General features: G+C 34.6%; 2 protein-coding genes across 2 annotated transcripts; one reads left to right on the forward strand and one right to left on the reverse strand.

Moving 5' to 3' along the window:
• Window positions 1-9,958: 9,958 nt before the first annotated feature.
• Window positions 9,959-21,077, reverse strand: LOC140747396 (gustatory receptor for sugar taste 64f-like). Its single transcript, XM_073079827.1, has 11 exons — window positions 20,964-21,077; window positions 20,287-20,431; window positions 19,802-19,920; window positions 17,522-17,701; window positions 16,947-17,095; window positions 15,892-16,014; window positions 15,142-15,296; window positions 13,123-13,167; window positions 10,670-10,844; window positions 10,168-10,257; window positions 9,959-10,093 (listed from the first exon to the last, which is right to left on the reverse strand). Exons 1-11 carry the CDS (start codon window positions 21,064-21,066, stop codon window positions 9,959-9,961), a joined length of 1,419 nt encoding a protein of 472 aa, XP_072935928.1. The 5' UTR covers window positions 21,067-21,077.
• A 42,302-nt stretch (window positions 21,078-63,379) lies between these two features.
• Window positions 63,380-68,750, forward strand: LOC140747532 (gustatory receptor for sugar taste 64f-like). The gene is made up of 10 exons (XM_073080040.1): window positions 63,380-63,549; window positions 63,719-63,837; window positions 64,153-64,332; window positions 64,531-64,676; window positions 65,151-65,273; window positions 65,774-65,922; window positions 66,294-66,344; window positions 67,889-68,051; window positions 68,438-68,527; window positions 68,697-68,750. Exons 1-10 carry the CDS (start codon window positions 63,380-63,382, stop codon window positions 68,748-68,750), a joined length of 1,245 nt encoding a protein of 414 aa, XP_072936141.1.
• The last annotated feature ends 3,339 nt before the right edge of the window (window positions 68,751-72,089 follow it).

Below are 72,089 nucleotides of genomic sequence, written 5' to 3' on the forward strand. Positions count from 1 at the left end.
TATTTACACCCTACACTCTAACTATAATTCGGCATAAAATGTTTGCAATGTCCGTTTGAACTGAAAATCCGCTTTTCAAAAGCTCCATGCAACTTTGTAAAGCTACTTTATAAGCTTGATGGGCACTACGAAGCAAGCACTCAAATATTTTTGTTTTTATGTCTTTTCTGTGGTTTAAAGCGCAGTAGTACTTTACTGTTTCGTGCACAAAGAATTCCCATTTCTAAGCCTGCTTTTTTGGCTGTTTTTAAACTTAGGCCTATGTAAGGCAGTGTTCGTAGTTTCTGTATATAGTATACGAGTAGTATAAAACTACATACTATGTTTTTAATGGTTATGACATAAAAATAGTAATAGTAAGATTTAATATTTATTGTTTTAATTCAATATGTCATTTATTGGGAAATATTTTAAGTTCTACAAATGCGTTTAAAACTAACCTAGGTATATGATAGATACTTATCTATAGGGTATATACCTTTTTTTTTGTTTACGAGGGGGAAAACTTCAAAAGGTACCCGACGACGTGGGAGCGACGCCGGGTTATGTGGGATTGTTACCGCACTAAAACCCCCCCGGTGGCTGTCCTCAACGCTTGTTGGAGAACTCCGGGATCTCCGACGGAACACAACCGGAGTCCTCCATGCGCGATACCCCGTTCAGGCTCTACCCCGGGGGAGCAGTTTTCGCTCCTCCCACACCATGTAGTGTTTACGGCGGTATGCGACCACACATACCGCCGTCCTTCCCGGGGTCGCTTGCTGGACGGTACGAGCTCCCACTCTTGCCGCCTGCAACCCCGGAAATGGGTATATACCTAGTAACATTTAAACAAAATGCATGATAACAAGACACAAAACGAATGCATTGCTTCACTTGAAGACTAAGTTGGAACGTCAACGTAAAAGTGAATCTTCCTTAAGGATGTGGATTCGAACCAGAATACAACAGCGTTTAATGGTTCTATCTTTAAGAATTGACATGTATTAAATTCTGTATTACTATTGTAACGATTGCTTATTATCTTCTGTATTACGTATTGTTTTTCCCAATCTAATTGCCTTGTTATCTTGATACTAATAAATCGAGAACAAAAAGATATTTCCTCAACTCGTGAACTCAAGACCTACTTTTCAATACATTGTCAAAGAGAGATCTCCGTACAATCAATATGATGAATTTAATGGCCCTTGACATTATTAAGAGCCTGTTTTCCCTTAATAAGTACCTCTCAGTATTAGAATTTCTTTAGTATTAAATGTTTTGATAAAATACCGAATTGTATTTTTGCGTTGAATTGTATGTATTTATTCTACACGATTATATTACTTTAAGTATCTGTGGGATATACTGATTGACATTTTCGCATGTGATTACTCGTAATAATAAGAACAGTTGGAATGTATCCTTTGAGCTTATTTAAAATTTATTCATGTTAACATTGTGTGGGTAATCCATTTAATAAATAAATGTATTTAATATTACAGCAATGAGTCGAAGGTGTACAAGGAAGGTGGTCACAATATCCGTCGGACTTACATGTTAGGCAACCATCTTAGTCCTCGGACGTGGCAAAGAAGGTGTGATTCGTTTTTGGTAGAGTTTTTGTTTCCTGAGTTGGAGATGGTTAAAAACGTTAATTGTAGAGGCTACTTACCAAACAAATTGTCACCAACGAACACAAAACCAAAAAAAATACAATATACGAATAAATCCTACTTCCTACTAATATTATAAATCCGAAAGTAACTCTGTCTGTCTGTCTGTCTGTCGGGTTGTCTCTTCTTCACGCCTAAACAACTGAACCGATTTTAATGAAATTTTGTACAAAGAGAGTCTAAAACGCGAGAAAGGACATAAGATAGTTTTTATCCCGGAAATCCCACGGGAACTAGGGATGGCGATCTAAGATCGATTAATCGGAGAATCGATCTTTTGGACCAAAAAGTCGATTATTTTAATCGATATTAGTAAGGATTGAATCGTAAACTATGCATTTGATCAAGTGATGATCTTTAGCAAAGTTGTTGTCTAAGGGCCCACGAAGGTTTGGGAGTCGGTAAGACCAATTTTCGACAGATGGCGCCATTGTCATTCCAATGCAGGTACAAATTTTCTGTTATATGTATGTCATATTATTTCTTTAAAATGCGGGCGAAGCCGCGGGCACCACTAGTGATTTTATATGAGCCAGAAGGTGGAATAACCCTCACAAGTAAACTAAGGACCGGAGCTTTTGTGTAATTGTCAAAATATTAAAATGCATTGTAATAATAATAATAAATCCATAAACAACCCTTTATTGAATGCTTATCCAAAACAATAGATAGCTCAAGTCTCAAATCTACGATGTTTGAAAACTGTTTAAATAAAATAAATTTTATAAATATAATCCTATAAAGACACTTCAAACTATCCGTTGCAACAGCCTTAATACACCCGGTTCTATATCTTATACAGGAAGCAATACTAAAAAGATCATCGCAGTATACCTAAACCCTACTATTACGTCTTTCATCATGACCTGTTTGTTCCAGGCTCCATATGTAGCCGTCTTCGTAAGATGAAGGCACGTACGGTGTAAAGGTCTGCGATCACTAGTAGGAAATACCTAAATTTGAAAATAGACATAATATCAAAAATTTAAATGGTGTGTACATAGATTAGTAAAGATTACTCACTCCTAACAAGAAAATGTAACCAGTGTTGACAATTGAAATTGTCACTGTCATCTATTTCCGTGTTTGAAAATTTCTCCGCACTTTTTCTTCGATGTCGTGTTTTTGCACCACTTACTTACTGCACATGTCGGCATTGTTCCGCGTAATTACATTACACCATGACATGATAGCCATTGAACGGCTGACACATTTGTCAGCCGTTTAAGCCATTTAATGGCTTGCTTCAACTAAAAGGCAGTGAGATATCTATACTTATCTATGGATGTGTTTACTGTGTACCTGCAGTAAAAAAGCAGCAATCAAAAACTCGTACATGTTTTAAAATTTGAAAAAATGTACATACTAAAAAATAATAGGTTTTTTACATTTAATTTTAATTTTAGCATGTAGTCTTCATAATGGTGACCCGGAAGGCACTAAAGTCCTTAATGAGGTTTACGTGTTGTAATTACGTGCAATGTGTAATGTAATAAACGTGTAAATACCCCGAAGACCACCTCGAAACGAAGAGAGAGAAAACATCTCTCTCTTTTGCGATCATGTGAGGCAGACAAAAAGACTTGAGCATTTACTTATTATTACGTTTACTCAGTCTACTGAAGCAAACGGAACAGAATATTGGATTGAATAAACGTAACGTAAAATTGTGGGATGTTTTGAAAACTCATGGTAAGGGTACTGGGGTTACTTACATAGGCAGCAGACACTTACTATAAATTCGACTACATGTTTGTTTTGTACTTCTACATATATATAAAAAATAAAATAATTTAATTAAATCACCTTCACAAGACCAGTGTACGAGCACCTTAAATAAGGCAATTTACTGTATGTCATCACTACCTAGCGCAATATACGGCTACAAAAATTGACGGTAGCCCAAATTGCTTTGTTTTCACAAAGTGCGCTTGAAACATTTATTACTAGGCTTAAGGTGATGGGTGAATGCAATTTGTAAAATGGAAATAAAATTTAATAGTAAAAAATAAAATTTGATATAGTAAATAATATGGTATTTATATGAGGCGTTTCAACTTTTTCTGAGAAATACCAACGCATCTGTGGTCGACCTTAAGTAGGACTTTAATTCTGTCTGGGGGTAATCATAGATGTTTCTTGCACATAGGCAGGTTTCCTCGCGATTTTATCTATCGCCGTTAAAGCAAGTAATAATTAATATCTTGTCAAAATTGGCCTTGTCAAAGATTAATGTAATTAAAGGAGACTGTAATGTTTATATTCTCATACAGTAAAAGTTTGCCGGTCGAAGAAAATAACTGTATGTAGAAGTTAAATATGACTTTTCACACTGCAATATGTAACAGTAAAAAATCATTTAATTGATACTACGAGTAACTTGGTTAATAAGAATTATTATATGACAGGGGATAATTTTTATCTTCCTAAATTTCATAAAAGAGCAATAGCTATTGTAGTTGAGTTCAACTATCATTGTTCATGCGTATCCCACACACATTTTTTGAACCGTTCAAAGAACTTTACTACTAAGCAGGTACCCTTATTGAGAACACTTAAGATAGACCACGACACGGCAGCTTTACCGCATAAACTTACCGTAATTTCCCTACGTAAACATTGCAAGCGACATTTTATATCCCCCTGTTTGGAATCCCTCACGCCTGTTTCGTAATGTCATACAATTTTTTTGTGTTTGAGCGAATGTTTTAATATTTTTCAACGAGCGCCGTCTTGTCACATTTACATAATCTACAGCTTGCTGGATCTAAATATAATAATGTGAGACAAACTTCAAGTAACAGATGTCGCGAGCTAGCCTGTGGGCCACGAAACAGGATCCTTGGGTATATATTTACCCAGCACAATATATTATAGTAATATTTCTTATGTGCGTGTGTATGTCACTGAACTCCTCCTAAACGCCTGGACTGATTTTGATGAAATTTGTTGTGTGTGTTCAAGGGGACTTGAGAATGGTTTAGATTCACAATTTAGTCCGTGGGAAAAGTTTTTTTTAATTAATTTTTAATTCGTAAGTAGTTGTTGATTTTGGAATGTTTCACATTGGATTCGACAAACTTCGCTACCATCGCAGTTTCAGATAAGGGTTGTTCACCCTTAACATTTTTTAAATTTATATGGCAACACAACGTTTGCCGGGTCAGCTAGTATACTATAATAATCGTAAGTTTTGTTGCGCATAAGTTTGTTTCCAGTTATCCCTGTCGTCAGAGGTACTCCTGTTCTAGTGAACAGGGCTAGGGTATCCCCAGCCTGTTTTAAGAAACGACTGAAAGGTGGCTACCGGGGTTGCGGACGGTAAGAGTGGGAACTTGAACCGTCCAGCCAGGGCCCCAGGATAGACTTCGATATGAGTGGCCACGTGGTGTGAAGGCCTCTGGTAACGTTCTTTTGAGGATCCCAAAGTCTTCTAAATAGTGTTGAGGACGCCACCGAAGTAGGTTTTATTGGATAAAAATCTCACATTACCCTTGTGGCTCCCAGAGTGACTGGTATATTTTGAAGGTTTCCCCACTCGTCAACAAAGAGTTTCGCATCGTTCCAACCAGCAATTTCATAATTTTGGTACAATTCGCAGCACAATTTCGTGGCTCTACAATACATATTCAGTTTTTTAATGCTCAACGTTGAAACTTACATTGCAAAGCGAATTTGCTTTGCGTTGTGGCTTGTGGAACTCGGGTACATTATGTCTTATGATTACCTCCCTGTTAAAACTTTTGTAGAATTTACCCCCAGTGCTTGATATAGTACCTACAGCGAAAAGTGGTAGAACCCTTTGAGGTTCGACACCGGCGGCACCACCGACATACTTATTTCGGCCTAATAACGGCAGTGTTAAGCGCTGCTCTGTTCAGTTTGAAGGCTTTGGTAAGGGTACTTTTCCGATGCGTTCCAGTTTTATCCCCAGTAGCGGCGCTTCTGCGACCGACTTCAGTTATCTAATGTTATCTGGGGTTGATAACAGATATCCACGGACGGCACCCACTTACCATCAAGTGGACTGCATGCACGTCTACTACTCCTGTATTATAAAAATGTAAAGGATATCACTATCTACGCTAGTGACATTCCGTTTCTATTATTTATGCAGTTATCGTATAATCTATGGAACTATTAGCTGTGAGCGTGACGTGAGTGACACCGACGATAAATTTTAGAAAGTAAAAGAAAAACGTGGAAAATATTCTCCTGCTTAATGTAAAAAAAAAGAAGTAGGTATAATATTATTTTAACTAGAAGTAAAGGCTTTAAATGTTGTTTTTGTTATTTCAGATAAGTTATTCTATTTAAAATATGTTAATTGTAGTAAAAGTTGTGTATAAAAGTGATGAATAAAAGAATTTTGTTATTTCAGAAAACACAATTACGTAATTATAAAAATAATAATAATTATCATTTATAGACATAGTTAACTTGTAAAGGCGGATATTCATACGTTAAGCCATTTTAATAATCCTCAACTGCGCATCCGTATAAATACGAATTCACGCCTAAAATTAAATAGCACGTAGATAACGTTGCCAGAATATTAATTATTCAATTAAGGTCCGTTACGAGTTTATGAATAGAATTTTTAATGAAAATTAACAGCATTGCGTGTAATTACAGATATTAGGGGCAATCTCTTTTATTTTGGTGGACTTTACTTTAATATACTGGGTTTAAGGTCGTATCGTCGTATAACTGTCTCTTTCTGTTTAATATTTGTGGTTACCTTTTACATTTTGTCGGTGAAATACATAGAGAAGTGATAAATAGCTTTAAATTCGAATTTTCAATCTAGGAATGCGAGACTCGAATTATAGACACGCATGAAATGGGATTTTGCTAAGTTTTAATCGTGTTAGAAATTTGTCACTTGTGGAAAAATGTGACAAGAACTACTCATATGTAAGCTTTTGGAAAATACCATTCTCATTATCCGTATTCAACTTCCAATGGCAAAGACTTCCAATAATGCAGGTGCATCTATTTGTATATGGTGGATAGTTAGCTTACTATCAAATGGCATGCATATTTCTTTTGTTATTCCATTTAAAGAAATAAATAAATAGGAAGAAATATAAACATTAATTAAAATATTATAAAGATAAACATATATTTTTAAATCAATTTTCTATTAATATGTAGTCATTTTTTTTTAAATTTAAATATGTACATTGTACAATATTCTTTAAAAAAATTCTTTATTAATTTATTATATTAATTGATTTGCATGCATCATGCATTGCATGACATATTAAATTATCAATTGTAAAATTTAATGTTATTAATGAAATAAAAAGGCTTTATTATTATTATTATTATTATTCCATTTACCAAAAAAAAAAACAATTTCTTAGGCGGCGTTCTTATGATGAATTCATGTTGTCGTACTATATAGTAGTACGTAGATATTACAAATAACTTTCCACTTGAATAAATAACTTTAGAACTGTTATTTCAAAAGTTACAATCACACTGCCATTCGGTAAAGCGCTCCCGTAAAAACAAAGGTGTTCCCGAAATTCTTTCCGTAATTTTAAATTCCTACACGATTTTAATTTTCGAGAGTAAAGAGTTAGTTCCCGGAGTTACTCCGTAGACGCGAAATTAAAAATTGTTTTGTTTACCGAGAGATTGCATCTCAGCTCTATGTAGGTATGTTGATTTTTTATATCGACTAACCTAACCTAACCTACTCTGAAATCATGTTTTTGAAATTAAATGGCGACATAAAAACGACTTTTTTATAAAACTGAAGTAACATAACTAAACCCCAATGAATTAAGCTGAAAAATTAATTTGGATGACACGATTACTTCAGTAACAACCTTCAAAATTCAATATTTAAAATTAAAAAAAAACTGTTTTAAGAAGGATACGAAATACTTTTTTTGTAACATTTTTCATATTAATTTATCACTGATTTTATTATATAACAAAAATAAACAGATCATTAATTTAACTTCAACTGAACCGATGAGCATGCAATTGCGCTCCGTAATGACTTTAAAGGTAAAGTTCAAAGCGGCACTGATTTCATCCTGTATAATTGATTGCTCGAGCACATTCAAAGGTGATCCAATTGAACTGGCTCCATTGTTTTCTGCAAACCTCGCTAATTGCTACAGAATTGATTACTTCCTAGATTTGTACTTACAGGTAGGTATATTTTTAAATTTATTGAAATTCCTTTATGTTTCAAGCTCCGCTTCTTCGAATGCTGTTGTTGGACTGAAATTAAATTAGTCTCAATTAAGTAGTACACATACTTAATTGAGACCTCCAACTTAGTTCCAAAGGGCAGCAACGCATATGTTACACCTCAGTTTTTTTTTAATATAAAAGTAGGTAATCAGTCCACCTGGTAACTGGCGACTGATGGCAATGGACAACTGTCATTAACCTTATCTGTCTATGCATGTGGTTTTCATTCAATAAAATTACGTTCAAATAAAAAGCATCAAAGCTTAGCTGCTATTCTTGCTGTTTTTGATGAAGAAGCACCGTAAAATACACATAACTTCCCCACAAGCCATAAAAGTTACTTGAGTGAAGAACCGTATCAAATCGAAGTTCTAGGTCATGAAGATGAAAAATAACAGTAATACGTACAAGATATTTATTTTATGTGTCGCCACAACGCACACGACGTCACACAAAACGTTATGTTGGCAGTTATCGTGCGTCTGTAATGTATGTCCATAGCTTTTACGATCGTGTCGCGCCTTACCACACACAGACAGGCAGTTCGGCGGACAAGGAATGAGAGATATAGGCTAAGGTAGAGCAAGAATAGTTCAAACGGGATGGTATTACCACTATATTTATTTCGAACTTGTAGTTCTACTTTTCAATCCACACCCATCAATGATAGATGGGTGTGGATGGCAGCTGATGGTGATGAATGACAGTGACCACTTATCATTGAAGAACTGCAAATTCGTTATCTACTACAATCTTATAAAAATGTGCTATTGTTTGCAAATACTTAATCGTCGATAGCAATAATTGTGCACACGTAAAAATAAAAAAATAAAAACACTTAAAAATCAATCATGTACGCAATTGTTTCCAGACAGTCTCCACACTTGTACTCTAAACATAACTTGGCTTTCTTTGAATTATACATCTCTTTCCGACATTATCATAAATGTCCTTCTACAAATAGGTGCTATTAAATCTACGTGATTATTAATATCCCTAACGTCTAACCAGAAAAAAACAGCACACTGCTATTTGGCAGAAATAGCTGACAATCTACACATTTTGTCCCATTCGATCCGCGAAATGTTCTGCCACTTTTAAACTCATTAGATAAACTCCAAAGCTGTGTGTTCCTGACCTTCAGTATGTGTGTTCCCTTTTTATGACATTCCTGTGTTATGCGAGAATTCTTCCAGCATTTTTCACTCTTGTCGAGTTCACGGGCTGTACATACATACGTTTTAAATATATTTTCAAATGAGTGATGGGTTTTTTATCAACGATTGAGTTACGAATACGTATGAGTGTGTAGGCATTCGTACGATGCTTTCCTTCACGATTACAACAAGTAATAATTAATTTATATTGCGAAAATATAAGTATTCGGAAAAACAGAGAACAGCAGATATAGATCCAATTTTTATTTCATAGCTATGAAGACGAAAATTGGACGCAGTTGAAATATTCCCATGATTTCCACATGATAGTAAACTCAACAATGCGTAGTTTGAATGCGTAGAATGTTTCGACTTAAACGAATAAGCACGTTTAAAGATTTTCGCCAACAAAAGTCGAATCGAAAGGTAGGACTGTTCGCCCTTTGCTATTGTGGGCTTCGCTTTTCATGCGAAAGGCTTCGAAATGTATTTTCTGTAATTTGTACGGAGTTTTGTTCGGAAAGTTTTCACTCGCCAAAAGATATTCAATGGACCCTCGGCAGCTGAGTTTCTTTCATTTACTAATAGCTACTGCTCGTTTTTTGGTTTTTGGTTCAGGATTTGATGTGTTGAGAACTTTTTTGGTTTCAGGAAGAAATCTTGTGACGGACTTTTTAACAACAAATTAGGTGTAGATTTTTATTCCCTAACATCTTTTGCACCAACAATCATAAGTAGACAAACACCAGAACCTTGAGAGTTGTGCACCAAGTTTTCCTTGTTTGATACAATTAATTAGTCTCATAATGAGGTAGCCCATCTGAGGGGGAGTAGTATAATATTTTTAATGAATCGTAGAAATATGAGGAAACAGATGGACAACTTCAACAACGAAACATTTATTAAGAATATCTGAATTGTTTGCGATTATAACGATAAAGGTACAGATGTTGTAGTGATGGTAATGTTCGAGAGAGCAGTTGTTACAGCTGTTGCAGGCGTCGGTGATGGTGAATTGAACTGGAACATCACTAGCTCATACGTTACTATAGTTCCTGCAACCTAAAAAACAGTTTACACATAATCCAATGATATCTAAACGGTAAGATTACTTAAGCTAGAACTATATTACTTACCGTTAGAAGTAAGCTTCGAGTCACGCTGAAAAACTGTAAACCACTTAGTGCTAACTTGTCTCCATTTACTTGATCAAGAAATCTTTGTACCTGGAAAATAAAATATCATCTTTTTAAATAATATAGTGATAATCCCAAAAAAGTATTTAAGATGTTGAAACTGTCTCATTATCAAACGTGTGATTTCAAAATATTTTTGCTACTTCTTACTTAATTGCTATGTGTCATTGAAAGCTGGCCATCAAACCAGTTACCTTGGAGGGAGCAATAATAAAATTAACGTTGAGAATAATCAAAAGGGAATACGTTAGTTAGTATTAGCTATCTATTTGTGAAAGCGTATCTAGTTGTTAGCGTCTATTTCTGTATCTCTAATACTATTAAAGAATTTTTACACAACCCAAGACGACTATTATAGACGACGTCCTAGGGATAAAAAATAAAAAGCTTGTGTAACAACTGCTTTACTCAGAAAAAAAGATAAATAAATAAACAAACTTACTTCAACACAGTATACAGGTGAGGGCACATCATACAGCACAGCCGCCGGCACATTCGATGCGGTGTTCACTTGTGACGCGATGAGAGAGACTGCTGCTGACCGAGTGATCAGGTACACTAGGGAGAACAGGAAATACGTCGCTGCTTCGTACCCGCCAAGGATGTTGGCGCTTGTGCTGAAAGTAATAAAAAATATAAGCAATTACACATTAAACAGGCGCTTGAACATTATATGCTGTGTTCACTTGGGACGCAATGAGCGATATTGCTGCTGACCGCATGATCAGATACGGATGATGATAAGGAGAACAGGAGATACGTAGCGCCTCCGAAACCACAGAAAGATTTCGAAACCATTGACAGATGGCATATACACGGAACTTAATCACAAGCGCACTCACACAAGCGCCGACACATTAAATTCCGAGTTCACTTGGACAAGCCGTTTAACATATTTGTCAGGGCAACAAATCTCTGATTTGCGATTGATTTGGTACAAACGTCCATATATTTGCGGCAGTGATTACATACTTGTACAATCAGGGGGGCTAGCCAAGTTGACATTCTACAGTCGCTTGCGCTGTAGAAACGCTATAGAAACGCTAAAATGTATGAAATTATCAATGATCACGTGATCAAAATAGCGAAGTAGAAAAGTCGTAGCCAAGTTACACGATAGAATAGAACGCTAGCGATTCTACGATGCCCATGTCATTGCTTTTTTCCATACAAATGACAACCTTTGACAACCTATTGACAACCTTTTGACTTTTTTGTCAAATTTGTTAGCGAAGCGTATTCTAAGATAAATGTCATAGTGAGCGATCGCGCCGACCCTGTAGAAAACGTAAACGCTAATAAAATGGCGAATTCTGTATCAGCTGTTTGTCACTTCACTACGCGCTATCACTGCATTATAGACTTTAATTACTTTTGATTATTTGAAAATGTATACCTACTTTAAATTTGTTGAAATTTGAATATGGCTCTCTATAACTAGTGTATCCTAAAATATTATAGAAATGAATTGCACAGACGTTTTTCTATTTTAAATTAATATGAACATATAATACAATAGATAAGTAGATAGGATAGAACTTAGAGTTATTCCAGTGCTTAAATAAAAATATTGTCTCAGTTTAACTGTTTTATTGAATCATTATTAATCCTTCTCATAATAAATTTACTTGTAACTAAACAATTTATTTAAATCTTAAAAGAAAAATATAATATTAATATCCGTATCCTTTTTTTCATTATTATCTCCTGTTTCTCTGCAATCTCCCTGTCTAGGCATAAAGCTGGTAGTTATGAGGTTTATTTCTTGAGATGGCATGTATGGTATACACCCAGTGACATACCCATTTATAATTATTGCCTCCTCGGAAGCCGCTCCTACGATGGGAGAAGATCCTGAGTAGCTCTCCTTTAGTAGTTGAGTAGATTTCATAAGCTCACTAGCAAGCCCATTGGGGTGTCCTTATATGACAAGTATATGATTTTAGTTTATTTGTCACTTCCTCTTTCCCTGTTGTCTCTGCGGCATCAGCTATCATGCGAAGCATTTTCGATTGGAAGCGTTGTGTGATGTCCAAGTTTGAGTTGGATGCGGTTCTCCAAAGCTTAGATCCATATGTCCATATGACCATATCGGTTTTAGTATGACTTTGTAGTAGTCAAGTCTGTTGCTGAGAGACATTCGTGCCATGAGCCAGTAAATTGGACGAAGTTGGACGTCCAGATATTTTCTTTTGGTCACATCACAAATTACATGCAATCGGTGTTACTGTCATTAGTAATATCGCTATAAACAATAATTTGTATGCTCTTTGTAAACAATCACCAATCACCATAGTTACCGTTCATAGACATTATTAAGTTTAGTTTTTGCAAATAGTTTTAATTAACAAAATACATGTACTATAAAATATGGTATATTTTTTATGTATATTATGATGTTATATTTTAATATTACTATTAAATAATTAATCATTACCATGTAGGTATTTTGGCTGGTGTAGAAACCAAACGATATTGTATTTGACGGCACATTGATATTAAATGTGATCGCTAACCATAGACTTATCGTATATGTAGAATGAAACTTGCTAACGAATAGAATAGAAAACGAATAGAATGCAAAGATTGTAACATGGCTAGCCCCCCAGGTGTTATATACCTATTTGCGTTTTTTCACACATTTCCACAAAAAAGTGTCTTTATCAGTAACCCTTATGGTACAATAAGTTATCGTCCTCAAACATTAACATAGGACAGTTTTGACAATATCCAGCAAGGGTTTGCCACTAATCCGCACTTTACATCATTCGCATTGTACTTCAATTCGCGTTGTAAGAAATGATTCCAGCCTCCCCCAATTGTGCGAAATGATTGCTACTCGGCTTTTTAGATCCATTTACATAAATATCAGATTTACATAATAACGCAACTCACTTTTTTGATCTACTGCTACATTCTCCAGTGCCTTTAATACCGTCCCTGTAAATGAAAGAATTTAGGATTAGTATTCAGACGTTGAAGCAAGGCTTAAGTTATTTACAAGATAGAATTTTTCATAGTTTGACTACATTGGCATCACCATAACTATATATTTATGTTATATTCCAGTGTTGTGACGAATACAGCAAACTGTGGTTGACGTGTGTTATTAATCCTCAATCTATCCAAAATCCGCCTGCCAAAGACCAAAATTTGACAATTTGTAGATTGAAGACAATTTTACAGTTATGTCAAATGTCGATCTTTGGTAGGTAAATCATTGGAGATATAGATAGATTATTAATAATGGACGTTAAAGAATAGGCTTATTACATAGCTGGCTTAGCAGTCATGAAAATGAAGCATGACTATTCGCAGATTTCAAAGTTTCTAAAGGACTTTCATGGGAAGTGCGATAGATTTTTTTGGTCACAGTATGGCTATTCCAAAAATATGCCATCATAACAAAATAAATGCTCTTATTTCTAGAAAAATGATGTTACGTTTCGTCTGCAAATCGCTACAAGGGCAGAATAAGCGTAACATTACTCCATCGTTATGTTGTAGCTATTTGAACGGCGTGAGAGAAATTACTTTACTACGTGCTTCTAACACTAGGAGAGAATAACATAAATCATTCTTACGAGTACATGTATAAAGATTGTTACAACATATATTCTGAAATGAGTATCATTATTGTCCAATTTATGATAAAATGATATTGCGCTGTGATTTGCGTATGACGATTTATTTATTTGTTTGTGAATGGTGATAGAATCGTTTGTAGTAAGAATTCGGCATGACCACCATACATAATATGTCTGCCTTATAACAGCAGTGACAAGTAAACTGATTTGACCTGTTTTGAAGAGTGTGATTTTTATAACGAAAATAAAACTGATATCAGTAACACTGTTCAATTCTTGTCAACTTTTAGATGGGTAAAAAATCCGTCAAAGTTGTCTTTTAACGTTTTTTCTGGCGACTAATTGTCGTTTGCTCGGTGAAGGCGTAAAGTCATTTTATATGTGCCCTCCTTCGAACACTAATAAGAACGTGCCCTCTCACTCCTGTTTTTCACGAGGGCTAGTTTAACGTGTGTGCCTTGTGAAGTGCGTAAAAACTCAGGAAGCCAGGCCGTGCCTACTTCTTTGAACCCTATGACAGCGCTGTGAGCATCAATCCTGACACGATTCGAGTCTGCAGATTGGCTTCGAAGATAAGGCTGGCGGTTTTATCTACTTACGTTCTGTGACACGGATTGTAATAGACTCCGTGTACCTAGTATTTTTTCTCTGTTATTGGGTTGATATTTAACTCGTGCCTATTTTAAACCACAATTATATTTCATACACGAGTACACTAAGAACTTAAGGAGTAAAGTTTTGTTATGAGGATTATGGAAGTGCAAAACGTTCAAACTGATTTTTTATCAGAATTAAGTCGGAGAATACGAAGAAGATTATGCTAAAAGCTTTTACCATTAGCGGGGATCAAGGGAGGAATAAAAGAATTATATACAGAGCATATATAGAATTTGAATACTCAATAGTATATTACTGTGGACTATTAGATAATGATAATGAATTATTTAATATCGAAATAATATGTGATAGCGGTGTTAAGTGATATTTGTATTTAAAGTATGCTCGAGGGTAAATTAGTCTTCAATGACCTTAAGCATACGTGTAAGACCTTAAGGCTCTAATATATATTTAATACTCTTAACCTATTTTGATTGATTGCAAATGTTAAAGGCAATAGTGGCGACTTACCACCACTGTATACTTATTTGCTTCTATTTATATTTCTAGATCTAATAAAATATCTCCTCAAGATAAAAGACTTTTTCATTAGGTAGTTAAAATTACTTTCGACCTTACTACGTTTGACTGAATGTATGGTAATTTCGGGCTACAAATTGAGAGACTTCGGATCTCTCTTAAGTCAAGAAAGTTAGTTAATTTTACTTACTCTAAAGTGTTGAACAGCTGCAAACAGATGAAGAAGAGGTTGTTTGCAAAGGAGATGAATACGATCCCACTGATGGCTTCATCGACCTTCCGTACAAGTTGCGCCGCGCGACCGTATTCCTCGCGAGAAGTTCTCCAGAATATCTCCGGTAAGTACTGCACATTGATAGAACGTTTTACCGGACATAAAATAATACATTTTATATCATATAGTATTAGACAAATATCGTTATTAACTCATTACTGCTCCTAGGCATAAGCCTTATTAGAGTAAGACACATTTGAAGAAAATTTTAGTTTATAGAATGGAAACAGATAAATTTACATTTTACTGTATTTAGTGTTCGATAATTGTTTTAATCAGTCCATTATTATGCCACGGCTCGGTAATCCGTCAGAGTCAGGGAGGTTTAACGCACATTTGAACATAGGACATCACATAGCCTTGAAAACATTTTTTAAGAACTCTCAGTCTCAGACATGTAATGTCTGACACTGAGAGTTCTTAAAAAACACGTAATGACAATGTTTCCTTACTATATGTTCGTTCACCATCTAAGTAATAAGTATTTATATAAGCAAACGAATATGCAAAATTACAGGCGCCCAGGATTCGAACTTCAGACCCCCGATTAAGAAAACAAATTGCATTTGCAACTTGGTTTCTTATACTGATAATGCTTATGCTGATTGATTACTGATTTCAGTAGCTACCATTGCAATAATAGTCAGTAAATTTCAATTATCTTACCTTGCCTTGAGCAGCTAATAATTTCTTATTGACGTGATCGAGTCGAGATGTTAAATAATAGCTCATGCAGATCACAAATAAATCCGAGAAATTCCATATAAACGTCGATTGGAAGTGAAGAAACTAGAATATGAGAAAAAATATCTAGATAAGTGTCAGCCAAGTTCTAAAAAAAGAACTGGTGACAGCAATGTGTGTTACATGTTACATGAACCATTTTCATAATTCTTTTGGAATAGTATATGAGAAAAAATATCTAGATACGTGTCAGCCAAGTTCTAAAAAAAGAACTAGTGACAGCATTGTGTGTTACATATCACACGAACCATTTTCTCAATTATTTTGTCAGCGTAGACAACCACGCATGATGTTAATATTGAGCTCGCCTTCCTTTTTAATATTTTTTCCTATTTCATATTTTTGATAGAATACAGTTACGAAATGACCGTCAATTGTTAACAAAAGCTTGAAAATTCAATTAAGTACGAAACGTTCCAAAATAATTTAAGGGCCACTTTTAATTTAATATTAACCAAAAAATTCGTTCCACCCTCATTTTAAACTCAATTTTCAAGTCACTTAAATTCCAGCGTAATTAAATAATGGCATTACAATTTCACTTCTTTTGGGAAATTTCGCGATCCTTCAGCATTTCGTTTTATGAAACGTCGAAAAGTATCCAATTTTTCATAATAGAAGTGAAGAGGGGATTACCTCAAGATGAGATCTACGGAGTCCTTCGTAAATCTCATAACGCGAAGAAATTATTTTTTCTACACGTGTATTATGACTTTTCGAAAGATTGAATCAATATTCCTATTACAGATAGGGTATTACTGTTCTGTCTCTTGATATATGGGCTAAGGTAAATTATTATAGGCACAGTTAATATTATGAAAGTATAATTTGTATCATGCCTATATTACAAAAAACAAGAACGTTTTGGTAAATGAAGGGTTTTTTCCCAAAATTACAAATTATTATTTGGGTATTAAAATATACATAAAATAACCAAAAATAAATGTTAAATAATATAAACGTGTAAGAGACTATACCTGAGTTATAATACCCAATAACGGTGAATACGGCAGAAAGTTGAATACCCATGGGTAAAAATGTTTCACAAATCCCTCATACAAATGAACATTTGGATAGCAGACCATGGCTCCAGCGAACGCTGACAACAAAGACAAGATGTGTTCCACTGAAAATTAATGACATTGTTATTTGTAAAAAGTCACATGCTTTTATTCTTACCTAACCTAAACTAACCGATCCTGTACCTTCTTCTAATGTATGGCTATTGATCTAGATCTCCTCTCACTTGTGAGGTGCGACTTCTAGCCAGCAATGGAGCAACACGGTTTGAACGATTTTTTAACAAATGTACTCAAAAAATCTGCTAAATTATCAAAAATTGCTGGACAAGAAGTGTATGTGAATACAATGCGGCTATTTTAAAATATTTTGATTTGATAAATTCAAAACTCGACACCACTTCTAATTAACCCAAATTTCTAATGGGTCTCTAGTCTCTTTTATACTTAATACAATTACAAAGGCCATTGTCCTCCACGCTGGTTTAATCCAAGTTGCTAAACTTCACTTACCTTTGAGAACGTTTACTTACACAATGCCAAAGTAAGCACAACAACACAGGTGATGTTGCACTTGTTCGCAAGATTTTTGTCATAATTTGGATCCAGTTCTTCTGTCCTGACCACATGTTGAACCAAATTTGGCCAAGCTCTGCCTACCCGGAAAAATAACACCATTGTTATGCAAGTCGTGCCGTAGAAGATTATAGGAGCTGGAATAAAAATATATTCACATGTGTGGCATTTTGGTGTTGTTATGGGCCGAAGGGAAGTTTTTTTTATAATATAGGAGTAGCAGACGAGCATGCAGTCCACCTTATAATAAGTGGCTACTGCCGCCCACGGACACCTGTAATCAATCCGAGGTAGGATTAGATATTTCTACCTGAGGTCAGCCACAGATGCGCCGCCTACCCCTGAGGACTGAGCTGGAACGCCTCTGAAAAGTATGTCTCCCTTACCACACGTTACAGACCAGAACACAGCAGCAGAAGTTGTTCTTCATCGGGTTTCTAATAGAATTCTAATAGAAAAGAAGTAATGCTTTGTTGATGACGCTTTTCAAACACAAGGTGAAGGTGGATGAACCCGTATAACATGCGGTAGAGACACAACATAGATATATTTGCCAACAAATCTATAAAAATAGCTGCTTTAATAAAAATTATTAATATATTTATTATACGTATGTGAAACTCCTGACCTACTTAGAAAAAAATATAAGCAGCGGGAACTTTACACAATTGCCATTTTTATTTCTAGATACAAAAAATATATTTTGTGCTGAGAATAAGTAAGCCGATCCTCAGACCACATTTATTCTAAGAATAAAAAATGTATCGTGAAACGTATTTCTTTTCCATTTTATTCATTTCAAATGAATGCAATCATTTATTTAAAACCGAATTCACGACTAGCCAAGCGATTTTGCAGAAAACCATGTGCGGTGGTTGCAAAGATTTTTCTTTATTTTTTCCCGGTCCATGCGTTTTGACGGTAAAGTCTTATTTTATTTTTAAGCCACTGGTTCTCTTTATAGAAAGATTCAGTTTAAAACAACGGCTTAAAAAAGAACAATTTCAGTTTTTTAAAATGTGGTTCTACATCACAATTTTGTTTACTTATGTTTTTATTCATATTATTTAAATTAGAATTACATTTATTATAAGACTCGACGAGACTTGCACCGGCAAGTCGATGTTACTAGATGTGTCTACAGCTTTTGATAGGGACATTTGGTACCAACAAAAGTTTTAGACTGTGCGTATAACTATCTGATCCCAAGATTACCTATATATGTACAACAACGGAGTATTTGTGTTGTGCAAGGCATCATATTTATATATATGTATATTTTTGAAGTAGCCTAACCTAGCAGTCCACCTGATGGTAAGTGGTCACCACCGCCCATGGATCATTGTGATAAATTCCTTAGAGAATTGGTTCGCATCTGTGATAACAGATTCGTTGCCACTCTAAAGGACTGAAATAGTCACATTTTATATGAGCCAGCCAGCATCCACATCCAGAACATTTTACAGAAAGTCGTCAGAAAGGGTCAACGCCAGCAGTGACTTTCAGTTCATAAAACAAACCATGTATCCGTTTCTTAAATATTTCATATTTTTTTTTCAAAAATTGATGCTCGTTGATTACTTGCAATTTATTCAAGCTTTGATTACCAACGATTGTTTTCAGTAACGTTACTTTGAATAAAATCCAACTTTTATTTATAAATATTTTATATTTTAACACAATTTAATTGATGCCACTATTGCTAACGAATGGGACGCGAGATAAGAGCTCAATTGTACTGTCGGTTAGTTAACTTTTATTGTTTTAGCTTTGACTAGCCATTTTTATAAATGTTTGAATTTTAAAGCGTTTTCTGTGTTCCACTTCTGATGGAACGACTCAATTCACATTTTTTTGTTTTTCTGTAAATCAAGTTTTACAATATAGAAGTAGCAAACGAGCATGTAGTCCACCTGATGGTAATAGTCACTGCCCTATGGACTTGAAACGCCTCAAATAAGTAGGTGTACACTTACCCTACCACACATTTAGTGTTGTCATTAGGCAAAAAACGATGTTGTAATGGTCGAGAGTCGAAATACAAAGGGTCCAACCACCTTCCAGTTTATAGGTGATTTTAGATGTAGACAAAATATGTTAACAGTTGATTATTATTAGACTTGAGATTAGAGTATTGTGATAAACCTGGTTGGACACGCAAATCATATGGATATTGAAATAGAGAAAAGTCATTCATGTCAAAATTAATTTTATGTCTTAATGTGATTTTTACTTACTTGTAGCGTTCAGAGATGTGACCGAATGAACAACCTTATGTATACACATTATGGTTAAGAAGATTTGTCCCAACAGAGATAGTAATGAATAGAGACATTTCCATGACGACCACACAAATCTAGAAGTAGAAACAACAATCTAAAAATAAATAGCCAATATGCACAGAAATGATAATTATGCTGGATTTTTCAAATATGAAAATGACTTATTACCTATGTGTCTTCTACTTTGTTTACTTGCTTTCTTCTATTTCGTTTTAAAAAGAGATTACAACTTTATAACTGCCGTGTAACTTAAACAATCTACTTTCACCACCTTACTTCCATTTTAGGTAATTTTTATTGATGTCACTACCAGCACTTTATATTTACTTCTTGTCATTGTTAACCTTACTTTGTCCCTTCCCTTATTATGTATACATGAAACTAATTGGTCTTTATATTCATTATTTTGATACAACAAAGAATCATCTAACATTACCCACCTCACATCAGAAGCCTTATTACTGAACACACCATCTACAGGAATCAACGAGAACGTCTGCCCTATAATCAGCGTCGCTCGTAACGACGCTTGGAAGGTGGCTGGATCCTTTGCTGGCTTCACTACAGTTGTGTGTACCTTGTTCTCTGGAAATAATCATACGATTCATATGTTAAGTAAACGTCTTCTCTAAGTACTTGAAATTATTGCCTATTATCTCTCACTTGTAAGGTGAGAATACTAGCCAGCAGTGGAAAAATAGCTAGGCATTATCGATACTTTATGGTTCGACCAGGGAGAAACAATCACTATACTTATTTCTAGCGTGAAGCAGCTCTGCTTTTCGGTGGAATAGTGTGGATGTCGACTGACTGAGATATATGCCGTCCATCAGAGTTCTTAACAGTGGCAATGCATCTGTGATGACTTTAGTTCATTCGAGTTGGACACAGACAACCATGAGTGGAAGTGACCACTTACCATCAGGTGATCTGCAAGCTCGTTTGCTATTCCCATCTTCTAGAAGAAGAAGAAGAGTGGTAGTAGCGACTACGCATCTCTAATTGGCATGGAGTTTAATACTATGCACTAAGCACTATATGGAGGTAGAAGAAGTCCATAGGCGGCAGTGACGTCCGCTTGCTACTTCAGTCTTATAAAATAAATTCAGATACTTACTTTTAACAGGAATCCAGTAACTAGTGTTATCCCTCTTTTGCCCCATATCCTTATTACCCACTATCTGTATCACTGTGAAATCTGTGCGCTTCACCACAAACATTGGTGGGAGGTGTTGTTTGTGGTCGACTAACTTGTTTATGCGACAGCCTTTAGCGTTCCGCAGTAAAATCTAAAGCGCCTGAAAATGTCGCGAAAATCAAAATACATTACTTTTTAAGAGAATTCTACGAACCAGATTTCGCATAGCAGAATGAACATACAATTCTGATTTATGATTAATCATGTGTGTGTGACAGGCGCGCGCCGGGCTTTGTGTATGTTCATATAGTACATATATACGTGAATTATATAGCACAAAATTTAAAAGAGATGTCAACCAATTTGTGCTATTATTTTTTACAAAGTTATGACTGGATCCACGGCCACGGAATACATATAAATAATGAGTAATAATAATGATGATAATATTGATGATGATAATGAAATAATGAATCTCAATCTATGTTCTAGGCTTAAATTATAGAGTATACTCCTGTTTATGTAACAAATGTCATCCACGAATCAGGCTCTTTCTATGCGGTAAAGTATAATACATCTGACCACTTTTTGAGCTTAAGTGTCAAAATATATATGGCTGTAAGATACTTTACTAAAATGTGTTAATTGACATTTGTTTTTAAGTATTCGTAATTCTTTAAATTCTAAAGTTACACGAATTTTCTCTTCTCTTTCGTATTTCAAACTATTAATAGCAGCAATCGTAGTAATGAATGCAAATCTAATAAACGACTACTTCAACGAGCTTCATTTTATGAAAGCACAAGTTTCAAGTATTTCGACTTGGTTCTTATTGAGAATCATGTATAACCTTGTATGTTGCTTTGGCACTTCTGTCAAAAATTGCACATATTACTTCCACAAACCAAAATTACTTGTCCAAATAAACATTAACTAAAATCACAAACTATCAATCAAAACGAAAGTCCAAACGTTTTTCAAAATATTTTCTCCGCAAACATACGGAACACCTCACACCGGTCAATAAATACTCGTCACATTCGAAGAACGAGAATGGAAAACACTATAATAATAAGGAAGGAAGGCAGTCATTTAACTGTCCCGATACTCTGTTCCATGGAAAGAACGTGGGCGGTTAAGGACTTTTATTCTTCACGACCACGACTGAATATTTCATAACTTCTTCCGAATTTTCTAAAATTGACTACGTCACCTTCGGACACTTCTTCATTTCTCAAAGTTGATTCTAAAGATAAAGTATAACTCTGTATTTAATTTATGTAAATAATCTATAGCAGATGAATGTAGTAGTATTTTGTTAAATGTCAACGTGATTTCGAATCTCAAAACATTACAATCTCCAGTGTTTAGTTAGTGAGGACGGTAATTATGACAAGTGAATTCATACTTCTAAGATAATGGCACTTATCTTTGCTGTAACACTACCTTCGATACGTACAAACATAATTATATTCAAGAGTATGGCCACACACACAAATTGATGCGATACTGGCATTGTATACACTATACATATATTTGAAGAATACAATTATGATACTTAACTACGAATATACAAATCAAAATTATAAAAAGATCTTACATAATGTGACTTTAGACCTAAGTCTTTACAAAATTATCACAAGATAGTATTCACTTTTAAGCTTTGTCGCATCGTTGTCGTCAGTTGTAAAAGTCGTATGTTTCGGTCATAATAAACTTTATGTCGCGTGTGCTACCACGATAATAGTTCGTGTCCTCAGAATTGGAATCAGATTTGATCAGCTATTGATTTTTTTATTGACACTTAATAGTACACGAATACTTTGTAGTCATTTATTTAAATAATCGTTGATATTCCGGCAATTAAGGATTTGTTTGATTGAAATTTACCGGTTGAACTGTATGATTAATTGAAAGGTCATTTACTTATGTATTAACGGAAATACTCGTACAATCTTCATGATATGTCATAGTATGTCCTTGTACACTTGTACAGTCATTGATAATCAATTCTTTACTATTTTGCTACTGGACAACTAGGAAGTGATTAAACCAGAGTTAGTAGTGATAGATTTCAGATAATTTATTTTTAATATTTTACGTATTGACCATTTTATCTGACCTCTTGTGAGTATTATGCTCCGTACTACAGTGAGGTCAAGCTAAATCTTCTGCCAAACGGATCTTATTCAAACATATGACAGAGTTTAAGTCTGATTATACGTATGCTCTCAGAATGTAAAATAAAATTGTTCATATAAAATTAAACCATATTTGTGTGATTCACAAAGGAACAAAGAAACACTCCAACACAAAAAATACGGATTCAGACCAGAAAAATCTAGATATGTTATAAATATTTCAGTGTTCAAACATAGCCTTATCACTTGTTACAAAATTAATTAAAGACCCTATTATAAAATTATTATGCTCACAAACATATCCATTTACAAATTACCATTAAAATTTAAATAGCACAGTCATATTTTTTTAATAACCGACTCTTCAATTTAATTATCACATTGCTAGAATAACTATGTTTATAATATTTATTTAACTGTGCAATCAACTACACTTGCTATCCACTGGCTATTGTAAACCAATATGTAATTAGTGCATGTATATTTAATTATACTTCCTCATTGTTGTGATTTTTATAATACTGTCTGTACCGTACCTACATATGTTCTAATTTGTATTTCTCATGTTAAATGAATTGTATCCGAATGAGAAATAAATGTCTTAAACTGTATATTTTTAAACAGGTTTTTGTTACAGATTGTTAAGAATATTTTAAACGAAATTCGAATTTTAAACTCTTAAATCCTTCGGTGAAATGGAGAACGGCAACATACTCGTATCGTTCACTTTACGCCGCTATAAACTATTTCCCAACTCCAGGAAATATCAAATGTCCGTCGTAAAGATTTTATACCGAATGCGCTGACAAGCCTGATAAGTGGGTATAAAATAAAACGGTACGTAAGTGTAAGTTTGTATGGTATTTTTAAACGACAAATGAATTCGTCGGTCAAGATATTCATGACGCGTCCACACGCTTGACAAGCTGCAACAAACCGTCACAAATTCAAATGTGTGGATAGAGTGTTTGAGATGGTTTATATACCAAATAGTATCAAAATAATTAAGCATAGCGTTTTTAGACGTCTGGAGTTTGCAGATAGATTCACTAGGAGATTGGTCGCTTTAAGATTATTTTTGGGTATAAACTACTTTGTAGAAAATAATATGTGTAAATGTCATATACTATAATAGGTTTATGACATGAAATAAGTACCAACGACATTGTTGAAACCACGAAATAAATGAGGTCTTTAATCACTTCTATCACCTTCAAAATTGTAAATTGTAAAGTAAGATTATCACTAGCATATAATATACAGTAATAATTTTAGATTATGTCGGAAAATCGCGCAGCAACACGGGTTATGCAATGGTAGCAACTAATTCGAGCGGAGCCGCGAGCACAGCTACATGCTACAATTACTTAATATATTCTCCAATATACCTACCATTCCGACAATTTTTTTCGCACAAATAAAATACACACGAAAAACCTATCTCACATCAGTCCTACCATATTTATATAACCTCACGTAATCTAGCTCACGAAATGCTTTCTAAAATATTTCTCCTGCATATTTTTACAGTTTTCTGTCACGAATTTGTTGGCTGTTGTGCCAGCTCTGAAGAATTTGGTAATATAGAGAGAAGACGTATCATACCTCTGCATAATCTACATACGAGAAGAACCATAAATACCAATTTGAATTACCGACGAACTAGTAATATACAAGAGAGTACTTACACACAATTTAAGGTAAAAAATAAACAGCACTTCGTTTAATTTTTAAATATAAGCTTAAAGTAAGAAAGTAGCTTAGAAATTAATTATCACTTGCTTAAACGGTGAAGGAAAACATCGTGAGGAAACCTACAAACCTAAGAGATTTTATAAACAAAAACATCTCAAAGGTATGTGAAGTCTACCAATAAGCATTTGGCTAACGCGACGGACAATGGCCTAATCCTTCTCATTATGAGAGGAGACCCGTGCCCAGTAGTGGGACACTAATAGATAAATGATGAAGAAACCAGCTTGCAGTCCACCTGATGGTATGTGGTGAATATCCATGCATATGCGTCGCATCAACCACTTACGCCTGAAATTAATTTCCAATCTACCACATTTTGCCTAAACATTGAAATTTGAAAATTTGTAGTAATTGATAAATCAAAATAAATTGAGTGTTTGGTAAAAACATAAGACAGATTGATTATTAATACTGGACACAGAGCTACGTGTTGTTCAAGCAATAGGAACCAATGGGCTCAATTGTTAACGCAAGCGCTATCGCAGGCAGATGCTAATATAATATATTATTCTAAATCCAATTACACAATATCCCTAGCATAGTATTTGCCGCTAAAATGTTATTCTACTACACCTAAGCTAAAAAATGTTTGATGTTAAATATTTTTATAGGTCTCGGGCGAAAATTTAAGATATAGAAGATTATTTCACGTAAGTACACCGAGATGGGTGATGATAGATAACGATGAGGACCACGGGATAAGAGTTCAAAATTATTGAAATAAATTAATTCAATTTATAATAATGTAATTATTTATTATAATGTAAATATTTATTATAATGTCTTTCTTAACTGAAATCCCATAAAATTCCAGTATTTAGGTACTTTTTCCCACGGTTGCCAAAATGTTAGAAAGTGTTTTTAATGTATTTTTAAGATATCTCGTATTTTAAATGTCTTTTTAAGTCAGTTTTAATTTTTAATAATAAAAGTAAGATTAATCGTACAGGGCATATTTTATGGTAGAATTGCACTTCAGACAATTGACATAACTGCACCCACCCAACATAAAAATACTAATAGTGCCCGCGGCTTCGCCCAGGTTTTGAAAATAATAATGTATGTAACTGAAAATTTGTACCTTCATTGTAACGAAAGTGGTGCTATCTGTCGAAAATTGGTCATACCAACTCAGAAACCTTCGTGGGCTCATGCACAACAACTTTGCTAAAAATCATCACCTGCTCAAATGCATAGTTTGCCATTCTATAATATACAAACATTCATTTATATATGTATATAGATTTGAATGAAACAAAAGTACACAATGTAAAAGAAAACGAATTTTAAATTTAGTATCAGATTACAGAAAAAGCTAACTTTACCTGACCTAATGAGATCTGAGAAAGAACTAAGACCAAACTTCCTTGAATTTTAACTTATTTTATCTCCATCTTAATTTAATTAGATCCGCGAACTGAAAGATTTTGAAAGTTCAACTTTATCCGCGAGCGAAGTTACTTAATTGTTACTGCGGTGAAGTATAATCGCAGATGTAGCCTAGAAAAATAAACTTGTATAATAATAGTGAAGTATTAAGTTAGGATTAAAACTACTTCGCAACAATCCGCTACTAACATGTATGACGGTACTATTTTAAACCATGCAGTATGTACCACCCTCCCTCCCATAAAAGATGTGTGCAGATGCAAAATATATATATATATATATATATATATACCACCATACATATCACCACCTAGGGATACGTACCATACATATTAGTCACGGATTATGCGAAGTAGTTTTAATCCTAACTTAATAGCATGGATTTCCGTAAACCGCCCTCGTAATTAACTAATAGTGAAGTAGCAGACAAGCTTGCATAGCACCCAATAGTAAGTGCCTATGCATCTCATGGACATCTGTAATCAACGATCAGATTAGCCATTGACGCGGAGCCACCTCTGAGGACTAAGTTGAAACGCCTAAAATAAGTATGTTTCCCTTGCCTTTGAAAACTAAGCTGGAACGCCTCGAATGAGTACGTCTTTCTTCGAAGTGGAACATAGCAGCGCTTAACACTGTTGTTAGTAGGCAGAAATAGTTATGCCAGTTCTAGCTCTAGATTGAGACCACTAAGGGTTCGTACACAAAACTGCGATGCGACGTCGCATCGCAAAAATCTGCGAGCTCCCTCGACGCATCGCAAGAACTTGCGAATTGATTCGCATCGCACAGTGGTTGTTGTTGTTGGTCACCCTGAGAGACGCTACGCCGCACGATATCGCATCGCAGCAATTCGCATCGCAATTTTCTGCGTTGCGAATTCGCATCGCGTCGCATCGCAGTTTTGTGTTCGAGCCCTAAGGGGCGAGTCTACTTGCAAAAATAATCGCAGATATAATTGCCTATATAGACAGGCATGCTCGAAAAACCTCCAAGATTTATAGCATTAAGCCGGAGTAAATTTATTTTCCTGCATTGTTTTCATGAGGGCCGTATTGTGCAGCGCTCTCGACCATAAACACATAAACTATTGCATATTCAGCACACTTTAACCACATAATTTAAAACTCATACAATTTCTAGGATTATGGATTTATAGGGCTTTTTTAAGTGTTATTTCTAAATGTTCTTTTAAATTCTTGATACTACCTAATATTCGTTACAAAAATAGTGATAGTCCAAGGCTTTAATCTTAGCTTAGCCAGCTTAGTCCTCATGTGTAGCGCGGCATCTGTGGCCGACTTCAGGTAGAAATATCTAATCCTATCTGGGGTTGATTACAGATGTCCCTGGGCGGCAGTAGCCACTTACCATCAGGTGGACTGCATGCTCGTCTGCTACTCCTATATTATAAAAAAATATATTATATTATGAGAATTATACATAATTTTTTTATCCTTACAACAGTAGAAAAAACTTAATATAGAGAACTACATGCCTGAGAGTTCTGTGCAAAAGGTATGTGAAGTCTATCCCATTTTTGCTAGTATAACAGTAGCATAACAGTAATATAAATCCTTCCACTATGCGAAAAGACCCGTAGTCACTTATTGACCCAATAGTAGGACAATAGTGGTTTGATGTTACCGAATATCTTTGCATACAAAACTAGTAAGTAAAGTTACATAAAGCGTAAAACTTATGGACATCCATATGCAGGGTCGGATTTGCAGGTCTAGAGGCCCCAAGATTTTCGTGACAGTTAACGACAAGTGAAAAAAAAATTTTGCCCACAAATTATGTTTTTTTTTTTAATAATGTATCAATTAAATGTAGCGCCAGGTTTGTAGATAAAATGTATTCAATACTTGTTAAAAATTAAAAGCGGCTGACACTTCTAATTTTAGACACCTATACATTTTTTCTCTATTGTGAGGGCCCCGCTTGCTCTCCCAAATCCGTCCCAGTCCAGATGTATTCAAAGATAGTGTTAATCCTTGAAGACGATATTCGGGACATCTCGATAATTCAAAACTGAGTCATCTCTTAATTAGATAACTTTAGTCTCCATACCAAATGTTGGCAAACTTATCTACCGCCGAGTTTGAATGTGAGTGTAGGTAGTTTGGTATTGAAGTGAAATTAATTATATTAGTGATATGTGCGCGATTTCGAACTTCGAACTTATGTTGCTCTGCTTCACAAAAATTACTTTCGTATTATGGTTTATTGTTTGTAATTAAAAAATGCTCGTTTGGAGAAATTGACCAGGCGTCAAACATGTTGAGCAAGTATAACAGAATTTAAAAAAATCTGTTAAAGTAGTAATGATTATAAAAAAAACTCGAGTGCTTAAAAATTATTAACTTTAAAGGTGTACCAATTGTAAAACCAACGAGGCATGCCAAAGCCGTTCGTGGCATGCCAAAGCCGTTCGTGGCATGCCATAGCTGTTCATGGCATGCCAAAACGCACATACATACGCTCGAAAAACATTACCCTCCATAGTCGGACAAACATTAGCTCAAATAGGATAACAGTCACTTCACACGCAAATGATTTCGGGTTTTATGTCACCCCAGGGAGACATTTCCACGATGAGTTTAAATATTTCGGTTTTGGGCAGTGTTAATCTCCTTGATGTACTGGTAGTAGAAGATCCCGATATAATACGACTTTCACCGAGCTGGTTAATGAATCAAACGATTTTTATATCAAATTAAATATGTCAAAAAGTATATCGCATATGGGTTGACTAGAAAAAAATCAGTCCAGAATATTATTTCTTCCTTAAACATTTCACTGGTTTCGATAATAGAAAAATTACATACTAATTGAAAGTATGACGCCTATATACTTAAAGATAAGATAAAGTTTAAGAATAATTCGTTTTTTTTTTTATTGTAAAAACGTCATATTCTGGACTGATTTTTGTAGACAACTGATGTGCGATATAATTATTGACATATTTAATTCGACTTAAAATACTTTTCATCCATTAACCAGCTCGCTGAAACCGATCTTAGTGAGGCAAGTGTAAAAAAGTGCTAACATTGCAAAACCACATTCTTTAACTATGTTTTTTACATTGGAAAAAAAAGAATGTGAAAAAAAATCGAGAGAAAAGCTGCAAGCACTAATATAATTTATAGTAGAAATGTGTTTAATGAGAAACGTAGACCTACCTTGGCGCCCTCCTCGACGCACTGGCTCCATAACTGTTGCAATATTATTCATAGCGGTGATTAAACTAATCCTACATCTATAATGGACATGATGGCATGTTCTCATAATTAACCCTTATGATAGAATGCCATTTTCCATTCCAGTGCCGATTGCTATCAATTCACGCAAAACTATAATTGTTGGCTACGTATGAATATTGATTATAGAATAATTATTGTTTTAGTGGAAGATAAATTAGACTGGACAATTATTATTAAAAACATCGACTGCCTAAAAATAATACATTACAGCTATGTCCCTCCTATAATTTAGACGAATCCAACAACACCTCATGTGCTGAAATTCGTCAAGCCGTATTAGCTGCAAGGAGTGACAAAAAATGAGACATACATACATACATACGCTCGAAAAACATTACACTATGTAATATGAGTAGTGTAATAGTTCTGAAGGTGGTAGAACCCGTTATGGTTCGACTCCGGCGGCACCACTGCGTACCGCACCGGCAATACCTATTTCTACTTCATTACAATATGTTAAACGCTGCTGTGTTCTGGTTTGAAGGACGTGGTAAGGGAGACATACTCCGATGCGTTTTAGATTAGTCGTCAGGGGTAGCGGCGCACCTGTGACCGACTTCAGGTAGGTAGGTATATCTAATCCTATCTGGGGATGTCCATAGGCGGTAGTGGCCACTTACTATCAGTGGACTGCATGCACGTCCGCCACACCAAAATTATAAAAAAGTAGGGTAAGGAAGGGTAAGTGACGATAAGTAGGGTAAGTAACGAGAAAAAAAATTGTAATTTTATTAGAGTGTCCTTTGTCTAGATGACACACAGTAATGTAAGCATTACGGTATAAAACAAATTATTCCTGGTAAAATAGATCTTGCGTGAAAACTGGATCTTTTTTCAACTGATTTACCTAATAGGCTATATTTATATTATATTAGAATATAAAGGTGAAATAACAAATTTCTCCCTCATTGGGTGCCTACATCAAAGCAATCTTTAGTCTAAATTTCACGCTATCTTTTTTTTATAATATAGGAGTAACAGACGAGCTTACAGTCCACCTGATGGTAAGTGGCTACTGCCGCCCATGGATCTGTAATCAACCCCAGATAGGATTAGATATTCCTACCTGAGGTCGGCCACAGATGCGCCGCTACCCCTGAGGACTAAGCTGGAACGCTTCGGAAAAGTCTGTCTCCCTTACCACACCCTTCAAACTGGAACACAGCAGCGCCTAACACTGCTGTTATTAAGTAGAAATAGGTGTGGCGGTGGTGCCGCCGGAGTCGAACCACAAAGGGTTCTACCACCTTCAAACTTCCGCAGTTTAGGATTTGTGATGAATTGGTTAGTCAGGACAAATTTTAATGTGTAAAATTATGATTGTCAGGCACGGCACGTGTTTGCATGTCTGTCTTACGATACGATACGATAATATTGCATTATTCCACATTGTGATAGTGGAATTCTTTTTTGTTCGTGTTAGACCCGTTCAATGTTACAGACATACAAATAAATTAACTTCCCAAGAAGTCGCAACATTTCCTAGGGGGTTACTACCATCTCTTTAAACAATATTATTTTGATCACACGGTAAAATTTCGTACCACGACCTCGTTAGAGTAAGATTGTTTTTATAACATTACAGTAAGCAGTTTTGTATTATGTAGGTCGAAATTATTCATTCCTTTTGCAGGAAATTTAACTTTTTAAGCAAAATATGACATTTCCAGTTGGTTTTATACAATGGATAAGCGAAAAATGAATAAGGGCTTAAGTTTGTTCAATTGCGTATGACGGAATATTTTTCTGTTTTAAGGAGGTCGTGGTACAAAACAAAATAATGTTGATGCAATATTGAAATAAAACTTTCCTGAACTATGATGGTTTTTAAAAGATGGTTGTAGGCCCCCTGGATTCTTTTTGTCACCCATTGCATGGGAAATGAAACAATCGGAATCCATATTAACCTCTTCACAATATTTTGGAAGTAGCTGGTTATTAATTAAATTTGTCTAGAAAATTTCAATGAATATTCATTTTCCCCACAATCCCCAATCATAAAAACAGGAAAAATCTAAAATAATTCCATCTTGAGTTCGAATTGAATATTACTTTTAATTTAATTTATCACAAGGAATTCTCGAATACGTTAAATTAGACAAATTGTCGTGGTCCTCTCCGTCTGATAAATTGTTATCTCAGTTTTTCCTAAGCTTTTTTACCAGAGAACTATCATTAAGTAGATATGTCTTGCTCCCAAGCATAGCAAATCCAGAAATTATTTAAGAATCGTGCTTCATTTTTATAGAACTAGCCGTTTAAAAAATGTCCATAAAATCACATGGATACTTTATCTCTCTTTAATTAAACTTTAGGACTTCTTAAGAAATTTCCTTATTTTTATAATATCCGTATAAATTAATTATAAGTATGCAATGATAGGTTCATAGGAAAGGGAATATCATAGATTTTTTATTGTTTAACCCAACAATCAAGCAGACGTACTACCTGATGGAAAGAAGTCAACGCCGCCTATGGGCATTTGTAACATCAGAGGAATCGCCACTGCATCGCCGGCTTTAGATGAGTGCTCTTTTTGCACCTTTTTAGAAGAGCCCCATGTCATAGCGCTCCGGGAATACCTTAGAAGGAAGCTCATTTATCTTGCTTGTTCATGACAAGAAGGATTTAAAGATTTAGAACATCATCAAAATGTTGATTTAAGAATAGAAATTGCTATTATCGTCATAAATAGTATCGTATTGAAAATCTTGAATTGCTGCAATGTATCACCTATTAATACACAATGTTGCAATCTACCGTGCTAGCCTAAAGCGGTGTGGCTTCATTTAAAATTGAACTGTGGCGAGTATTGCATGAAATTGCGCGATAGGCTTTAACTGAACGGCTACAGAGGCAGTTGGAAATTACCTCTAAGCTTTACCGATTATCGATACAGTTGAGCAATTTTATCGACATTAATAGTGTCATAGGTATAGAATAATGTTGACTAATACGACTGCTATAAAATGCAGTTGTTACTCCCAGAATTTAGACAAATCCAACAACACTACATTATGACGTTAAGTCCATCAAGCCGTTTGGGCTGTAGGACGTGCCAAAGAATGAGCATACATACGCTAGAAAAACATTACCCTCTGCCTAGTAAAAAGATAAAGAGCTAACAAAATTCTTATGAATTACTAGCTGACCCGGCAAACGTTGTGTTGCCATATAAATAAAAAATGTTAAGGGTAAACAACCCTTATCACTTACGGGTATGAAAATAGATAGTAGCCGATTCTCAGACCTACTGAATATGCATATAAAACTTGGCGAAAATCGGTAAAGCCGTTTCGGAGGAGTACGGTAGCTAACATTGTGACACGAGAACTTTATATATAAGATGAAACCACCCAAACGTGATTGTGTACAAAACATCTAAAGACACAATACGAACAAAAATCAAAAATAAAATTCGAAAAAATTCGCTGTATGTTCTAAATATTTCTCCTACATGCCTTGTCTATTTGAATTCCATTCTATGTTTCTAACAAACGCTCTAATGAAAAAATGCCAACGCAGCTCAAACAAACTTTTTCATTGTTAATGAGGCGAGAGAATTATCTGTTCGTTTTGTTTAATTATTAAAATGTGTTTCTTCATAATTAAATAGTCTGATACGAAACAGAGAATAAAAAAAATCCTCTCAAGTCGTTTGTTACTCCTAGTCTACATATTTTTTTTCATTTATAAAATAAAGACTTAGAGGTCGCCTAAACGGTCAATTATATCGTGCAATATTGCGAATTGTGCAATATCATTGACCCTTTAGAGTTAATATTGAAAATTTCGCAATAATTGACCGAAAGTTTCAGCGATTTTTATTGCACCATATTTTTCTATTGCGTCGTAAGGTCAATATTGCGCAATATTGCGTCAATATTGCGCAATATCTCTAATATTCTTTGTCAATACTATCCTCCGACTGAAAACGAAAAATTTTGTGCAGTTCGTATTATTGTGCAATATAATAACTCGTTTGGATTCATAGCGACATTTAATCTTATTGTACAATATTATTGCAGGCATAGGGGGCAGCCTTACAAAATAACAACATTTAAATTCTGCCAAACTGTAGGCCAGTTTGTCGTCAGTAGTACACCATTTGACTGTTGCTTTTGTAGCTAAGTTGTAAAGAAATAAAATATGACCCTTCTTCTGGTGCAGTTGGAGAAAAATAAAAGATTTAAAGCGGTTTAAACCATGCATTCACGTTGAAAAAGAACTCGCAAAGACGTGAGGTAAGAGCACGCTTTAAAATAATTTGTAAGGAATTTCGGAAGCATGTTTTGTAGAACCTTATTTATCATAGACGAAATAAGTCTGATAATGCCAAAATTAGACACGCGGTAGTGTGTCTGTCAAGTTCTAAAAAAATGGCGTAAGGGCACGCTGTACTATTTTTATTTTACTATACCTGTATTTCCGTCTTCGATAAGTAAAATAGAAAGATATTTCACCGCCTAAATTGAATGAAGCCACAAAAGGGTGATTTTATCATTTATTGTTTGAACAAATAAACAAAAAATAAATAAAATGAACAAATAAAGTTTTTCTTTATTTCTTCTATTCTTTAGAGAACTTTTCTTCTATTCTTTACGTATAAATAACTAATACAACGCAATAAATAAGTATTTAAAAAAAATATGGACATTTTAGAACGGAGACGTGGCAACACGTTATCTACGCAACAATTTCAATTCTCAAAACTGGTTACAGTTTCTTATTAGGAGTGATCAATCTATATATTTTACTCATCTAAGTCGTCTGATAAAACAATTTGTCTTTACCTAATGACTTGGCAACTACAAAACAAGTATTTGTTCATTGATACCTAAACCTTGCCAAAATATCAAAGATCCAAAATTCGGATCCATTAGCTAAAAACGATCACTTAAAAGTGAATTCGACGACAATTTACGTAATTTGTATCGTTGAGACGGGAACCTATTTTGTAAAATGCCAACACGAATTCGAATTCCGATATATCAGTCTCGATTGCTTTAAGACGATTGAAATTAGCCTTTGTTTGTAAAACAATGAATTTCGGACGCCATTAATCTTACATAATGTCGGCCCATAATAATACGTCGTAGGTAAATAAAGTCTATTTTTAGGGTTCCGTACCCAAAGGGTAATAATGGAACTCTACTACTACGCCTCCGCTGCCTGTCCGTGTGTCAAATGGTTATATCTCCTGAACCGTAATAGATAAACACTTATTTTTTTACAGAATATGTATAAAAGTGGCCGCTATGACAAAAAATACTAAAATAAATAGTTGAAAATATATAGGGGTCGCCATAAAAGAAACAGCTATTTTTCGGCGCATATAGTATAAAAGGTGCTTATTTCAATATCATATCTTAGTAATATTCTTAAATCTTAACTAAATAAACCAATTAATAAAATATAGCATTTCTCTCACCTATACTCGAATGTGTGATATTAGATGACAGTTTTTAAATAATACAAATTTGATATTTACCGAATACATCTTTAGCTTACTTTGGATAAGATTTGTTTACCTCTGAAATTGAAATGTGGTTCATACAGATTTAAAAAATATAGTGTTCATTTAAGATTCAGACTTCACCTTATAAATAATTAAAAATTTCAAGTCTCCGACCAGAATGCCGCTCTCTGTTATCTCGAGCGCCGCCATGATATCATCCCCACTGCATCTGTATTTGAACTGTAGCAATTAAATGAGTGACTTATTATTTTAAAGTACTATTATAAAAATGCGATATCGTTAATATCAAAGCTTCGTATTAACCACGATAACACTTGTAAAGGTTAGATTCACACATAGTTCGCTAAACACTGCAATGCTAAAGATTTACAGCGAAATTACTGTTTAAGGCTCATAATGTTATTTTATCTTCTTTCATGCACACATGGTATGGTAGTAAAGTTAGTTTTACTGTACCATAAATTTATGGTGGATCAGGATGACATAGTGTCATAACACTTGACTGAAGTGTCGATTTATTCCCAAAATAGAAACTTTATGTTATATACATGCTATGTACATGTACATGTATGTGTATGTACACGCATTTACTTATAATACAAACAACTTATACTTACTTATAACTCAAAGCCACAGGCGTATTTAACATTGTTATTATACAGAAATGAATGTCTATCGTAGTCAAAACAGAGGTCGAAAAACTACATTTTCACCTTAATCAGACCAAAGATCCTATGGCAGTCAACCTGTACACAATTTCGTTTAAGGACCCAACTCCAGTTATTTAAGGACATAACTCTAGTTTAAGAACGTAACTCTGTAACTCGTGATACACCGAGAGGTTCAGTTTATTTGATTGGCTATCTACTTAACCCCTTGGGGATATGATAATGTGCTCGTCTAGAGTTGAAAATAATTTCTAGTTCTTTTGGTATCCTGTTTGTGAACCAGTAATCCTTTATTATTTTTCCCTTTGTGCGTTCACCTTCTTCGCTCACAGACCGATAAAGTCCTCGTCTTTTTGTAATTCAACAATTCTACAAAACTTTGTAAAGTTCCTGAACTAGGAACAACTTTACAGAGAGCGCTAGTAACTTTTCTATTTCATTATGTAGATTTTATTCAAGGTTCGTATTATTTTAGAAGCTAATGGATATAGCAAGGCTGGCGCCGAGGGAGAATTGATATTTTGAACTGTTTTCCGGAAATGCATTTTTACAAGGCTCTTCAAAATATTGAAAATATATTCAAGCGCGCAAGTTTTCGCTGATGTAGAAAAAACTGATTTACAAAGTTAACTAACATCGGGATTAATATTCAATAAATTTCATGCGCGTTTTTGTTTTTTATAAGGCACGTTAGACCAGTGGTTTTGCTTATCAATAAATAAAACCGTTAAAGGTTTTTGAAAATTTTTGAAAGCGTGATACGAAACATCAAGCAGGAGTAAATTAATCGGTTCCTTCCTTAACCAATCTGCATTGGAACAGCGTAGTGAAATATTCTCCATACTTCCCTAGTTTTAGCGGGAAGGTATGACCAATAATGTAACCTAAATAGGATTGCAGTATTTAAATGAATTCACTTGATTGTATATATTATAAATTAGAAATTATTTAGATTTTAAGGTATAATTCTTTTTGTTATTTAGTTACAAATTCATTTATTTAGTTAGAAAGTTATTTTCTCACATCATTTATATTAACTTCCATAGTGAATGCACAGATTATTAATAATTTTGACAATAATTCCATAAGACGGCCGTCGAGCCAAAAATCTAACAAAATTCCATACAACTTGTAAATCTCATTGGCACGATCTGCAGAAAGTTTTGGTACGAATCATCAAATTTTCCGTTCCATTATGCAAATGCTTTCATTAATTTCCCAGAGTTTTAATGTTAGAAGATTTGCTTGTGGACGCCCATAGATTATGCAAATTGGGAGAATCGGCACGTTTTTAAATTAGCCTACGTTTTTAGTTAATTATATTAGATTGTGATTGTGCAAGCGAAGTAGGTATTGTCCTTTTTAAACATTTATACAGAGTTTATGGATATTATTTGCATTTTACAAACTTATATTTTGTATTTTTAAGCAACTTATGTACGTACGTACATTCCTAGTAGTATAACATGTATAACATAAGAAGACAGTTCTTATTAATCCAATTATTACGCTGTCTATAAAATATCGCACATTTTTGTGAAATTATTTCTAGTTTCTTCTTTTTCCTTGTCACGCAGACCTACGCCCACAAAGTCACATCCGCACGCGTGCATTAATCCGCTGCATTCGCTTTTTCACGAGTCTTGTGTATGTGACACGCATAACACTAACAGGAAAGGCACCTTGTCAGTCAGCATGCGTGACTCACCCGTACACATGAATTATCTACTTGCTGCAGTCTATCTGCGGCGCATGCGCGTGTTCATATGAAACAAAATAATGCAAGTGCCACGCGTGAATGAGAGACGCGTGAATGAGAAACGCGTGCGAGTATAACACGCATGACGGGAATAGCTCCCTAAAAGTATTTATTAAACAATACGAAGAAAGTTATAAGCATGCTGACCGCGCACCGAATAACAGGAAACGGCCCTAAGTTAATGCCATAAACTATTAACAATGGCATTTCTGTCACTTTTACAACAGCCGGCGGTCATTTCCCAAAAATTCCGAATAGTTCCGCCGCGAAGTTCCCGTCACGTAACAAAGATTCGCAAGTTTATAGCTGTCATTAGAAGGTCAAAGGCTTACTAAGAGGTGTAATATTTTAGAGTATCTCGGAAACATTTGCTATTAGCTGTGTTTCTATTTAGTTGTTATAAGAACCCAAGCGTAGGCGGCCTACGACTGGAGAAGGTCTGCTGTATGATACTCTGTTTGTACTCGTATATGAATTGATGGAGAAAGATTTACTAGAGTAGTGGTCAACTTGTGCCAGATATTAAAAAGCATTAAGCCTTCGACAAATTTTGCGAATGTTATTTAAGAGAGCTGAAACATTAGCGACAGTTCTTGTCAACGGCGGTCATCGACCTTTCACTTGACATGACAGAGTAGTTGGAATTTTTTTTTATTAACACCTTATCCCCGGTTCCTGAAGTCTCGAGTTAACTGGTCAATAGCTATTGATTCAAAAAAGTTATGGATTTGATAACTGCCGTTTATGTACTGGTGGGTTTCTGAGTACACAATACACCGTTTGATAACTATGGAATCGATAACTGGTTCCCTAAGTGGTCGCTTGATGGCAGATTTTATACAAATGATTTTGAAATTAGTTTTAAGACTTTATTTTAGCTTCAAAACATAATATAAAATAATATATAAGATATTTATGACTTTATTCGTATTTTTCAAAATATAAAAAGGTTTGTATATAATAATTGAGATAATTCGTTATATGTATTTGAATGGCTGTAAGTATGCGTTCGTGTGTCAATCATTAAAAAAAAACATCAAATTAATGTCAACGTTAAATGACAACCAACAACCAACGAAACGTCAAATAAAGTTATGAGACCGATAAACGGCCAAAATAGGTCAGTTAAGTTAAACGTAGAATAAGCGACGTTTAGCTTCCAATGTGCTGTTCAGAAACCCATATCTCAAGTGATCGGACCAATAGGGATAGCGAATACATAAACCACAGTTAAAAGTACCTCAGAAACCGGGCATAGTAATTCGTAAATTTTAATAAAATTCATTTAAAATCATGTGTACTTAACTTCAACTTCATCGATCCAAAAAAATTAAAGAAATTGGCTGTGACAGACGGACATACAGTCTTATACGCGTAATCTTATAACGGTTTTTCTAAATATAAAAACAACATACACACAAATCAAGGTACAAAAAGTGAGCACAACGGATATAGGACACGCATGATTGAGCACTTTCCTGACCTAGAATGCCATACGCAAATCATAATAGTAGGATAGAGTCGTTACGTGAACAACAAGGCGTTATCCCGAAGGTCAGTCGTAAATCTGTGGAGGGATGGAATAAATCTATTAACTCGGCCGACCTCTTTCGGCAGTTGGTAAAAAATTGTCGAGAGATTAGTGTTCACTGCACACGGGTTGGACGTTAAATTTTTGAAGTGAGTTTTCGTGATAGGTAAAAATTGTATTTTACCACATAAATTATAGTACTTTAATTATTAAAGCAAATCGTGCAAAATTAATATTTAAGTTTTCACTTCTGCCGGCACTACCGGAGTGCAACTCGTTGATTTTTTTTCTATGTATCAAATATGTATAATTATGTATCTGGGATATAATATAACGTGTATGAAGTACCTAAATTAAAATAATTAAATTAAGCAAAATTAAAAAAATACAAAAAAAAGAACCTTAAAATATAATTTGCCGTTATCATCGACTAAAATTTCTCTTCTATATGTCTTCGAAGAGTACTGGAGTTCTTTGGTCACATTGCAAGGAAAGACGGAAAAAACCTGGAACAGCTAACGGTTGCCGGTAAGGTGAACAGTAAGCGCCCGAGAGGCCGTAGTCCGATAAGATGGTCGGACCAAATCCGTGTGACACTCGACACGAACCTGCACGAGGCTCTTCACCTAGCAAAGGATAGGCGTAGATGGCGTGACATCATCCGTAGAAAAATGACTCCATCACGGGGGGATCACGACCCTCAGTAATGAGGAATACGACGCGGTGAGGAAGATAACGTCACACGTCAGTTAGATATAAGAACAGTAAAAGTTCATGGACAACTAAGTTTATTTACTGAAATCAAATCAGTGCGCATAAACCACCAAGCCTATCAAAGGTCCATACACTTAGAGAGTTATGTCTTTCCTGATATACTCGTATATGATCGTATAGTCTTGAGTGATATCCACCATTTCATATCAAGGAAGGTCAAGACCACGAAGTTGATGAAGCATGAAGAATGAGATTTCCATAATATTATTATGTAGTTGCGACCTCGATTCTTATCATCAATCAAATTTAAGGTCGTTTAATGAAATTGGTAAGTAGTTACAGCAACACATGAATATGTAATGAAATCCAAACAGGATTGGATGTGTCGTCGTGCTCGGGTGTCCTCTCAAAGTGAATGGGGTTTAGGCTGTCCAACGTAATATCCACGTGAAAGTTGGTAGACTTCACGCTCCTTTTAAAACTTCTTTTTGGAGGAGTCCGATTTCCGCGCAATGTTTTCCTTTACCGTTTAAGAAAGTGGTAATTCATTTCTTATTTTTTCTGGATGGAATATATACGCTTTTTCTAAAATAGTGCCATTTTAGATATTTGTATAATCTAAAGTTATAACGCAGATTTAACTTAACGTTAACTTCTTCATCCTAGATGAATCCTCTTATCATAGGTTTGGAATAAGTTCTCCAAAAAGATACCGAGTTAGTTCACGCGACTAGGAAGTAAATTCAATTTTGCTTTCTAGGTATTACAGTATATCAAGAATATACTAAGATTATAGCAACGAATCTCATACGAAATCAGAAAGCTCCTTGAAGTTTTTGTTATCTGGAGTAGCTGAGCTCACTCTAACTTGAAGACCTTACTATAGTTTGTTTCTTCACTGACCTAAAGTTACTTCTATTATAGTAGAATTTATGAACAATTATCATAAAATGCAATTATAATAAATTAAATATATTAATAATACGCATGTAGCATGTGATATTTATATGTAGCTCCTCGCTGAACTTTCCTGTATTAAGGTACTAAGGTACTTGAGATACAAAGTGTACTATTTAATAACTAATTGCGATTGTAAAATCTGCTAGAAACTGCGAATTCTATTTTCATCGGATTTTGACGCAAGAAACAGGACTTCATGCTTCAGGCCTTACGATAATTATTTATTGTAAATTTTAATTATTTTTCTCATTTATGATTTATTATGTTTTCCTTATTTATTCGATCTTTAGTTGCATTTCAATGACACATCCATATTTTGGAAAGTCAACACGAACATTTAGGCAATATCCGGAATCCTAGAGACACGTAAAACAGAAAATACAGCATTGAGGTATTAACTAAGAAAATTAAGTCCCGAAATATGCAGTTGTAAAATAGTACAAAAGATTAAAGTGAATTAAAATACATGCAAATTCATACAAATTGTATAGAGAACCTTTTGGTATTTTATCGTGAATTGAGCTTTACTTGAGCTCGCAAATCCTACAATTTCATTCCAATCTGAGCTTATACCAGATGCAACATATTGCTTTCGGATTTCCTTAGCAAAATGAAATCTTTGAATCTATTTCAAGATACGGTTTCAGAGTATGGTTTTACAAAGGAGTGTGTATTCGATTTGATGTTTAAAAGTGGTATTCCTCGTGTTTAAACTCCGGTGGTACCACATCATATTTCTGATATATAACAGTGTTAAGCGTTATTTGACAACCCGCGTGGCGGAGCGGTCACCATACCGGTCTGACGCGCAAAGGGTTCCCGGTTCGGTCCCCGGTCAGACAAATATCTGAATGATGAATTTAGGTATCTGTTCTGAGTCTGGGTGTTTGTATCTTCGTCTTTGTGTGTGTCCATGGCACCCACGATACAGGGAATCCTAGCGTGGGGCTGTGAGTGTAGAAAGCGTTTATTTCTTTTTTATTTTTAACTACGAGTATGTTTTGAGTTATCGGCGTTCCAACTTAGTCCTCAGAGTCTACGCATTTAGGACACGTCAGGTAGGAGTCAAATCTTATTTGGAGTTGATTGTAGATGTCCATGCGGCAGTAGCCATTTACCATCAGGTCGACTGCAAACACATTTATTTAAAAGAAAACTATATTATGCTTTAAACCTTCATGAAACTATAATATTTGGCTTCATTCCACGTTTAAACAATTTTAAGTTGGCTTAAACCAAAATATCTACGTATAACTATGTCTTGAACATTAAAACAAACAAAACTGCCATATTTTCTGTCTGTATACAACTTTAATTTAGCTAAACAAAATTTCTAACAAAACTTTGTGCCTGAAAGTCGCGGAAAGGCATTAAACATGTCTAAATGATGCGTTTGGGACAAACGAGTTGTTTTCTTGATAAGATAAGCAGGTAATTAGTGGACGACCATAGAGTACACTAATATTAGAAACGGCATCTAAGGATAAAAATCACTACGAGTGGATAATTCTAGATTTGTGGATTTTGGCTTTGTGAATGTTATGGATGTGATTAGGGTGGGTTTTATCGAAAGCGCGTTTAAAGTTTGCGGTAAAGTTAAATATTACAGTAACTTGGACCATTCTGTGTTACACCAATTTATTTGTCATTAACGTCATTTGTCTCATTGTCATCACAACTTTTAGAGACCGTTGACATGTATGGAAGTTGACAAATAATAAAACTAAAATAAATTTTAGTTTTATTTTTATGACGTCATAGTTTATGAAGTCGAATGGTTAATGTCAAGTATTAGTTATGACGTAATTTCAACCTTAACTCAAATGGTGCAACGAATACATTTTTAACCAAGGATTTGACGGTTGGTTAGGCTTTTGTAAACGTTAGAGTTAGATGATGCAACCCACCCTTAGGCGTCGTGACGCATTTGACATTTAAATCAAGTAAGCATTTATTAATAAAATGTAAATTAGAACTTCGGAAATTTAGTGCGAGAAACCGAAACTCGTACTTGGTACTGAGCATTCTCGTTGCTCAAAGGCTGTTATGCAAAGAGTTTTACCCCATTTACCAAATAGCTTTTTCTCTTCAGCTCCTTACTCCTTAATATTTTGCAAAATTTAAGGTTTTTGAACGTAGAAAACTTCATGGTTTTAACTAATAATCCTTCTCATTCTGAGAGGAGACGATCGACCAAAACGATAAATAAGATTTTTGGGTATGTTCTAGGCTTCCCCTTTTATAATTACCAGCGTTCAGCAGTGAATCATAAAAAAGGAAGCCATTTCTATTCCAAATTATATCTATGACACTGAGACTGGTAGAGCATTTTTACATTTTTTCTAATCTTAGAAACCCTGGAAAACGTGACACTGTTTTTCGAAGGCTTTTAATATCTATTTTTGCTTTTTAAATCATATCTAAATATAATAAAATATTTTTACTAGTTGTTAGCTCTATGCTTATTCACTGTTTTGTTCAAGGACATTTTATACTATCTATGGTTTTTGATAATTCCCACATTTTTATAAATTCTATTCCAGATGCGCTGCTACACCTGGAGACTGAATTAAATAGGTTCAAATAATTTCATATTAAACCAAACGTAAGATGACATTCAATACATATTTTTGTTAAAGACGGATAAATGGCGGAGGTTAAATAATAGGGTTTCGTTTTATCGAGTACGGAACCCTAAAAACTGATCCCACGACCAAACTACGAATAATTGTATCGTCACTACAGAATAACGAGTAACTTCCACGATAATTATCAACCCTTATCACAAAGCAGACTAAACAGGCCGCCTTGTCAAACATCAAGGGCTGTCGACTGTACTCGGCAGGTGATTCCAGCTATAACGAGCTCGGAATACGATGCCAAATTTCATGCCGAATTAATTCATATTAAAACGATCATAGAAATACTTACTGTAAAAATTCCTAGTATATCTAGGAATTTAATGTTCAAGAGATTGAGGCCTGTGACGGATGGAAAAACAGCAGTGGCTTACTTTTTACCTTTTTAGTCTTCGGGTAAATTTTACATTCTGAACAATTGGGTAAGTAACCTAAAAACGAAACACATAACCAAACTACGTACAATTATATCGTATACAACTACAGAATAACGAGTAAGTTCCACGATAATTATCAACCCTTATCACAAAGACTAAACAGGCCGCCTTGTCAAACATCAAGAGCTGTCGACTGTACTCGGCAGGTGATTCCAGCTATAACGAGCCCGGAATACGATGCCAGATTTCATTGCGAATTTCCCAGTAATATTAATATTTCTCTACCGTTTGATATCGAAACCCTTTATTATTTGAATGCCTTTTACTACTTGTAATATTTTTATGCTAGTTTACACAAATAAGACGTAGATTCTAAGGCTTATTACGTAATTTATTATTTAAAAAGAAAAATAGTCTGTTTAAAAATTAAATTGAAAAGGTATAACGAAATCGATATATTTAATTAAAAATTAAATATTATAATATATCCGTCAACTCATTGAAATACTTCTTAGTCGATTCCTCATGACTGAGGGTCGTGACCATCAAGAACAGCCTTGTCTATAAGACGGTCTTCCATGCAATGTTATTCTGTGCTATTTCTATGGAATGGTAGACTGTGGTGTTGCTGGTTCTCTTAACAACGTCTGTCCAAGGGTGCAGATCTCCCTCTGCAGTATTAAATACATTAACATCTAAATGTTTTTGAGTTTAAAACTTGTAAAACTTTAAAAGCTAAAACATATTGTTAAAACTATCATATTATCCCACATATTTTAGTACTTGTTTGATTACATAGACCATGTATACATAGACTACATTTTGCACAGTACGGAAGAATTTAATTAAACGGTAATTGTCTAATAATATTACGAGTACATTTAACAGAAAACAGAGCAGGAAATAAGAGGTAAAGACGGTAGAAGAAAAATGACAAAACAACGAAAATAAAGGTAATTGGATCGCGGACTGCTTCGTAAATTTGTCAAACGAAATACTGAGTACTTTTCTGCTTACGAGTATATTGCATTATGAGATTGTTTAATTTTATTATGTAGCTCATATTTTTAAGCTTAGATAGAGTTACCTACTTTAGTCCCGTGTGGGATAATGTTTTTCAGGCATATGTCTGTATGACTGTGTATATATGTACGAGTATGTCTCATTGTTTGGCTAGCTCTCCAGTACAAACGGCTTTTAACATATGCGGTATCGTTGAATTAATCTAAATTGTGCGAGTGACATAGTTTCATCATCATCATCATCAACCCATTACTGTCCCACTGCTGGGCACGGGTCTCCTCTCAGAATGAGAAGGATTAGGCCATAGTCCACCGCGCTGGCCAAGTGCGTATTGGTAGACTTCACATACCTTTGAGTTTTTTTTATATGTCTCTCAGGTATGCAGGTTTCCTCACGATGTTTTCCTTCACCGTTTAAGCAAGCGATAATTAATTTCTATATACAGACATAGTTTATATTTATATATTTTTATAGTCTATATATTTATGTAGTTAATATATTTTAAGCAGTCAGTTTATTATAATAATTATCTAGTAATTATGCAATATGCTAGGAAAGTCCTTAAAATAAACTTTGCACGTACAACAGAAGATCTATTTGAGGTCTTATTTTTATAAAAATATCACTAGTTAGCTTATAGTAAAGTTCTATGACTCAACTTCAAACGATTTAACCTGTAAATGTAACCTCAATATAAAAAAGTCTTTAACTTTAAGGTTATATTGAAATCAGTAATTAATGCCGTTAAACACTTTTAAGCCCATAAATCTATTCACTATTACAAAATTAATACAATTATGACCTAAAGAAAATTCTTATTGAATTTACAGGTAATTCGTATAAGAAAACTTGTTACTGAAGTTTCTAAATGAATTCATGTTTCCAATTTAATATTTCAATAAAATATGCGAAGTTGAAACAAAAATCTTCAAAACTCCGCGCTATGCAAATTCATGCAAATTCAGTTCACTGGCATAAAGAACTGGCCGCTCTTCATACATCTACTTGGATGGACCATGTGCACGACTGAAAAATAAAAAAATAGTTAGTTAATTGTATCAGGCGTTACTTTGCGGAAATCCATGCTATTAAGTTAAGATTAAAACTACTTCGCAACAATCCGCTACAAATATGTATGATGGTATATATTTTAAACCATGCAGTATGTACCACCCTCCCTCCCTCAAAGGATGCATGCAGATGCAAAAATTAAAAATATACACCACCATACATACCACCACCAACACGTGTTTCGCTCCAAAACGGAGCATCATCAGGGTAAGTTGACTCTACGACGGTTAATCGCTAAGCGAGTTTAGCTAAGCTAAGCTAAAAATTTAGTTGTAAAATTTAAAAGAGAGTATTCTTCTTTCGTAAATCTTATAGAAGTATCTACAGCAAAACCAAGTGGTGGTAGTTATTTGATTAAAACATATTTTAATTAAAATAATGTATGTGGAGTACACAGCATAAAGTATAAGAAAAAATATTTCAATTTAAGGTTATAAACCTTTAATTATATTACAATGGAATCTAACACAAATTTTTGAATGCTACTAGCTTCGGAAAATAAACTAGACATGGTGTAGAGTTTTAGGTCGCTGGTTTCTAATCCGAAATATAATTTGGAACCCTTGTGCTCTAGTGACGATAGTGTAGGTGAATATATGTATAAATACCGTAGAGTGGTGCGGTGCTCCCTTCGGCGACCGATCGACCGTGATGCACACACACTCGCGACTTCCAAATAGGTCCCCAGGACCCCCGTAATAAATATAAATTATATTATACTCGTCCCGTGACGAAATCTGAATACCGACTGTCTGTACAATGTGTGTTATGACAGAAACGTCAACCTTTAAATTTTGAATTTACTCCTTTTATTTATAATCAGTATTTCGACCAGTTCTAAATACTGAACATACCCCCGCCCAAAATGTAGAGTTTTAGGTCGCTGGTTTCTAATCCGAAATATAATTTGGAACCCTTGTGCTCTAGTGACGATAGTGTAGGTGAATATATGTATAAATACCGTAGAGTGGTGCGGTGCTCCCTTCGGCGACCGATCGACCGTGATGCACACACACTCGCGACTTCCAAATAGGTCCCCAGGACCCCCGTAATAAATATAAATTATATTATACTCGTCCCGTGACGAAATCTGAATACCGACTGTCTGTACAATGTGTGTTATGACAGAAACGTCAACCTTTAAATTTTGAATTTACTCCTTTTATTTATAATCAGTATTTCGACCAGTTCTAAATACTGAACATACCCCCGCCCGAGAAAGGCCAAGCCTTTATCAACCAAAATCCAAAAAATAAAAGCTTACACCGAACATATAATAAACATAAATTAACACAAACAAGTTTGTGACAACCCTATTCCGAAGGCAGTCTACAAAAGTTAACCATAGGCCGAATAAATTTAACCGAAGTTGTTTTCAGTTTAACTATCCGAATAATACAATCTTTCTCAGGCAGTAAATCCAAAATCCAACCTAATATCCATTTTGAAAGAAGGCAAGTTCTCTTCTTTTAATAAAACAAAATCTTCAATTTTAGGTAATCCTCCAGATTTCCTCCATTTACTTCTAGTTTGAAGCGAGTGAAAATATTCACTACTCGATCTTCTCCAAAATCTTTGATAAAAAGGTTGCGATCTGCTTCCCTCCTGGTAAATACAGTTTCAAGCTCTTCATAAGTTAAAACAAGTTAACCGATTACCCGTTTCGACAAGTTATAACTTACTTAATATCTTGTTCTTCATCAAAATGTCTTCTTGCATATGTATCATTAGTCCCACAGTCAAACAAAATGACATGTGAAAGAGCCCGCCGAGAAGTAAATGTAGTTAATGCTACAAGAAAACCTTCCGTCGTCAAATCGCTGACAAAATGTACATTGTACAACCTTTGCACCAAACAACAAAAACAAAAACATATACACCATACGGTTTTAGGATTCCTTAACCGCGGAACCCCAATAATAAAAGAAAATCTTTAAAATAAAGAAAAGCAAAATCCGTTTGCAATGTGAAATACCCCGGTGGCATTCACCCTATCCGTAGGTAATGAAACCATTAAATATGTCAGTGATCTACCAATTGACCAAAAACTAAATATCCTACAATGAAAACAATAGACCTTACCAATAAAAAGAACTGAATTAATTAACAACATAAAAAATATATCTAAAACCGTAAAACCGCTAAATAAAATTTACAACCTTTTTCCGAAACTTATTTACGGCACGTCGTTTTTCCATATTAGAGAACCGTTTTCTCACCGATGAAAAAGAACTATTTACCGTAAACGTATCTGGTAAATATGGCGAACCTACCGCATATCGCCGTGTACCATCCCGGTGATGATAATTTTTATTATAAATTTTATGATCCATATGTCTTGGATCCGCAATGACGCTAGGATTATCGTTAGTGTCCCTAACTTTATATACAAAATTATCCGATTGTACGTTTGTAAATGTTTGGCAAACGTTAATATTCTGGGCACCTTCATCATTATTTACCGCGTATGAAAAAGGCCCCGACAATACATAACCGAAGATAGTTTCCATAGCACAAGGCAAATCATTGTTTATTTTAATAATATCCCCGAGCATAACCTCTCCTAATAAATCCGCACCGATTAATATATCAACCTCCCGACTGAGGTAAAAATATTCATCCGCAAGAGGCAAATCTTTGTAATGACTACAAATATGTTGAGGTAAATTATAACTAGGCAACTGATTAATTATTTTATTTAAAATAGTAGCGGTAGTTACCAATAACGGTCGACATGAAAACCGCGGCCGAATCGTTAAACTAACTCCATTTCTACCACTATCCACTGTTATGCCACTCAGTCCCGTGACTGTAGAAGCATTCGTCCTAAACCGCCTTAAACCTAATCTATTGGCACAACTCTCCGAAATAAAACTGCCTTGACTACCGTTGTCTAATAATGCACGAGCTTCTTGATATTGACCATGTTCATTCTTAATATGCACCATGGCCGTAGACAAAAGAACCGTACGATTAAATATGTTAGACTCAATCATGTTAGAAGTCAACGAAGCACCACCTTGATTCGAAACCGTAATATTTGCCCTGTTAGATCCGCTAACAGATGCAGTATATGGATTATCCTCCACCCTATCCGCGACAACATTAGAAGCATGTGCCCTACTGATACCGGTCACAGTAGGTGTCGCCGCCGACCTTGCACTGCCCGATGCTGTCTGGTAGTGAGGTAAATCCATGTGAATGAGATGATGATGCTTAGGTGACTTACACTTAAAGCAAACCCATGAAGATTGACAGTCCGCTATCTTATGAGAGTTAAAACATCTAAAACATAGTTTATTTTCTTTAATAAAGTCTTTCCTAAGACCCACCCTTAAAGATAAAAATTTATTACATTTGGAAAGATGATGTATTCCCTTTTTACAACATTTGCAGCCTACCTGCCTACTTTCCTGAAATGCCTCATGAGTTTTAGTAGTGTCACATGTCCGATGTGAATCACCACTTGACTCTAAAATCCTAAGTTCATTTTCCAAAAACCTTATTAAATCCTTAAATTCCGGAAAGTCCTTTCCTGTAAACCTATCTTCAAAACCTTTTTTTAGACTATTATCTAATTTTTGAAAATTAATGTAAAATAATAAATGAGTCCACTGATCAACCGGAAAATTCATCTTTTCTAGCGCTTTCGTATTTTCTAATAATGTATTTAAAAATAATTTAATAGAACTTAAATGTTTGGTGACATGTGAAATATAAAACAAATTATAAAATAGTTTATCTGCTAACAATCTTTTATTATTATATCTATTGTTCAATAGATCCATAGCAACCGAAAAATTATCTCCCGAAATAGATAAGTGTTGCAATAAAACCTTTGGTTCTCCAGTCAATGAACCTAATAAGTAATACATTTTCTCCGAATCAGACAAAGCATTATCTTCACATATCAAAGAATTGAATAAATCCATAAATGAAACAAATTCTTCTATTTTTCCCGAAAATGTAGGAATCTGTATCCGTGGTAAAACCACCCGCTTCCGCTTGTCACCATCATCCATTGACCTGAACTCCGAACCATGTTCAGTCTCCGAAGATGATATTTCTAAAAACTTCCTCTTGATATCATAATATATTCCATTATATTTTTTAAAATCGTCCGAATAATCCACATCAGAGCCTTCGTCCAATTCCGATTGCAGCTCCAAAAACATCGACGTAAATTCTTCATAATTACGATCCAAATCATGATACCGTATTTTAAAATTATTTTTATCTATTTCAGATTTAGGTTCCCGCTGAGAAAGATCGTAAATAGAATCCAAATTATGAATTGCTAAATCGTATTTTAATTTATTCAACCTTTGTTTAGATTTAGGAGCCATTTCAAAAAAATGAAATAAGAAAAAATTAAATTAAATTTAAACCGATAGAACGCTGTCACAAAATTATATGTCAACCGACTTGACAAATATGAAAGCACAAAATATTACCGAATGTAAATTATAATCCGCAATAATAAAAATCCAAACCGAAATAAAACCGACCGAAATAATAGAGTAGACAACGACCATGCAGTCCACCTCCACCTGGTGTAAATGACCACACGTGCGCTGTTACTCTTGAGGACTAAGTTGGAACGCCTCGATTAAGTATATCTCCCTTACCACACCTTTTTCAAACCAAAATACAGCAGCTCCAAACACTGCTGTAATGGCAGAAATAGATGTGGCGGTGGTGCTGCCGGAGTCGAACCACGTAGAGTTCTACCACCTTCAACCGACACAACCCGAAACAGGAGAATGCTCAATACAAACCCGACCGAAACACTAATAATAGTCCGAAAAAACGCCTAAAACCGTTGACGTTTCTTGTAGTACCCGATGTACATAAATAAAATAGTAACCGAAATAAATACGTGTATCCCTACGTAATAATTGTAGAGTACACCCGTTTTTTGATGTTGTCCAGCCGCTGTAAATACTTATAATCCGGCAAAGTATTTACAAACGACGTGGACGTGTGCCGATGTCTACACTACTGTTCACCAACACACAAGAATATACTTGCGAGCACGGAAACCCGAATCCCGACTCGAAGTGACCAAAATGTAGAGTTTTAGGTCGCTGGTTTCTAATCCGAAATATAATTTGGAACCCTTGTGCTCTAGTGACGATAGTGTAGGTGAATATATGTATAAATACCGTAGAGTGGTGCGGTGCTCCCTTCGGCGACCGATCGACCGTGATGCACACACACTCGCGACTTCCAAATAGGTCCCCAGGACCCCCGTAATAAATATAAATTATATTATACTCGTCCCGTGACGAAATCTGAATACCGACTGTCTGTACAATGTGTGTTATGACAGAAACGTCAACCTTTAAATTTTGAATTTACTCCTTTTATTTATAATCAGTATTTCGACCAGTTCTAAATACTGAACACATGGGTTTTATTGGAACAAAATAATAGGTAAACCTTGGTAGAGCCGTTTGAATGCGATTTGAATCCAAAGATAATCCAAACCTCCCCCATTGTGGGAACACACTCGTGTCTAACAATGAAATGTAATAAGCGCAGCCATACCCATATTTTCATTGCAGATGGCCCGCCTTGCCTGGCACAAGTTGGCAAAGTACTGATAACCCCGCTTATATCTGCTGTACATCATACACACAGGCTCCATATCATCTTCGGGGAGGTCGATACAGACCTGGTCACATGAGCCGATATACAGTTCCTTAAGTTTCATCATTTCTATCGCTTGCTTGCTTGATACCTCTAGTGTGAGCATTAGAATTATGTATGCGGATGTTAATTTCATTTTATGAAAGGGTTTCTTGGCTATATCCAATTAATTAACCATTCTTAGTCAGTAAATTTACGTGTATGATTATACAGTGGCCAGTGAAGTTTGAACGGCAATGTATTAAAATAATTTGAAACAGTTCTGTACATAATATTTAACGTTGCGAAATTTGAAGTAAAACTATTTCAGTAAACGTGTATGTTGAATGGTGTTGAATTTATTACAATAACAGAAAATATGAAATTTTATTAGAAGTAAGAGTTACAACACAAAACTTCGATATAATACAGGGCACGATTGTATTAAATTTTATTTTTCTTACATTATAAAGAAAACGTATTCGTGTACTATATGCTATCTCGTTCTATATGTATATTTGATACGAAGAAAACAAGTTATTAAAACAAATACATTTATTGTGCTCATGAAAGCATATATCTTAAAGTAAAATTACATTTTTTCTTAGCATAATGCATACCTCTTAAAGTAAAATGAGCATTTTTCTAATACATATAAAATATTATAGTATCATTTTCTATTCAGTTTATTAAAAAAACTTATAGTATTTAAACTTTGTAGACGCCAGGTGATCCAGGTGAGGTGCATTTTCCAACATTGCAAATTTCTAGCTTATTAATAAAATAACAGGTGCGATTTTCAATCAATACTTGTGATACACTCCCTTATTATAAATATTTATTGATGCTTTAATATTGAATGATATCTTTTGCGTTTATTTGCATCAGGACTAGCTCGTAAGTCACGATGGATCCGGCAATCTGAAAAAGTTAAAATAATTATATTTGTGGTCTTAAATAGTCTTAATTTTTTTCTTATGTCGTTTCAAAGTACTTCCACCAAAGTTAATAGAAACGATTCGAATAAATAGTACTAGTTAAGAGGATAAAATAGTAGATAGTACATACATATGGGCGGCGAGGCATTTTATTAATGTTTATCATGTTAATTTTGATTGTCAATGTGGAATTAATATTTAGGTTAAAATACGGACGACTTCTGGCACTACTTCAAAACACTTTGTTAGTCACACCAAATAAATTATATACATTATAATAATATTAAAATATTTAATCTCGTATTTTTAAAACAATATTTTCAATACAATGTTATTTTATGAATAGTTAAATTTATTGTGAATCACGTCACTTGTTATAACAAAACAAGTGATGTGAGAGGGTAGTTCTTAGGCTGTTTGTCACTCGAGTAGTATTTAAGTCCACGCGCTGGTTGAGCGTGGTTCAATCGCATTTAATCAGTGGTGTAAGCCGTTACTCTGCCCGAATTATAAATAAAAGTGAATATAAGTGATTCTTATATTAAAGTCGTTTCGTTCATTTTTATTGGAACCAAATAAGTGCGGTAACAGAAGTGTCAATACAAAGTAGTACGTAATACAACGTATAGATTACAAGGTCACGCATCGTACATAAGGACATTGATAGTAATTTGTTGCTTATTATGTTATGAGTTGTCATTTACTCAGTTTACTTAATATAACTTTTTGTACAAACTTACAGCAAGTATCATCTGCTTAGTTACATAAAAGAAGTTCATTCCACTTAGTGCCACCGTGTCTCCATACATATGGTCGATCAATCTTTGCACCTAAAATTGAAAAAGGTAATAAGTTCAAAATAAATGCATCAAAGTGACATTGATAGTGTTCAAACCACTGTTTTGTAAATTTACTGGATAGGAATTATAGAATTTCTATTACAATAGAAAACCCAACTGCTTCAAAATATATCTTATGGTACTCCCACAACTTACACGAATCCAACGACACCTTATTTGTTTAAATCTGTTAAGCCGTTTGGCATATAAGGCGTCTCAAACAATGAATCATATATTATGTATGTACTTACCTCAATAAATACGTACACATTGATACATAAATACAAAAATACATGCATACGTTCGACGGATATTACCACCCACAGTTATATAAAAAGAAAGATAAAACAACAGAAATCACCTCTACACAATACACTGCAGATGGAACAGCAAACAGTGCGGGGCCGGCAGCTACAGACGATGTATTAACTTTAGACGCGATATAATAAACGCCGAGTGACCGACCAAGCACGAATATCAAGGAGTATGTGAAGTATATCACGTGCTCATAACCGTTGAAGGGCCTGAAAAACAATCATCAACATCACCACCATCAACATCATCATCATCAATCACCACTGTCGCACGACACGGGTCTCCTCTTCAGTATAAGCGCAATTAAGCCATTGTCCACCGCGCTAGCTAAGTGCGTATTAATACGCACTTAGCTAGCTAGCTTAGCTAATACGACTTTATGTGTCGTTAGATTTTTTTTAAATCTATCGGGTATGCAGGTTGTAGGTTTCCTCACGTTCCTCCTCCCTTCACATTTTAAACAAGTTACAATTTATTTCTCACACATACATAACTTTGAAAATTTTCACACAAACCCACAAATATACACATTACAAATACACACTTTTTATACATGGTAATAGTGATGGTTTTCGATAAACCAAATCGAAATGCACACGGTAATTTTGTCGTGACCCTTCCAATGATTGCACCTGAAGCCTTTGTATCTACTGAAAATCAATTTGAGGTGCTTTACCGTGTCGGCCTAAAAGCCTTATTATGCCTGTTACTGCCCTGAAATGTCAGTTACTCTTCACTAAACTACTATAATATCCCTCAAAATATTACATTTTCACGTAAACCTGATTTTAAATATTTCAATAGCCCACGAGCTTGCAGTCAGCCTAATGGTAAGTGACCACTGCCGCCCACGGACATAAGATCAGACTCCTACCTGAAGTCACCCACAAATGCCTTACTACTAGGACTAATTTGGAACGCCCCGGATAATTATGTCATCCTGACACCCTTAAAACCAGAACAGCATCGCTTAACACTGTTGTTATAAGGCAGAAATAGGTATGACGGTGGTGCCGCCGGAGTCGAACCACAAAGGCTTCTACCACTTTTAATCATTACTTATACTTACACTTACATACATATCGTAACATACACCATAATGTCTTAATGTTTTCCTGTCAATTATTACATAGGATATGTTCGGATCAGATTTCGCTTTGTTGCTAACGACGCTTGTTTGTGATGAAATGAGCCAATCTCTCAAGATTGACTTTCTGATTATTATAATAACGTATAGACAGTTACTTGTTATTAATAATAGATAATTTATTTGGTCACAAGGTTCTGTGATCCTCAGTGCAAATTAGTCACATTTCCCCTTTAAGTTTCAAGTTTTACACAAGCATCCAAGCCACTTTATTCTAAGTGGGTACTGCGCCCCATCTGTAACCAACTCCAATAGAACAGCCAGTATAGAACAATTCAACGGAAGAAAGAAAGAGTATAGTATTAAGTTAAGCTTGACACAGAGGAATAGCTTAAAAGTTACATACATTTAAAAACAGTGCATACCCACTCGGATAATTTGGACATTTTTCTCCTGGGATTCCAAAGCCATTCCTGAAAAATGATACAATAAACAAGATAATATTACACAAGACAGCAGTGCTGACGCCACAATTATTGATACTTCGTCATATATATAAGATTATTCCATTAAATGATATAAATAGATATTTACGCAAACACGTAGAACAGATGCAAGCACACAAAGAAGATATTGTTGGCGAATGAAGAAAACACGATGCCGTTGATGGCGTCGTCGAAAGCCTGGATCAGTAAGGTCGCTTTGCAGTAATCTTCTCGTAAGGATCTCCAGAAAGAATGGGGTAGCAACTGAAATTAATAAAATGTATGTCAAGAGATTACGTATTAAATACAATATTCAGTGGGTTTTATTATTATCTACTAATACTGAAATATCAAATATATGGTGAAAAGGCAGTGATAGTCTATTGGTTAGAATAGCCTTTCATTAGGATGATCCGAGGTTCAAACCCCAAGCACGCTTGCAAGCCACATGTTATTTTTAAAGTTATGTGCGTATTAGAAAATAATAAACTTGTTTAAATGGTGAAGGAAAATAATTATGCAGCTGCCCTTTAAACCAAGTCGAATATACCTGATAGCTGATAACATAAATATTGTTATCCCTGAAGAGTAGAGGGACTGCTCAAAAAAGGTGCAAAAAGAGCTCTCATCCAAAGCTGGCGATGCGTTGGCGACTCCTCTGGTGTTCCACGTGCCCATAGGTGGCGTTGACTACGTTCCATTAGGTATTACGTCTGCTTAATCGTTAGGTTAATAAAAACAGTACTACAGTAATATTTATACTTACCTGTCCTTCTGTGCCTAATATCTTTTTGTTAATTTGATCTAATATTGACGTCAAGTACATACTGATGACAATAATGAACGCGTCAAAATATATCAATATCATCACAGACATCAATCCAGTTATCTGTAAATCATCAGTTTAGTCAACAGTTAGCCATTTTTTTTCTTAAAAGTAAAATATCAAAACTTATTACCAAAAGTTTTCAATTTGTATTAAAATGTCTATAATAATAATTAGGCATTGATAGTCTAATGGTAGTAACTCGGCCTATCAATCGTGGAGTCCAAGGTTCACACCTAAGTATGCACCGCTAATAGGCGCACGTCAGAAATGATCACTTGCTAAAAAGTTGAAGGAAACCTACACGCCTGAGAGTTCTTAAAATAGATCCCAAAGATGTGTGAAATCCACCAAATCGCAGTTGACCAACGCTTTGGACTATGGCCAAAACCTCTCTCAGTCTGAGAGGTAACCCGTGATCAGCAGTGGGACAGTAATGAGTTGAGGGCGAACACAAAAAAAAGACGCGTGTAGTGAGTGGACACATATGAAGACAAATACATAAACACCCAGACCCAGAACTGATAACCATATTCATAATTCAGCTGGATGTCTATCTAACCGGGGATCGAACCAGGAACCGTTTGCGCGAGAGACCGGTATGGTGACCACTCAGCCACGCTGGTCGTCAAATATATGATTATTTTTTAATTATGATTATTCATTATTAATATTATTTTTTCAACAAATACCTGGAGAAAGGCACCAAAAACCACATGATAAGGTATACCGGTACTAAATACCCAGAAGAATACGATCCGAATGTAATTCTCGTACATATCACCTTGGAGAGCACAATCAGAGGTATTAGTGAATGCTGTTATTATAGCCAAAGTGTGTTCCGCTGAAAAGACACAGTTTTTATTACCCGCTTGCAAAAATAATGTTTTTTGAACGTTTGTATGTAAGTAAGTATGTATGTAAGTATGTCTTTTTCTTTGGCACGGTCTGAAGCTCAACGGCTTGAGGGATTTTAACACATGATTTGTGTGCAGTCGACTTTTTATTTTTATAATATTTCGTTGGTATAATAAGTGTTATTCAATTATATTATTATCCGAGATGAACAGCTTATTATTTGTTCTGTCATTTTCTTCCCTTCAAGTTATGATTTACAATACCGAACGTCAGCCTTTAAATAAGTTAAAGAGATTATAAAAAAAAAAAAAACAATATTCCATAATAAATATGGACGATGTTAAATAAAAATGAAAAGAATCTCAATTAAAACAGGTTTGTAGACAATTCTATATTATTCAAACGGATAAGTGTAGGTATAAAAAGAAATCAAGCATTTAAAGACAAAGAAAAAGCTTTAATAACGAGAGAAATACAAATATTTATCTAGACGTAGAGCAAATGGAAATTCCTAAGGAAAATAAATAGATTTAAATAAAAAAATCGTTTAAGATAGGCAAGTAAGAAGTTGTGCAGTTCCATTTTAATCTAAAACAATGCAACTGATGAATTAAAAAATGCATATAGTTGATTAAATATATCAATAAATAAATATAATTAAGAATTCTTACCCATAGAGGCAAAAACAAAGATAGTTGTAGCGGTGTAACATTTGAACTGTATGTACGGATCAACATATTGATCTAATCCTGATTGTGACAAGTGTTTCATAAGAGATGGCCATTTCCTCGCCAAACGTAGGAACAGGAAACATGATAAGAATGTTGATAAATAGAAGAAGAAATTCGCTGAAAATATAAATGAAAATGACTTAAATAAAGCAGTTCAAAAAATCTCATATAATATGTTTCAAATACTGTTTGTGTTTCCGTGTCACACTTTTGTCAGAAGAATATTAATTCTTTAATTAATATACTGTGTTAAGCAATTTTGACAACCACAATATGCAGGAGTGAAGTTCTGAACACCTTCTTCATAACTTTAAATAGCAAACTAGTATGCAATTAGCCTAATAGTATATGGTCACTGCCGCCAATTTACATTTGTACTTTATATAGTTAGTGGAGTTCCACCTGAAAGCGATCATAAAAGCGTCGCAATTCTTGAGCACAAGGTGGTCGTTTCACGTAACTTTGCCGTCATCCGCACCATTCCACAGAAACGCATACATATTTCTCCCGGCCTCCAAAAAATGTTCTCGATATGTTGCAGCGTAGCTACATACTATGTAAGAACTTCCCACAAAATAGTTTAATATTAACAATAATCTACAAAGATAATGAGGGTAATTCCTTTACAGCTACAAAACGAAGGCTATTTACGTTAATAACAGTCATAAAGGGATTGGCTTTTATAAGCAGGAAATTACTTCCGTTTCTGTAATTAAGTGCCAGTTTCATCGGAACTTCCTATTAAGGCTTTAACGCCACTTCCAAAACATCAAAAGGGTTGTATAATTGTTTGTTTAAAATTTATATTATGATCAAGCTCCTATAATATTCTACGTTAGGGCTCGTTTATACTGTGGTTTGCCACCTTTAACCAACCATTTCGTCTGTCGAAGGCGACAGATTATTTCTTCTATTTAAATCAAGTGGACATTTTATTGGACATAGGTGACATATGGTCACTTCACCTCGTGTTGATTATCTCATTTAGGGATATTTGGTCGAGTGTCGCTTTCTGAGGACACTTGAGTAGTCGGCGGGCAAGTTTATACTGTGAACTCAGGCGTCAAACGTCTAAGTTTTCATATCAGGCACTTACGTGATGTAAAAACTATTTTTTAGAGTAGCAGACGAGCATACAGTCCACCTGATGGTAATTGGCTACTGCCGCCCATGGACATCTGTAATCAACCCCAGATAGGATTAGATATTCCCACGTGAGGTCGGCCACAGATGCGCCGCTACGTCTGAGGACTAAGCTGGAAAGCCTCGGAAAAGTATGTCTCCCTTACCAAACCCTTCAAACCAGAACACAGCAGCGCTTAACACTGTTGTCATTAGGTAGAAATAGGTGTGGCGGTGGTGCCGCCGGAGTCGAACCACAAATGGTTCTACCACCTTCTGCCAGTAAGTGAAATTGCCTTAATAAGGCCTCTTGAGCCAGTAAGTGAAATTGCCTGAAAGCCTGGTATAAATAATTTCTTCGCATACCTCTCATAGCACGGGTCTTTTCAGAAAAATAAAATAGGACAGTTCAAAACTAGTCAAGTTTTTTATACTAATCTAGCATTTTATAGGTCAAAAAATTGTATAGCCAGAAACAGAAATATGCATAAATATAGCTAAGGGCAAGTTAGTATAAAAGATAATATTTTTTATTTCTGTTAGTAGTTAGAAAGAGCCGCAAATTCGTAATTTCAATCAATGAAATAAATCTTTTAGATGGATTTTACTCACCAATTTTATACAAAATAAGAAGATCCTTTAGGAATGCATAAAGACATAACATTGCTCCTATTGCTTGAAGGAAACCTATTGATAAAGAATAGAAATATCGCCAGGATAAACAATTAAATCTGTAATAAAACAAAAACGTCTATGTGTAGTTAGTTGATTAAAAAAAATACTAATTCGCATTTTGTATTGGTAGTTAATTGTAACAGTATTGGTAGTTAGTTGTTGATAGTAATTGTTGTATTGGATTGAACGAATTATTAAGCATAGCAGTGGGTGTATAAATAATCCGTTCTTTTTGTTAGTCATCATTCCTCCTTACGCTATCTTTCTGGTAATTTTATACCTATACATTTTCGCAACATTTATCATTCGTTTAGACAATAATAATGTCAGGTAGACAATAATAATGTCAGGTAGACAATAATAATTGTTTAAAATAAAAGTTGGTATCTCCAAAAAGCAAATCCAACTAAAATATGAAAATAACAAGAATATGTACTAAAATATGGACCACAGACCGATGAAGAAAAAAAGAAATAAATAAAACAATGAAACTAAAGTAAAATTTCAATAATATGAAATTATTCTAAACCTGGCAAACATATTATCCACACCTCAGCTTAGACAAATCCTTCTCATGAAGGCCTTCCAGCGGATTTAAACCTAAAAATTGAGCTATTAGCAATACTATTTTCGTTGCATTTTGAAAGGCTTCATATTGAGTTTGATAATTACGTTTGAACTTGTCCAGCTTCATTTCATCTGAAACAAGATTATTTGCTTTGCTGTAAAAGGTTGCAGCAAGGACCTTAAATGTACATAGAGTTTCAATTAATACATTCTCTAAATATGTATTTTTTATATTGACATATTTACCTTCTTTAATAACAGTATTTGTTGTTCCTCCCATGTCATATTCTTTATCTAATTCTGGTGTATTTGGTTTTAGTGAACTGGAAAGTAAATAGTATAATTTCTTAAATATTGATACTGCAAGCAGGAGGAAGTAAAGTGTACATAAGTTTGTATTGTTCTTATTATTAATCACATTCATAATTGTTTCATCGCTGAGCTCAAGTATCTTCTCAGAGACAAGGGTTGAAGTTAGAGTCTACAAGTCTATGCAAGTTTAATTAGCAAACTTTTCTGAGAATTTTATGGTAATCTCTGAAGCCATTTCGTCGCAACATTTTGTTTTATATACCTTAACAATTCAGAAGTATTTACGCAATAAATCGAAACGCGATATATTGAAAATCTTTCCTTAATCTTTTCTTGCTCCTATCAAATCTTACTAACTACTATATATATTTTTAATTAATATACTTATAGGAGTAGCAGACGAGCATGTAGTCCACCTGATAGTCAGTGGCTACTGCCGCACATGAACATATAATGTAATCAGGCCCAGATAGGATTAGATATTTCTACCTGTGGTCGACCACAGATGCGCTGTTACCCCTGAGGACTAAGCTGGAACGCCTATGTATGGAATGTATGGAAAAGTATATCTCCCTTACCACACCCTTCAAACCATAACAGCATGGTTTAACATTTCTGTTATGAGGCAGAAATAGGTGTGGCGGTGGTGCCGCCGGAGTCGAACGACAAAGGGTTCTACCACCTTCTACTCTATACGACAATAGTTACATGTTCTTACCTTTTGTCCACAACCGCTGTTGTCGTCAATAGGGCTTGAAAATTGATAAGCTCCAGTTCCTTGTACAAAACAGAGATAGAACGTTCTGGAATATATAGAGAAAATTGTATTTCTATTCCAAATAAAGCAATTCTATGAATCGGAATGGTTTGAACAGTATCCTCAACTTTCTGACTAATTGAAATATTTCGAAAAGTCAACTACATAATGCGAGAGCTTATTCAAATTTGTTTAAGAAAATCCGAGCTTCTAATTTATTCGAACTATTTGGGATCAGGAAACTTTTAGACGAATATCAAATAGCTGTTAGATTAATATTGAATTTCATTAAAATGTCTAAAGCCAATAATGTTTGCTTTTCAATATAAATCAAATAACTCAACTATAATCAAATAGTTCAATAACTTACAGCAATTTAACTTCAATCAATTAGTTTAGAATGTTATTGATTTCTCGATAAACGGGAATTTGAAAGCTTGAACAAATATGGTTAGACCGGAGTAGTATCATCGCCAAATATTTTCGTAGGGTAAAACAATTCTTGCATTTCGACGAAGATGTGAATGCCTACAGACTTATACACATAGGCGACCTTCTCCGTCCTCAGGAATGGAACCACATGGAACGCATCTGTGGTCCCCTTCAGATAGAATGCATGCTCCCTTCTTAATTAATAATAATATTTTAAAAGAACATGAGTCTCTTCGTGGCCGGCCATTATGTTATGTGAACACGGTTCACAAACAGAACATTAGTACTATAGTACCTATATTGCGAAAAAAAAATATTCTTTGCATCAGTTCTATAGATAAATTGTTAAAGTTATTTACAATTAAGATCATTACTTTTAAAATTTTCTTCTTTGACACCAAAATTCACAATTGAATCCGCCATTTTTGTTTCTTTTTGTTTCACAAAAAGTTTCACGATGCACCGAGTTAGAGTAAAGCAGTTTGTTAAGTTGAAGACGACATGTATTCGGATATACAGAAGTTTGTTTATGCTGATATGAATTATTAAACACCGTGTCAAATCACATTATAACAAATCAATTTCGGTTATCGTTTATTCATAAATTTAAGTGCTAGTGGAAGGCAAGTAGTTTGTATTGGCGACCAACACTGAAATTTCTGAGTTAGATCTCTGGAGTCTAATTTTTTGTCATAATTTATCACTTCCTTTAAAATAGAGGAAATGTATGTTTCCTCCTGATTATTTTATGTTGTTCTCAATATATTTAAAGTTTTTTAACGCACTACTGATTAGCATTGAATGGTGTAAACACTCTTCATACTGTGTGTAGAGTGTCCATTAGGTACTATGAATTGAGTGGGATATAAATATTTACAATGGTCATTTATTGTTTGTTTACGTAACATTAACGAAGATAAAACAGATAATTTTCAAAATCTTATTTCGTCGTCTTCTTTGTTATATTTTTTAGGGTTCCGTACCCAAAGGGTAAAAACAGAATCCTATTACTAAGACTTCGTTGTCTGTCCGTCTGTCCGTCTGTCACAGGGCTTTATCTCCGGAACCGTAATAGATAGACTCATAATATGTTTACACATAATGCATAAAGGTGGCCGCTATAACAACAAATACTAAAAATAAAATAAGTTGAATATTAAAGGGGGTCTCTATACAATAATCCGGATTTTTTCGGCATTTTTCGATCTAACTGTTAAATCGTACTAGGAAGACGGTTGAAATTTTTACAATCCTTTTACGACTACAACTGGTATTATAATAAATACAAATAAGAACCATAAAACATATTTTAATATAGTTATTTCAATTTTATTATACGTTGTTTACGTATCATTCAATATCACCACAACGCCATCTATTGTTGTGTCATATAACTAAGTATTGTTGAAAATAATAAAAATAAGTAAAAAATGATGAACATTTGGTGGTGCGGAAGCCTCCACGTGCGAGTTCGACTCGTACTTGGCGAAATATTTAAACTAGATCATTAACTAGAAAATTGTATTGTCTTATTTTATCTTTATTTTGTATTTGGTTACGTTTTAGATTTTTTTACTGTTGTATTATCTAGCGCAGCACTAGTAAAAATCAAAAGTATATCGTTGATAATACTCGTACATCCAAGACAAACAGTATGTGGATTTAGATATGACAGCATAAGGTATCGAAACTGTCATAACAGATTCTGATTTTGACAATCATGTTTACTCACGTTAAAATAATATTATTTGCTAAAACGTAGACTCGACAGGTATTTACACAACGACGATGTCTTGCCTGTCAGTTCAAATGTTATGTTGTACATGTTCCTGCTAAGTAAATATAGTAAGTATAAGATTTCTACTTTAGTCAAGTAAATTGTGATTCATTACTTCGAATACTCTCGGTGGTTGCTCCTAAGACATATATTTATATTGTTCCGTTCTCTTAGAAAAAGCTCACAAATTCTGTATTTGCATAATTAACAATTTATTCTCTGTTTTGTTAGATTTATTTTATAATTATTAGCGTTATCAAGAATAAATAAAATGGTAAAACCCATATTTGTAAGACCTTCTCCATTAGGGGGTAGCCAACGTGCAGTAAATGGAAAATTAGGAGGCTTACACACCTCTCTTCGGCATATTCTTCTATTTGCAAGAGCTATGGGGTTGCTTCCTTTATGTGGTCTGAAGAATCCTCTTAGCTTTGACCTGAGGTATTTATTTATGGTATCCTCTAATAGATTACACAGTTAATCAAACTGTGATATACATTGTGAAATTTCGTAAAATTCACATTCACAACGCAGTGTACATTATTTGTATAGCTATGTACGATAGCTTTTTTTAAAATTTGATAGTAACTTCCAAAATTATACTTTCCAGATTCACTCTTCGATCTCCTTATACTTTATACTATTTGGTCAGTGTTTTTGGACTAGTTTTGTTATTTATTCTGAATGTTTTTTGGATCGCTGAAAATGGTATTTCATTTACTAATATCAGTAAGTATTGGTATATTGTCTTAAAATGCTGAAAATAAGATGAAATCAACAAAAATGTTATAATTTGAATTAAATTTAATGAAATGATTGATTGAAATTTCATAGTTCATTTAACCAGCATTACAAAAGTGGGAATATTCTGACACAAAATAAAGTGGCATAAGAAACATTTGTTCATTCTGGGCATGAAATATAATGTTATATATTCTTACTTGAACCAAAACGTTTATTTGAGTACTTATTGTTTAGAATAAAGATCACATTTATTTTGTTTTCTCAAGATATCATTTTCATCAAAATTCCTTGAAATTTCAGCTGATGCACTTTTTCATTCATCAAGTTTGGTCTCATTGGTGATATTAGGTAACTTAGGGCGATCGTGGCCGAAGCTGATAATGAAAGTAGAGGAAATAGAATGCAAGCTACCACCGTTCACCAGGGACCTCGCCTTCTTGTGTAACGTCACTATGGCTTCCATCATGGTTGCTGCTTTAGGTATTTTGGATTGTATAAGAATGTATAAGAATAAACATAGTTGAAATTTACATGGCTGTTCGTGCTTGATGTTGTTGATGAAGTTTGATGTGACTGTTTTTTTTTAAACTTGTTTATTGACTTGATTATAACGATTCATTTTGTTTTTTTTGCTTAATGGCATTTATAGAAGATATTAGATTTATCTTTCTTTTTCAGTGGAACATTTTCTGTCAGTTTTCTACGGGCTCATAGTAGCAAGAACGTGTGATGTGAATAATGTAATCAAAGCATATTTCCTTCATAGTATGCCTTGGATCTTTGACTATACTTCATATGACTTGTGGAAAGGTATCATGGGTGAGGTATGTAATATAGTGAATTCCATATAACATGTCAGACATGTCAATAAAACAAAGAAACTTTTCGTAAAGTCCTATTTAGTTTATATTTTGTGGTCCTATCAATATTTTACTACCATTAAACCATAGATATATTATCCTACTATAATATATCTATGCATTAAACTTACTCTATTGAAATATGTAGCTTCCCTAATGCAAATATTTAAATTTTAATTGCATCGCTAATGTTACCTAATATTTTAGAGCACAATTTTAATACAACATGATGTGTTGTGTCGAATACTGCATGCATTCCTGGAATTTGGTAACGCATTCAGTGCTTCTTGATATTCCGAACCAGAAAGGATTTAAGATTCTCCAAATTCCAATAAGACTTTCTAAAGTTAACTCATTATTAAAAATTGTCATTCAATTCTACTCGTATTTCGAATTCAACATTTTTTAACTCATAATTTTCTTTTTTATTAATTTAAGGTATTTAATATTCAATCTACGTTTCTATGGACATACTCAGATCTTCTCATCATGGTTATAAGCATCTACCTCACTGAACACTTTACTGTCCACAACCAGCTTTTGCAGAATGCATGGAAAGAGGTAAATTCCTATTATTGTTCTTTAAGATGCACTTTGGTCTATTAAAATTCTGATAAAACATGAGCGACTCTGTTAGTCAGATCTGTCTCCCTGGATTCTTAACCCTTTTGCTTACTATCAGTTGGTTTTGATTGCTTATTTACCGGTATTTAAGAAATGCTTGCTGAAGATGTAGTTAACACTTAATGTTCGATTAAATGTGGAAGAACAATTTGTCGAGTCGAACTCCGCAGGCATCACGGCCTATTTCCGCTTAAGAACAGCGCTGCTGTGTTCCGGTTTGAAGGATGTGGTAAGGAAGACATAATATCTACCCGTTGCGTTTCAACTTAGTCCTGCGGGAGTAGCCAAACTCTGATGTCTTATTTCATCTAGGGTTGACTACAAATATTCATGGGCAGCAGTCACTTATCATCAGGTTCATTTCATGCGTTTTTGCTACTTTAATATTAAAAAAAATCAAAACCTATGTTACACGTTACTGTCATTTCCTTCCACAGCAGCGCTTACATTGCTGCCAGTTCAGAAAGCAACACTTGAATTTGGTTCGTCTCGTGAAGCTGATCAACGATCATATTGGAATCTACATACTGACGTCCTTTGGGACTAATTTGTACTGGATTTGTACGCAGTTGTTCTACAGTTTGAAGTATATATTTTTTATTACTTTTTTATAATTTAGATCAATGTTTGACTAATTCCTTGATGACTAAGTATACTTCAATGAGTACGTGTAAAAGTAAAATCGATGTGAATTTTGCAAGTTATTTTACAAGTAATGTATTATTTTAAATAGATTGTAAGATTTGCACATGTAATTATTATTACAGTGATATGTGTCGGTCTAGCGACGGAAGTTGGTAGGAGAATCTTTTTTCTTCATAATCGTGAGCCTGAATTAATTTTTTTTCAGATATTTTGGTAACTTTCATACAACTTTTTATTTGGCCAATTTTACTTGAAATTATATAATATTTTGAATTATATGTCCTAATACACACACATATTCTATTTTTGCAGCAAAACTGGAACTGGTCACTATGTATCATGTCAATCAAAGCATCGAGATCAGTAAGTACAATTTTTATATAGTGAATAATAATAAGAATATTTAGACTTAATAATTACTCCACGCACCATTATATGAAATTAGTCTATCAATATACCGATTGGTGCTAAATTGTCGGTGACACTCTACCAGATCTCCATATTTCCGGTCTATTGTTACTACTGTATACTGTATCTTGAATGTTTTGTATGTTTGTATTTTGGTTGTACGATGTATGTTTGTGATTTTTTGGCTTTCAGTAACATTTCAATTGTTACACAATGTCAATTGTTGTTTAAATAGTACACAATTCACTTGTCGAACTTCTTGACCAAACTTGTTTAATCAGATTGGAGTTCAAAGAAAGTTCAAAACTATAAACTATTTCAATCACAGTTGTTTCAAAACTCCTAAGACACATTTAGTTGTTGCTCGCTTTTTGTCAGAAATAGCTATAGCTTTATAAATTACATCAGCCAAAAATATATATATTTGGCAATTTGTGTAACGCTTTTGACTGATTATACCATTCTATACATATCACCCTAAATATGACTTTTTACAAAAATGACTGTTTTGGTATTTGTTTACGCATTTGCCTATGCTTTTCCAATCAGCGCCTCTAGCGGATTGTATTAGAACTGATTGGAAATATGGGAAATACGGGGAAAACAAAAATAGTCATTTTTGTCAAAACATAAAAACTCATACTAAGGGTACTAATACTTACTGAACAACATATTGAACTATACCAAATTCTGCCTATTTCTGCCTGGTTCGACTCCGGCGGCACCACCGCAGCACCTATTTCTGCCTAATAATAGCAGTGTTAGGCGTTGCTGTGCTTCGTTTTGAAGGGTGTGGTAAGGGAGACATAATTTTCCGAGGCGTTCCAGCTTAATCCTCAGGGGTAGCGCATCTGTGGCCGACCTCAGGTAGGAATATCTAATCCTATCTGGGGTTGATTACAGATGTCCGTGGGCTGCAGTAGCCACTTACCATCAGGTGGACTGCAAGCTCGTCTGCTATATTATAAAAAAAAATTACATACTTTACAAGATTTCCAAATGCATACAGTATAAATAATCTAGCGGCACGCTCAGCGACGCTCTGCCGCAACGATCACCGGTTAGGATCACGTTGCGTTGCAGCACCGCGCCGCAACGCTTTTATGAGTCGGTCCTGAGGCAATCATACAGTGTAGTGCGAAAAATGTTTGTGTAGTTATTTAGTGGCAATAGTAGTATGTTTTTTTCATCTTATTAAGTTTCAATAAACTTATTTAACTTACTTAGTTGTTATAATTTGTTCACGTAGGTACTTAGATTAGATTATTTATAAATATCTACCTAAATCTGTCTGGGCACTGTAATCATGCGTAAAATATACAATTAAAGAATCTTTTTGAATAAGTACAGAGCATACTACTATATATTTACTGTCACAAGTATCTGCTTGCAAAAGGGCCTTTATTAAATTTCTTGGGTAAACTTCTTCAATCGGATTTAAGTCCAAATCTTGTCTAGAAAGTTCCAACTATAAACTATTTTAATCACGTGTGTTTCAGAAATCTTCAGGGTATCGAGCACACTATATATTTCACATATTCCTTCTCTTTCCTCGTGGTGCGAACTCTTCTAGTGCTCATGTTAGCGTCTAGGGTCCATACTAGTTCAAACGTGGCCCTAATAATGTTATACGAGGTTCCGGCGGATAAAACTAATTTGGAGGTTAGTTGGATGTTCATTTGTAGAATTTATGATCCACTGGTATAGTCCGCGCCAAACTCATAGTCCGCTCTGAAATTGTTGCCAGCAGGTGTAGTCATACAATTTGCTATGGCGACGCGATTCATTTATATATTCAGAGCGGACTAGCAGTTTTACACGGACTATGTCTCAGGCAAATCTCTTCAGACGAACAAAAAATGCATGTATGTATTTACCTTATTATAGCTTTGTTACCTATTTATAACAGTGTTTAGGGTGTATATTTTTATGAACATCATAATTAAAATATAATTTAAATAAATCTGTAGCTATTATAAAAGGGGCGCATATTTTTAGTACTTATTACAAATATTTTATGTGTACAGATTCAATAATGTTTTTAACAGATTGACAGATACATTGATCAAATAACCAGGATAAGAGTGGCGCTAAGTGGATTGGACTTCTTTTATGTGACACGAACTATGATTCTAACCGTAAGTAATACTTTGCAATTGTCCTATAATAAATAAGGCTTAAAATATGTTATATTTAAATTAAGATCTATAAATTTCGTAATTATTCAGTAATCCTGATAATTGGTAATATAGTGTGTATCTATAATTATCAATCTAATACTAATAATTTTTAAACTATTTGTTACAGCTTGTCGGCACAATCGTCACCTACGAATTGGTATTATTACAATTTAATAAATAAAAATAAATCTGTAGATAATTATTAAATGATATATCATTTATCATCATTTTTATTGCGATTATTATAAATTTCAATTGAATAAAACTATCAAGACTTCTCTGTTTTATTTACCTTTAAATAGTGTATGATTCATACGGAAGTAACGCCCGCTACATGCATATGCGCTAGTTTTAACGGACACTCTAAAACCAACACACATAAAAGCGTCGCCATAACGCATCTCTGAGCGCAAACTCCTCGCATATGCGCCAGTTTAAGCGGACACTCTAAGACCAACACACATAAAAGCGTCGCAATAACGCAACACTGAGTGCAAATACCGTGCATATGCGCCAGTAAAGCGGACACTCTAAGACTAACACACATAAAAGCATCGCCATAACGCATCTCTGAGCGCAAACTCCTCGCATATGCGCCAGTTTAAGCGGACACTCTAAGACCAACACACATAAAAGCGTCGCCATAACGCATCTCTGAGCGCAAACTCCTCGCATATGCGCCAGTTTAAGCGGACACTCTAAGACCAACACATAAAAGCGTTGCAATGACGCGCTAAGCGTAGAGCGTTGCAGAACATGCCTATCGAAACCATTTTTCACGCATATGCGAACATGCGTGTTGCATGATGAAAATCTTTGCGTTGAAACGAGCGGTGTCATCGATTTTGGCGGCGCATCATCGCAATGCTTTTACGTTGTCGGCTCTAAGTGATGAATGCCACGGATATATACAATGCCTACAAACTATCATCACTACAAAAGAAACATATACCCAATCTCACAAAGAATATCTACATTCATTCTTAAGATTGTCTAGCTAGAAATCGCATACCAGAACCCAACAGAAAAACCATAACATAATGTTTTTCTTGTCCAAAACTAATAATTATAAACTTCATAAAACTTCTCAGTACATGTGTCCCTTTTTTTCTATGTTAAGCCACGTTGCATGTAGTTTATTTTTAAACAATTTATTAATAAATATTTCTCTACAAACAATATAAAACATAAAAATAATTATTAAAATCGGTCCACTAACGGCAGAGTAATTCGTGTACATACATAAAAAAAAGATACCGGCCGAATTGATAACCACCTCCTTTTTGAAGTCGGTTAAAAATAATGCAATGTAAAGACTTTTAAAGGCTATTGCTATGGAAAAAACTATAGATTTTCTCTACAAAATATATCTCAAAAAGCTAGACATTAAACAATACCGACGGGCCATTTTTCGGTATACACTGATCTCCACTTTAAATTTGCATCTGAAAAATGACATGTCGTTTTGTTAAACGACGTTCGGGACTAAGCTTGACATTTTTGATGCCAAAATTCCAGCATTTTGCGTTTCCACTTATCCTCAAATGCTAGAATTTTTGTCCTATAGTTTTGTGAATCAATAATCCAATAGGTGTACATAAGTTGATACCAGCCTTGCACACAATCTTCATACATTTCTGGCACGTTGAAATCTTCTAAAAATCGTATATTATAGCCTAATAGTATAGCTTAAGTACGATCGTAAGAAATTATACTTCTTGGTGTAATTGATAAATTGTTTTATTAAGCAGTCAAACAAATGTTTGACTGTAACATAATAATAATAGGTAAACAAATACCAAAACATTACCCCGGCATGTTAAGTTTAAGTTTCTCTTAGTTTAGATTTAAACAAGATTTGTATATTTATTGTTAAAAACACCAAATTTGTCATATTCGGCTTTTAATTGAATAGGTACATTCACAATATTTATTTGCGTTTTTTATCCCTGCAGCTGTATTTTACAACACAAGCCTTTAAATTTGTTTTTGTGATGGGAACAAGTAGTCAATTAAGCATCAAATCCAAAACAAAGTTACGACCGCAAACTTTTAAATAGGAAACTTGATTCACCCATAATGAAATTCTCTGGTCTGTAGGGGAATGCAAAAAAACTTCCTGTTTATCTTTAGGGGTACATTTTGTGGATTGCTGTATTACTTTTAATGGATTAATCTCTTGGGAATAAGCCGTTAAGTTATTAGGACCTTAAAATAAAACTTTTTAGAATTACTCAACTTTTATTTTTCCTCAAATAAAAATTCAGACGTGCTTGGGCCGCGTTTTAACCAACTGAGTTCATTTTTTTATAATATAGAAGTAGCAGACGAGCATGCAGTCCACCTGATGGTAAATGGCTACTGCCGCCCGTGGCCATCTGTAATCAACCTCAGATAGGATTAGCTATTTCTACTTGAGGATGGCTACTAATGCCTCGGAAAAGTATGTCTCCCTTACCACACCCTTCAAACTAGAACACGGCAGCGTTTAACACTGCTGTTATGAGGCAGTACCTATTTCTGCCAGCCACAAAGATTTCTACCATCTTCATTATAATTATATAATTATAATTTCATAGGCAAGTTATCTGCGTACTATATTACGGCGCCTAACCAATGCAAGCAGATTAGGTCTTAATTAAATTAGACCGCATATCGACCAATCGACATTGAAATTTGCATATTGCATGAGGCTGATAATGAGTTTAGCATATCATCAATCCGTGTCTCTTGACCATCTGTATCATCAATTTGCAATATGCGATGATTGATTAATTTAAATAAAGGGGCGATCGCGCCACGCGTTTCAATGACTGCACGCGTGTCTCACCGCCCGCATCTAGCAACCTGTCGTTTCATCCGTATAATCCGCGCCAAACTTCTAGTCCGCTCTAAAGTTATTAAGCGCAGGTGTAGTCGAGAGCCAATGAGATCGAACACAACTACAAGCATATACTGCGTAGCAACAGTAAGGGGATACTATCGCAGCTGTACCCGTCGGGGAGAGCAGGCAGCGGACGAGTGCCAGAAGTGCCCCGCGCTATCTTCGTCTCGTTAATATCTGTAATTTGCTGTTATGACGCGACTTGTTTCTATATTCAGAGCGGACTAGCAGTTTGGCTGCGGACCCAACACGCACACGCATGACGAAGATACTGCAACGAGTTAATTCATATGTGTGAGTGGGACGGGACACACTTGCAGGCGTAGACACGCGCGACAGGAATATCGTCCTAAGTCGTATTTTGTTATGGTAGTAGCAATTTTAGATGTAATGTAGTCAGAGCAGATCCTTGACTTCTTATATATATTTTTTTATTTGATATCAAAAGTGAAATTCGTCTTACCTTAGCAGTCATATATTTGTTGAACTGTGTGAACTAATATAATAATTTATTGCAAACAGACAATATTGACGGGAGTTTATCATAAATGTAAAGAATATCAAAAATGATTTCATAAGTACTATTATTTTTTATCTAGGATTAAAATATAAAATAAAAGTTCGTATAAAACTAAA

This window comes from Epargyreus clarus, unplaced genomic scaffold (assembly GCF_041222505.1).
Source record: "Epargyreus clarus isolate Ecla_fem2 unplaced genomic scaffold, WU_Ecla_fem_2.2 ptg000014l, whole genome shotgun sequence".
Lineage (NCBI taxonomy): Eukaryota > Metazoa > Arthropoda > Insecta > Lepidoptera > Hesperiidae > Epargyreus > Epargyreus clarus.

Bases quoted from the DNA above. Each gene is read 5' to 3' on its own strand.
- LOC140747396 (XM_073079827.1), bottom strand. From the start codon at position 21,066: ATGTTTGTGGTGAAGCGCACAGATTTCACAGTGATACAGATAGTGGGT. The intron at 19,921-20,286 runs GTGGGTAATGTT...TTCTACTTCTAG, and splicing joins AATAAGGCTTCTGATGTGAG to ATTTGTGTGGTCGTCATGGA. The intron at 10,845-13,122 runs GTGAGTTGCGTT...TATTACTTTCAG, and splicing joins TGTAGCAGTAGATCAAAAAA to CACAAGCGCCAACATCCTTG.
- LOC140747532 (XM_073080040.1), top strand. From the start codon at position 63,380: ATGGTAAAACCCATATTTGTAAGACCTTCTCCATTAGGGGGTAGCCAA. The intron at 63,550-63,718 runs GTATTTATTTAT...TATACTTTCCAG, and splicing joins CCTCTTAGCTTTGACCTGAG to ATTCACTCTTCGATCTCCTT. The intron at 66,345-67,888 runs GTAAGTACAATT...CGTGTGTTTCAG, and splicing joins CAATCAAAGCATCGAGATCA to AAATCTTCAGGGTATCGAGC.